Here is a 72089-nt window from a genome sequence, read left to right as displayed (position 1 = left end):
GGGAAGAATGATGAATTGATTGCCATTACTGCAGAGATTACCAGCTGACATTCGGAATTTTCATACTAATACAATTTGTAGTCTATCGTCCATTAAGACGATTAGAGACTAGGCCCTCTAATTATGTCTGTTGGGGTCAAACAACTTCGATAATTACAGGTCTATGCACTGTGTCTCATTTTGTCATCAACGGGGGTTGGGCCATTGTTGACATGCATCTGTATTCATCGAACAGCAGAGATTCAAACTAATATTTAATAAACTATGATTCCATTCTGGTAATTTCATTTCATTGTTTTGTCTGCATGGGAAGTTTGCATTACATTCAAATAGTTTAAATGTGTAAACAGAATTAAATATAATATACAGTAAGCATTTTGCAATTATTTTGCAGTAAAGGGAAAAACATGATAGAATTATAATAAACAGTGTATGAGGAAAGAGAATACAGTTGTCTGTTTATCATTAAAGTATTTCAGGTTCCACACCTGTAAACACCTTATGGACAAGAGTAATTTTTATATATTTTATACATTTCAGCCATGTTAATTCAGCGATAATGTTGTCATTACTTAAAGGGTAATGCTACTTTAAAAATATAACAATGTAAAATCTTTAAAACAATAATATAGCATATATAATTGTTGCACATGACATTGCGTAATTCAATTTTATTAAAAAATTACCTTTCCATTTAAAACTGTAGCTGCTGTAATATAGGAATTTTATATTTGGTGAGATACTCCCTAAATGTTAATTACTACTAAAGAAATGCAGACACCTCGCCTTTACGTATTACAACATAGGAAGCCCACCAGCTGATTATAATGAACCCAGACCCTCCTATTCAGTAATCAGTTTGGAAAGAACATGCTGCAACAAACAGCTTTTCTTCAGGACAGAAACTGGCAAGAAAATTTAAGAAAGTTGGTTGAAATCCATTTAATGTACACAAATCATGTAGAGAGGATTGTATTTATTTCAACAAAAATGGAATTACTCTTTAAAGTGAAAAAAAAAAGTAGCACATATACAGTATATTTTTCCAGGACAAGCCAGTCTTTTTTTTAGTGATATTGTCCTGCAAAAATGATTTTACTTTCCATTTACTCTCTTAGTTTAAAATAAAAAAGTTTTACTGTTGATAAAATATGTACATTTTATTCTACAATTTTTGCCAATTATTATGACACTAAAATTAAGGTTCTGTCACTAACCATTGCAGTCAAGTACAAATGAAATGAGGTTGTTTAATTTAAAAAAAATAAGAAAAACAGAAGAAAAATAATACTTGAGAGAATGAGGAGGAGGGCTGATTAGGGTTAAGTAAAGGTTAAGCAGAAGTAAAATAGAAACACGGGAAGACGGCGGATGCTTCCTGGTGGGTTGACGTACATGTATGTGATTTTTTTTTTCTCCTTGCGTGCGCTCCTGAGCAGAATCCGGCCAGGAGTGTAAACAGCCATTTACCAGCTGTTGCATACAAGCCATCGGCCGGCTCTACGGCTGGCCAATCGCTTATATGACCATGCACAGTGACCCCCCCCCCTCTGCTGCCGGTTTTCCCGGTGTTCCCCCTGCGTGCATGGGACCGGCACAGCAGCTGCCTGTACAGAGAACAGAGGAGAGATCCTCATTCTCCCACCGCTGATCTCGCCTCCTCTCTCTAAAGGCGGAAGCGATGTGTATTACATCAGTTCTTCCATAGCTGTCATTTCTCTGGCTGCTATAGCCAGAGAAGAAGCTGGTGAAGTAGATCTCTGCTTCATCAGCTTCTTTGGGGGTCCCAAGGTGACATTAGAGGTTATAGAGGCCCCTGATCTCTCCATAAAGAGGACCTGTCATTGTATATTGGCTACCATATAGGGGGATTTTTAGCTCCCTATGTGATAGCAATCAAGTTTAAGTGTAAAAAAAAATAAAAAATTAGTTTACGAAAAAAAATTAGTCTCACATAAAAAAAAACAAAAAACAACCCAATAAATTCCCTGCCCTGTTAACCAAAATTCCTTCCTTAAAATGCTGTTCACTAAAATTCGCTCTGTACAGAGAGGCCGCTTGCTTATGTGCGGGGATTTTAATTTGATTTCAGACCCGGCTCACGATGTTTTCAATATTGCTCACCCACGTCATCTATCAGTAAGTTACTTGCCAAAGAAGAGTTATATGATATCTGGCATTGCACTCACCCGACAGATCGGGATTATACCTTTTTCTCCCCCCCCTTACAAACCATACTCGAGAATTGATTTCTTTCTTACTGATCAGTGGCTCCTGCAAAATGTTACAGAGGCTACCATCCACAATATTACATGGTCGGATCACGCCCTGATCACATTGACGGTGGGACCTACACCTAATCTTCTACCCAGGCCTTTGTGGCGGAATAACGTTTCATTGTTTTCAGATCCCAAGCATATGAAGCATGTGGCCTCTCAACTAACAGATTACTTTGAGCGTAATGCTTCCCCTGAATTGCAACCATTTACGTTATGGTGCGCTCATAAAGCGTGGATTGTTACTACAACTTGCTTCTAGGCTGTCTCGCCTAAAAGCCACTTACTACCACCAAGGGAATAGAGCGGGTAAATTGCTAGCGGCTCAACTTAAAAAGAAACAACAACAGATGAAAATACCTATGTTATACCACCCTGTCACTAATGTCCCGCTACGCAACCCTAGAGAAATAGCAGATGCCTTTAGCTCGTATTATGCTTCCGTTTATAACTTGAACGGAGATACTCTTCTGGCCCAGCCCACCCCCTCAACCATAAATGGGTTTTTGGACTCAGTTAAGCTACCTAAGTTAGACGCGGAGGATCAGATGGCGTTGAATGCCCCTTTTACGAACACTGAAATTAAAAAATTAATTAGAGCCCCCCCCTTCCGGGAAATCCCCTGGGGAGGATGGCTTCTCGGCAGAATACTTTATGACCTTTCAAAATATCTTGCAAAACCTCCTCCATATATCTTTGAATCTGCAGCAGTCTCTGGTTCCTTCCCTCCCGATATGTTGAGAGCAGTGATTGTTGCTATACCAAAGCCAGGCAAAGATTTTACATCACCAAAAAATTTCAGACCAATATCGTTAATCAATACAGACATTAAGATTTATGCCAAACTGCTGGCTAACAGGCTGCTCCACCTACTCCCTTCGGTTATCCACTTGGATCAAGCCGGTTTTATGAAGGGTAGACAGGCACCGGATGCTACCAGACGGATGTTGAACCTTATTAAACATGCGGAAACCGGTCGGACGCCCTCCCTCTTCCTAGCTTTGGATACGGAGAAGGCGTTCGACCGGATCCACTGGTACTATATGAGCCTGACCCTGAAAAGTTTCGGCATGGGGGGGCGCTCTTTGGCCGCAATAATGGCACTTTACAGTAAACCTTCTGCTAGGGTGTACGTATCTGGTATGCTGTCGGCTCCTTTCGGCATCTCCAACGGGACCAGACAGGGATGCCCGCTGTCTCCGTCCATTTTTGCCATGATGATGGAGCCTTTGGCTGCCATGATTAGGGACCAACCCCTCATATCAGGTATCCCATTAGGCAATTCCACTCATTCCATAGGGTTATTTGCTGATGATATCATCTTGGCACTGACTAACGCTGAACAATCTTTATCTGCGGTGTCCAATCTGCTATCTCTATTTGGGGATGTCACCTATTATAAGGTCAATGTGGATAAGTCCTATATTTTGAATGTGGGGGTTGAGACAGCTCTCCAGGAACGTCTACAGCTCCTGTTCCAATTTAAGTGGTGCCCAGGCTTTATCACCAACCTGGGTATAAAATTGACATCTCCCCTGTCTTCCCTCTACAAGTGTAACTATGAACTCCTTTTAGCTTCCCTTAAAGCTATGTTGAATGACATTAAGAAATTTGAACTGTCTTGGGTCGGCAGAATTGCAGCATTCAAGATGTCTATTCTGCCTAAATTCTTATAATACTTCCGGACACTGCCTATTCCTCTCCCTGCTAAATTTTGTGAGAGACATGAGACATGCTAGTAGTAGGAGGAGAGAGCAGAGTCACAGAGGAATGATCTCATAAGTCTGCGGTATCTTCTTTTACTATCCAGACGCAAGCTGGGGGAAATACTAGACCTGTATATATATTAATTGCAGCAGAGAAAATGCAGGTCTCCCGTTGTTTGACAGAGGATTGGGTAACTAAATCTGCTTTGTTTAAGCCCCATGGATAAAATGAGCACTTAACCCATGCAGTGTAGGGGTAGCCCCACTGTAAGGGGAAGTTTTTTAAATTCCCATAGCTCTTCTTTAAAATACATATTTGATTAGACTACATACAGATCGGTTTGTAAGGTGATTGTGTAGCTGTACACAGATACAAAATAAGAATGTTCTAGGGTAGAAGGCATATGTCGCTTGCTATGGAGGTGGGCTGATAAATAGGATGAATTTTATGATAAAAATCTCTGAAAACTAGGGATGTACCAATACTAGTATTGGTATCTGTGCCGATACCAAGTATTTGAGCGAGTACTCATACTCACCCAAATGCTCCAATACTTACCTCTGATACCGGAACTTTGCCAAGGGAGCACTTGTTGCTAGGCAGCCTGGCTTCCTAACCAGTCAGGAAGCCGGGCGGGATGTCATGACACGCCGCCTGGGTTTCTGATTGGTCAGGAAGCCAGACAGCCTCGGAAAGTGAAGCTAGTGCTCTTTCGATAGAACCCCAGCTTCCCAGGCAATCAGGAAGCCAGGCGGCGGGTCATGGTCCACCGTCCAGCTTCCTGAAAATCAGGGTACACGGCACTGGTATAGGTATTCGGTATCGGCGAGTACCGAAAAAAATCAGTACTCGATACTGAAAAACCAATATCCGTACATCCCTACTGAAAACTATAATGAGCGATTTCAAGCTTGTTTTTTTACTTCTTAACTCCTACATTTCCACAAGTTTTGATAATCTGGGGCTGGTAATAGCAAGATTTGGTATGGTACCTAAATGGGCTTTTATAATGTAGAAACAGATATATCTACGCTTTTGTCTACCAACCAATAGATATCATGTCCAGATTTTATAGTGAAACAAACAGATGCTGGAATAGTCACACACTTATTTGATGGATTGTAGAAAGTATAACCTATAATGATATATGAATGTTTGGTATTTGTGGTCTCGTGAATATTAGCACTCATTATCATGTCCAGATAGCTACAATTACATTAACAGTTGTGGAAGCACATTGCTGGTGACAGTAGGGCAATGACTGAAATGAACTGACTTCCGTGTACATTTACTACAGTGAATAACTGGATGTGGCAGAAAGCCAATAGGCGAGCACGGCCCTCAACTCTGATCAATGAACTACTGTTATTTTTCTTTACAGCTGTACCAGAGGTTTAATGAAAAATCAATTGTTCCCTGTAATTCAAACCTACAGTCAGGCAGTTGTCCCAGCAATATCTTTCCTCATTAACAAATAGCTAAGGAGCAGTTGAGCTGCAAAGGATACACCAAAGGAATGTACTAAAGATTTGTGTCTATTGAATTTACTATTATAGGAGGTCCAGTAACATAGACATTTAACAGGTATCTACTGTCATTAAGCTGGAAATATTATAGTGACCTTTTCTTTAACTTTGCTTCATCTTATACATTTTAGAGCACATTATCCTGACACTGGAACAGTTCTAGTCATCTTTAGGTGGCAGTCAAGGTAGGAGTTGCTAACTATATGATCTAAAAAACATTCCTAATAGAACTTGATAAGATAACTGCACAACAATTGGTTTGTACAAAATAATGATTAACAATCAGTTTCATATGGCAAGGGATCTCAGCAGAGAGTCTGTCAGAATATGCAGCTATTGTTAGAGTGTAATGTGAGGATCTACAGCAGAGTGATACAGAAATAAGATATATTTTTGTTATTAGTTAAGGTACTTGAATGCATTTTTAAGATTTAACTCCTGGGTTTAGTTTCACTTTAAATAAAAAAGTAGCATCAAAGCAGGAGTTCAATTTAATATAATCAACAGCATCCATGACTGACATGAGTTTACAATTTTAAGTACAGTATATTACTTATGTACTAAACCTGATGTTTCATGCATTTTGTCATCTTCCAAATTTTTAAGGTTAGTCGCATCAGCTGCTTTATGAACAACGGTAGGTTAAAAGGTTTAGAAAGTTTCAATATATCTGGTATTCTTTCACCCCAAGGAGTTGATTGGCTAACAAAATTGTGGCATAGTGCTGGCTGCACAAGCATTCCTTGGCATCCATTCACTTTCCAAATAAACCATTAAGCTTCTACACTGTACCACCTTAAAGTGTATTTCCACTTTTGCAGTCAAATTTGAGAAAACCCCACAATATGTTTATGAGTTTACATCCACACAACCTCTCTGGCCCCCAAAAATGTCTTACTTTTTAGATATTTCTTTAGTGAAGGTCTTTGTGCAGATTGCAGGCTACTCTAAGCAGTTTCAAATTGAAAGTAAAGGGACAGACTGAACTTCTTCTGATCTAACATACAAAGCTTCTAAAACTTTAATCCTTTGTTAGGACAGTGTTTAAATCTAATTTACTGCTAATCATGAAATCTCACAGTACAGACAGGGTTAATTAGAGTAATCCTAACATAAATCCTAACATCTCACAACCCCCTCCTTAACATTATATAGGGGGAGAAGCTAGGTAGGATTTGCGATCAAGTAAAAAGCAACAATTTTTAGGTATCTATTTTAAGCGATGCAATGTGAATGGAAACAAATATACATTTGGTGTTATCTCAGTTTGGCTGCAAAAAGAAAAACACAATTACATCTATGCTACAACATGATCTTGCTTTAACTACTTTAGGACAATGACATTTACAGTGCTCAGCATAAATGAGTACACCCCAACAGATTTGTCAGAAAACCTTTACTTTCCTTTCAGAATCAACATTTTCCATGGGACACTATACTACACAATACTCCCACAAATGCGGGCCATTGATTGCAACCAAGATTTCTTAAGTTGCACACACAAAAAAAAGTATTTTTCTTAACAAATTAATTCAAGACCATTTTGCAAAAATAAATACACCCTAATGAAAGTCATAGCAGCAAAGCTAAATTTTAGACAACAAAGTCCTAATTAAGAAGAATTTAACTACAGGTGAGTATAATTATTAATTAAAAGGTGTCCAGCAGTGGGACCACATGGAAGAGAAATGTCACAAGGCCTGAGAAAGAAAATAATTTCTTTACACAAGAAAGGTGAAGGCTACAAGAAGATCAGCAAAGCTTTACTTAGCAGTCAGAATACTGTAGTAAAAGTGATACAAAAATGTAACAAAAATGGAACTGCAACCATTTCACAGAGAAGGAGGTTGACACCTAGACTGGAGCGTCTTCTGATGAGAATGGTTGAAGAAAAATCGCCATGCAAGTTCACTGCAGTTAGCTAAAGAAGTAGAAAGCCAAACTGGGGTCATTGTTTGCCATGACACAATATGGCGTACACTGCAGAGGAATGGCATGCATGGGTGTCGTCCACGAAGGAAGACTCTCCTAAAGCCCATGCACAAAAAAGCCTACCTACAATTTGCCACGGCCCATGCTGAAAAAGAAGACTACTGGGACTCTGTACTCTGGAGTGATGAGACCAAGATCAATGTTTTCGGGAACTGATGGTTTCAAAATTGTATTGTGTTGTAAAGGAGAGGAGTACAAAGAAAAATGCATTGTGCCTACAGTGAAACATGGTGGTGGCAGTGTCCTTCTGTGGAGCTGCATGAGTGCTGCTGGTGTCGGGGAGCTGCATTTCATTGATGGTATCATGAATTCACAGATGTACTGCTCTATATTGAAGGAGAAGATGCTACCATCACTCTGTGCCCTTGGTCGTCATGCACTTTTCCAACATGACAATGATACAAAACACATTTAAGGCCTCTGTTGCATTTCTGAAGAAGAACAGGGTGAAGGTGAATAATTGGCCAAGTATGTCTCCTGATCTGAACCTAATCGAACACCTATGGGGAATTCTGAAGAGACAAGTTGAGCATCACTCTCCATCCAGCATCCAGGCTCTAAAAGAGGTTGTTCTTGGAGAATGGAAAAAGATAGATGTTGCAATATGTCGCCATTCATGTCTGTTCAATCCAGGCCTAGAAGACTTGGTGCTGACACAAGAGAAAGCAGAGAAATCCTAATCAGTTTACATGTTATCAGAATTTCCTGCACTGAGCTCACAACCAGGCCAGTGTATTTGTAATAAACCCATAAAAAGTGAGATTTTATGGTAAGCAAGACTTCACCAACCAAAACTGTGTCAGAAATGAAAAATCCTCCATGCAGCCATAGTCGTGCATACTGCTCCATTTTTACCCTTAAATCCTTACCACTGTGCTGCATGGAAACAATTAGGTAAAAACCTTCCCCCACCTCATACAAGTGCTCAGGTAAAGAGGGGAGGGAGGAAGGAACAGGTGGCCAAAGAAGGCTGACTTTTGTGAAGCAATAAGCCAGGTACCCATGTGCCGAAGTTGTTCCCTTGCAAAACTGGCATATTCCAATGGTGTACTCATACTAGGCGTTTTAATCATGCCTGGGTAGGGTTCATACCTTTAGTCTGGTTCGTTTGTGTAGTATGAGCACTCCAAACTATGGCCGGGCATGGTAAAGTGTACCAAGCCGGGAAAAGGTGGCCCGGGGCACGGTTCTCTCAAAGTCCAGTATGGCTTGCTTCAGTGTGAGTAAAAACTATGCACAAGTCATTTATTTAGGTGATCATGGAGCACTGTGGTCTGGCTGGTAGAAGAGACAATGTAAGCGTGGCTGAGAACCCTTCCTTATACACCATATGAGTGCAGACCAATGGGGGAGTGGGAACAATCGTACTTGGGCACAGTCCAGTTCAACTGTGCCCATTGTGAGTACTCCTTAAGTCTCTCAAGTCGCTTGAGATGTTCTGCAATGTTGCTAAACTGAATTGATCTACTGCATAAGTCCCCTATCCAAAGGCCAGATAATGAAAGTCTCAGGAGATGCAGAACATCTTGGAACAATTCACAGAGCTGCTGGAGGACCAGGAGAGTCTAGCACATTATTTTTTTAAATTTCCCCTGTACATGATTAAGTTTTTAAAATAAGCACAGGTTCACTTTATTTCACTAAAATTTATATTTATAAATCTAGGCCTCATATATGTTACTATTACACACAACATTGTGCATGTCTGGCAAACCTACAGAGATAAAGGCTGGGTTAATATTAGTTATTATTTGTTGTGATGTATTTGTATCCTGAAAAAAATGATAAACATGTACTTACATATGGGGTGAGGAAAACATACACAGGAGAATATGAAAGGTGGCAGAGAGGACATGACATGCAACATGTGAAACGAAGTTCCCAGATTTAACTTACTAATATTCAGACCCTAGTGTATAAAAATTATTTCCATACTCAACCACACTGTAGTGAAAAGATGGTCATCATCTGTGAATACAATCTGCTCTTACTTCTGAAATCAAATCCCAAGAGAATATTCAGCACAGTTGTTAAGGGTTATGTTGTTTGTTTCATGAGCTGGGTCTTTTCTAGACACTGCCGGGCCTTGGGCAAAACACTCTCTAAACTCCTTCCCCATTCTGCTGCTTCTTACATTTTAAACATAAAGTGATATTTGGCTTAAACTTTTGTCATAGTTTAATTCCAGGCAGATATAAAAGACACTAATTATTGCAGCTCTGAATTAATTAATACGTAATTAAATGTATTTTTTTTTTAATGCAAGCAGTGTAAGTACCTGAAATTGACTAGGTAATTGCCTCCTTCAGTGCACTATAGAGCAGAGCTCAAAATAGTAGAGAGATTAAGAAGCATATGGGACCAATCATTTGTTGCAAAGAGCATGCTTGTAGGAGTAGAATGCAGAGTGGCAGAAGAATGAGTTTGCTGCTGCTGCTTCTTTCACTGTCCAGAGTACAGGTTGGGGAGGGACAAAACCTTAAAAGTATATTTCAACTTTCGCAGTCAAATTGGGATAACACCTATTTTATATTTTTTACATGCTCTCATTCACATAGCATAAGCTAAATTAAATGGAAAAAATGTTTCTTGCAATATAAATTGCCTTTACTTGGGTTAGGGTTTATTGGCTTTTTAAGGGGTGAGGGGTTTGTTCATTATAATTTGTAAGGTACGTTTGAACACTGCCTGTTCTAACAAAAGGTTAAAGGATTATAACCCTGGCTTGTGCATATATTAATGAGAGAAACACAATCCTCAAATTCCAGTCCTAAATTTTTCTATAAGGACAGATCACTGTGAATGGACTCAGAAATCCTGGTTTCAGCCATTTTGCCTGCAGCAACAAAAGCATCTAAAAGGTAATAATATTTATTTAAATGTTATTTTTTTGGTATGCTGTGTGAATGGAAACCCAAAACAAACATATATGTGGGTTTCTCGAATTTCCCTGCAAAAGTGTAAACACAAAGCATTAACTTTCAAGCACAACAAGGTGCCTGTACATTATAAGTAATAATAATGTTTACATGTTAGTAGACCTAATATGAAATATATTACCTATTGAAAGCAAATTACATGATCAGTAGGGGTTTACATTGAATGACCTCTTCCCATTAGTCAAGGAATTCTCACTTTATTGCTAAAAGTGGAAAATCTTTTTAAGACCCCAAGTCAACAGAGGTCAAAATATTCCTTTCTTTTGTGCAATTTCGACCAGACCTGGCAAACCTTTGGCTGTCACTAGTGTGCCTTAGACTGCAAGAAACAGGTATGGGGGCTCTACAGTCAGCAATAAAAACCTATTGCTTAAATTTGAAAAATGTAGTCAATAGACAAATGTGTAAAAATGTGCAACACAATGTAATAATAAGAAAGGCACTGCAGACACAAAACATGTGTTACATAAAATATGCACCACTGTAAAGGTCCATGTGACAAGGAGTGTAATCAATGAAGATAATTCCATCCTGTAACAGTTTTATGTAACAGTTATGCTGTATGAAAATATGAGTGTATTTCCTTTGTAATACACCCATGTGCATAACTCCTTAAGAGGCCGTTCTCACCATAGCATTGTATTAATCGCATGAGCGCTTCTGATCCACACACTAGGTGCGTTGCATTGCCATTCATTTGAAGGAAACCCCAATGCACCTCTCGGCATTGCGGTGTAGTACTTCAGACAAGTAACTTGACCTAGGCCTAGGTGAGGTCATCAGTCTCCTGGAGGTAGGAGGAAGTATTTCCTAAGTTCAACCCAGGAAGCAAATACAGGCCCTGAATGATGCCTGTCTAAACAAAGATGGTATCATCCTTTTTAGATAAAAAAGGAGATGGAAGCATTGTGTTCTCTGTTACACATACGGTAAACATTACTCAGCATGCTTGCACATAGAAAAACTGATGCTAGGTCTGCATAAAGTAGTATTAAACTCTCAAACATTTTTTTTTCAATAATTAATCCAGGTCAAATAAATATACATTGCACAGCATAGTATTTCTTTACATTGTTGACCAAGCACCTACAGTCATCATGTTTCCAAACAACTTCAACTTCCTTCAGCTCTGCTTCCCTGAGGTTCCTGTCCTGTACAAGATTACAAGAGAGTGCAGACTCCAGCAGCTGTCCATCTGCTAGCTTGGAGAGGGGAAGAGGTAGAACAGAGGAGTGGAGAACAGGGTGGAGGGAAGTGGCTTGCCTTGTTGTACCTTTGTGTTTGTGGAGACACACACCGCTTATTAGCACACACAGGGGTGGCTCTGTAGAACCCATTAAAGGAAAGGGGCCACCTTAAAACAGGATATCAGGGCCAGTGCTCAGGGGACCAGCTGATTCTACAGGAAACTAACAGGGTTATTCACAAAGGGGTGAAGAGTTTGGAGAAGACAGGAGAAGTGAACAATCTTGGCCAAATTAGCTGATTTGGAAAAATTCTCAGAGTCGGCTCACTTTCCAGTTCAGCTATGTTGTCCTAGATTGTTCACTTATCCTGACCCTAAAACTTTAAAACATCAAGAAGCAGCATCCATTGTAAATGATGTCATCAGCATTTGATATAGCTTACAAACATTTTTAATATCACTTAAAAAGCATACCTGTATTGAATGCAGGTGGAGGGTAGTAGTATAGACATCCTGTTCTAAAAAAAAATGCTAATTGCTAGGCTGTCATGCTGATCAACTACCCTGAATACTTTCTGAGGCACTGACTTGGAATAAGTATGCAGATTAGGACTTCTAACATTACACTGACTTCAATAATAGCCTATTTGTTCCAGGTCAGTGCTTTAAGAAGTGCTAAGGCCAGAAACAGCCAGGCAACTTGTATACATGGAGGACCATGTCAGCCTTTCGACTGTATTTCTCTCAGAAAAGGATCCCTTTAAAACTAATATGCAAAGCTAAATAAATAAGTACTTGTAATTATCTGGTACTTCTGTGTGCACGAGTAGGTGTTTTCATGTTTTCATATATTTTTCTTGTCTCCTGGAGAAAGTTTTCACTGTAGACTAGTTTCTCAAAGAGGTGCAATGTGGGAAATAGAAATAAAATCATAATAATAAAAAAAACCTTCTTACACTTGTGCTGCTTTGAATGTGGACCATCTGTGCCCCCAGCTGGAGTGCCGGCAATGGTCTGGCACTTGAACCACACCATATTTACAGATCTAAACACAAATGGCTACTGCCTGATTGTTTCACGATTCATTAGTCAGACAAGCTCTTCTCTCCCGCCAGCACAGCTGTTACAGAGTAAACCTTTGTCACTTAATAGGCCTGATTATTACCTTCCATCAAAGGTATTGATCTGTGTCAGTTTCGTTTTTTAGGAGAGGAAGAAAAATAAAACAAAACAAAAAAGGCACAAATCACAAGTAGTTGAAAATCATCCTGCTTGATTTATAATCAATTGACAAAATGCCTTCATCTAACTAGTAAGAGTTACACGATTTGGAATAAACAAAGGTTTAATCATGCATAACATTGCATTTTCTCACACAGCAGAAGTATGACTAGGTAGCCATAGGTGAAAAGATGTCTTACCGAGAATGATAGATGGTGAGATCGGTCTGTCCTTGAATTACGTCACGAGGACTCATACGAGGACTCACGAGGACTCATCTTTATTATTTCCCAAATGGACCGACAGAGGCTACGAATGTGCGCCTCAACCCGTTTTGGTCCATCAGGATTTAGCGTCACATGGATGTGATGCTAAATGATATGGCAGCCATTTAAACTAATCAGAAGGAAATAGGACAGCAACAGTGGCTATACAGTAGACACCTTTCATATTGACTGAAGATCTCTCTTTTTAGAATTTTTGGTTCCATTGTTCAGATGCATTAAATATGCCAAACAAAATCTTGATTTTCCTTTATCCATTGGATATGAATGCAAGCACTATAGAAGAAGGAAAAAACTACCTCCATATTGTTCAGGTATTTTGAGAGCCAGCGGGGCTGACCTAGCAAGATACTGAAGCTTGGCCCAGTGGAAGATTTCTCCATCCACACAGTTTAGCAGAGATGGAGGAATCTGTTGCACGTTTTCCATCTGACCATAGAAAATCTGCAGATAATCTATAGGTGTATGGCCAGTTTAAGACAGCTAAGCAAATGTTTCTTACAGCCCAGAGAAGGATCTCTGACTAGAAGATCATGAGAATAAAGATGTTCTTTATCAGCCTCCATAATTGGGTCCCCTCCTACCCCAGGTCCTATAGCAGCCACTTGGACCGCTATGGCTATTTTTATGCCAGTGCTTTGAACCCTCTAAACATTCTTTTTGGTACACCACTATGATTGGATGTCTAATTGGCTTTCAGAAATGTGTGGTAGGTACTGTAAGAGGGGACGGCAAGCTCTATTGCTACCAGGTTTTTTTCACTGTTATTGTCATTCTTATTGTCACTTGTCCTTGCTGCATATTGTCACGACTGCCTATTTGATCCTCTCGTATCATCACAAAAGTTTGTTGCCACAATTGCCTACTTGCTGCCTGCATATTGTCACAATTTCCTATTTGTTGCTCTCATATTTTGACATGAGACCTGCATGCTCCCCTGAGGACGTCGTGGATGATGAAACGTGTTGGGGCGTGTCTACCATACCAAATTCGATAGCTTTCGGACCGGCCGGATGTGTTTTATTGTTACTGAATTTTATCATTTCTCTAATAAACTACTCCTGGAAAATATTACACGAAGAAGGACTTTTTTCTTTGCATGATTGGATGAACATTCTGCACTTCGAAGATTGATGGTATAGTGCGAGTCAATAAAGACGCCGCATTAGCGTGGCCCATCAGACAAAACGTTTGGGGCTGTCTGTTACAGCCCCAAAAGATTGCGGTGAGTACGCACTTTGAAAGGGGGATGTGTTGGTAACAATTCAAACCCCAGAAAAGCACTATTTAAACCATCGAACACTGGGAGGTTCGACTACCTATATTGAAGCGGAGCCAAATTATCACAGAGACTTCCTTGCTCACATATATATTTATTGCACAGTGATATATCACACATTAGAATTAATGTGAAGGATATAAATACATTTATATTGTTTTGAAATATAATAGCACAATGGATTGACACTTTGTTTTCAGTCACGTTTTTTTTTATTTTTAAAGGATATTGACACTAAATAGAATAATTTAATAACATTGTGTTTCACATGTCACTTGTTGTTGGATTAATAAGATACTAGCATCGATTGCACCATAGTGACACAGTTGCATGTTAAAAACAATTTGTGTTTATACACCTGCATTTAGTTTTTTCAACATTTACTAATTGAGCTATTAGCGCTGTATATTTAGTTGAAATATCTTTAGACCCATCGGTTTATAGTACAGCAGCTTTCAATTAACATTCACCGATATTATATAGATCACTTTATAATTTATTATACCAGTACACATTGTATCGGTTTTTGACACGATACATTTAGAGTTGTCACAGAAGATTTAGGATCAATTGTATACAATATTGTTGTCACTTAGTTTGATTACAATTCATGGTTTACATTTTATTGGTTTATGTTCACACGTTAAAAAATTGAATCCCTAGCGCTGCTCATCCAGTTTAATAATCTATAGGTGTATGGCCAGCTTTAGAAATAGATTTTTTTTACTTTCTGAACTTCTGCTACAGACTGAAATTACCCGTGTATGCCTAATGCAGCCACATAGCCCAGAGTTTCTCTTCAGCTAAAACCTTAAAAGAGAACTGAAGTTTGTAGTTTTGTAGTTGTAGTTTTTTGTAGTACAAAATTTTTTTAAAGAATTTAGGAAGTTAGGGGTTACAGAGTAATTAAGTTCAAGAGCATTAGTAAATGCTGCCACAATATAAAATATCATTAAGGGTATTATTATTGTTACTGCAACTATTATGCAATGTTTATCCAAAGCACTGGTTCCTAAAGTGTTCTGGCTGCTGACACTTTTTCTGCTGCATGTGCTTGATTTAGGAATACTGTTAGGATCAATGACTAGTACTGTTACAGTTGACACTTCCAGTAACTACATAGAAAGTTAGCTGGGGAGCCCTTTGATTTGTAGTTACTCCTTTGGGGAAATAAAAGTGTTAGAGCTTTGCCAGTTGAGAACAGCCCAATGTTTCGCCAAAGCCCTGGCACTTCCTGATTGTAATGGAGCTTGCTCACCCCCTTCCACCTTCCACACATTCCTATTAGCAAGTCAGGCAGCTGAAGATTTGGCCCAGGGTCCATGCACAGGCAGATCGCCGGCCTGCGCTTGGTTATGGCTGGCTGACCTCCAAGGCCGGCACATCCACCGTGCAGACCCCCTCTTCTTTAGTCGTTGATTACTGGGACCACTCGTGTCCTAGGAACCAATGACGTCAGGGGTCCTCCTCCTCTGCATTTATTGGTTTCCAGCAACTAGTGACGTCAAAAATAAAATGAAAGATTGATATAATGATTGGCATTTTTACTATTTTTTCTGTTTTATTTTTTATCCTAACATGTATTCTTACTAGTAGCAGCTAATCAAAATCATATAATTTACTGCTTTTATAAAGCAATACAACTAACATTGAGGAGAATTAAGTTTACCCTATTGGTTCGGCCCTCCACAATAGTCCCAGTTTCTCATGTAGCCCCTCGAGAAAATTAATTGCCCACCCCCTGGTATTGAGGAACAAGAATGTAATAAGAATGAAATGTCAGAGTGTTGCCCATTCAATAGAGCCCAGTATTTGAGCATAAAGTTGACAAGTTCCGTAGTTACTTCTTTGAAAAATCCATATCACAGTATTTTTTTCTACAAACTTTCGTCTGTCCTGTACGACTATCACGTTGCATGTATCGCGTATCCACACTCTTACAATGCTGTTATAGTGGTTATGACTGGTACTGCCCAGTGACATCATTATTTCTAATCACCATGTGGCTTCCTTGTGGTAGCTTTATTATTTTTATTTCAAACTGGCTATCTCTACCCTCTTAGAAAAAACAATGACAGCTATACACATTTTTGTACCATTTTTCCAGCAGAGTTTGTAGGAGTAGTCCTGTAAATATACTTGGTGAGTATTGCTTTATAAGGTTAAATGTTATACTGTGTCAACATTTTAGAATATTTCATGTATTTTTTTGAATACCATTCACCCTGCCCCATATAAATACCCCACAGCAATAGATCAGATAGAAGTTTAGGCAAGGTATAGCAGTTATCCAATTTTTAAAAGGTGAACATTCCCTGCTTGAAGGAATTTTAACCTTTTCTTTTACTTTATTGAACATGCTAGCAAACACGGAAAACAACAAGACGATTCACACACATAACACTCTCTGGAGTTTTAAATGTCTGTCTGTGACATTTTTCCTTTTTCTCATGAAGCAATAAAAATTTTATTTTTTGTTTCTTTTGAAGAAGCATTCTTCTTGGAAACAGTCTAGGGAACACAGCTTGTCTTTGAAACTAGATATATATGGTGAAATTTCCTGCTACCATCCTGACAATATACTTTTTATCAAAGCATCCTCATATAACATCTGACAATCAGTGTGCTCAACAGGGGACAACATAACTGGCCAACAGAGAAAGAAGGACCCTGGCAGACTCTCGCTGCCCTCTTGCTGAAACATCACAATGATTTAATATTCTCACACTGGGACTTGCAAGGCTATGTACATGGATTTTATGTCCATACAGATTGTGCATAATACATAGATGTTGGGACCCCTTTCCTGTGGTTAGATTGGTGTGATACTTTCTTTTGACCAAACCAAAGAATGACAGTATGAAACATTCATTATGACAATAATTGAAGGGGCATGCTAATAATGGCTACAGGGTGATTTTTACATTGGGGTTTTGCCTAGGAACACGTCGTTAAACGTCTAAACAATGAAATTAAAATCAGATGTTGAAAAGAAATCAGATGATGCGTACTAATTCTATTACATGGATGCAAATGGCTGTTTTATCTGAGTGCATGCTATTATTGTATTATTACAATGTAGGGTAGCGGAGACATGCTGTGTTGTTTTTGTACACTTATTTGTAAGTGAACATGAATTCTTGCATTTTCTGGACCAATGCGCTATTGATCTGATATAAAAATGTTAACTGCTTTCAAGAATTCAGATATTGAAAAAGTATGTACATAAATTGCTCCCCTGGACCTTTGAGTTAAATGTGTTTTGTTATATTTGTTCGATAGGTACAACAAATACCTACTGATTATATTAGAATTTTTGAGCTGTCCTGTGCATTCTTCTTGTGTTATCTCAAGGAGAGGAATTAGCCCTCCTAGTTCTTGTTATTGTGACAATAGAAAGATTAGTGTCTATGGCGTGGAAATGTAAGACTAGAGGAGTTTCAGTGGTTTAGCAAAAGAAAACTGGGCAGGGCTGACACTTAGTCCACAAAAATGCTATGTGTTGTCAGCCCACAACAGGTATTAGGAGCTAAATAATGTGTATTTCTGGCAGGTCAAACAGTATTTTTCTGTACTTGATTGTGATGTAGCAGACAGAATCTGTAGTGCTACATGGAAGTCGATTTTCCTTTGTAGAATCGGACTCTCTGATCTGTTATTCTCTAGTAGAAATGAGCTTCAAGTTTGGATTGAGCATAGGTTCATGGAAAGGATTTTGACATCTTAATGCCACTGCTTTGTATCCTACAGCTCCTTTACAGCATCTCGACATGCCCTGTCTACAGTCATACCAGGCTGAATGTGTGTTTTTGAAAGGTCATATTTCTTTTTTTTTTCTGCTGACCTCTGCCCCCAGAATGTGATAATTGCACTCTCAGCTTCACAATATTCTCTAGCTCTTGGAACCGCTAAGCACCAGCAGACTGATAGTTATTGTTACTGGGGTCGGCTAAGTCTACAGTTAGCTCTTTATACGCACAGACAGTAGTACCCACCATGTGTTTCAACAGGAACACGCAATGTGCACAGCAACTTCTTTAGCAATTCTGAACTTTAAGAAATGTCTCACCACTACACCCAAACAGGAATGTAGAGAGTTTAATATATAGTAGCTTTCTATGAAGAGGCAATACGTTCTTTAATTTCTGTTTTAGAGCGCTTAAAGATTAAGCCTAACGATTTTATAATATAATTTTTATGAACAGAAAAGCTGAAGCGTAAGTCTTCAAGGTCATAGGCTCTCATGAATGACCACTTAGCAATTCTTCAGAAGTTCATGGTAAAACTAGAGCCTTGAACAGCAGATGCAGCAGGTTTTTGTTGACCTTCCAGAGGGTGCCGCTGAGCCAACTGCCACCCAATCAAAAGACATGTAGGTTGTGATGTATAAATGCTGAAGTGTATGATTATGCTTTAGCGGACAACCTGTCGGCCGCATCCCGGTCCCGACTCGCGCTGCCGCAGCGGGGATACTACTCCCAGTGACGAGGCGGCCAGGCAGGGCACGCCCACCTGTGACGAGGCGGCCCGGCATTTTATTCAGGTTAAAATAATAGAACATCTTGGATATATAAAATGCTGATGGGTGGTGCTTTCAGGGTTCTATGGGAAAACTTTAGTTGCTGTAACTTATTATTGGATACCTAGTAAAAAATGTTATATATATCAAGCTCTGTTTCTTTCTCTCACTTTTTTTATTGTGACGGGATGTGTCACTCGTTTCTTTCTCTCACTTTTATTTAATACTGGTAAGTGTAATAAATCTTTGTAGCTCCTGAAAAGTCTCAATAATGCTTTTTTGGTCAGTTGTGTTTATGTAATTTTTCCTGGCTGCAGCTTATTTTTTTTCACAGCCTGTGCTGCCCATATTCACTTCACTGATTCAGCCTACTGAATGTGTTTCATCACAGGGTAGGAAACCTAAAAAAAAGTGCTGTCAGGTAGATGGAAGGAACTATGACAGAAGAGACTTATACACCTCTTTTGTCATAATAGGCCTGCCTGTCAGAAATTTTTGATACATAACACTTAACTTCCACTATAATGGAACAAGACAGAAAATTATATAACTATATATAAACCATTCACAAAACAGTAAGTTATTCGGTCGCTTCCTCAACACACCTAGACCTTATGCAATGATCTACGTATATAGATATAATATGTTTTCTCTTTTCTTTTCCACAATAAACAGTGATTCTTCCACAAGCAATGGATTTTTGTAATCAAAGGCTGCTGGTGTTTTTTCGTCAAGTTCTATATCTTTGTTTGCAACATTGTAGCAAGTTTATTCCAGAATATTACATAAGTGGCTGCAAAATCACGCTGTCCTGCCTTAAATTCTGGAGATATGATTGCTTGTTAGTGTTTTAGTTACAGCCTTGCTGCCCCTGTCTGCCATGTTTGCTAGACCAAGGCATGGACAGCCTAACAAGGAAAAATTAAGAATAAAAGTAAGTAAAGCAGTCAGAAAACTGGCTGCTATCTACCATTGAGAAGGAGGAAAAGAGGAAAAGGGCACATAAACAGGCCCCACAAATGGCTGCTATGTGCTTTTGTAGACGAGAAGGAGGAAAATGGCATATTAGCAGGACCACAAAATGGTTATTATAGGCCCTTGGGGAGGAGGAGGATGAAAAGGGGGTATTACAAGGCCCAAAATATGGCTGCTATGCACCCTTGAGGAGGATGAGAAAAGGGGCTATTGGCATGGTGAAAAAAAAAAAACAGCTCTACAGAGTGCCTCACTGATTGTTGTTGTTTGACCATAATAGGACGTTTTTAGCAAGGGCAGACAGTCTATAGCCATAGGATGGTATGCTTATGTTGTTTGCTGCTTCCTGATATTGACCCTCTATTTGCTGCTGTTTATTCTCCTGCTTTTGAATGGGAAGGCAGCCTTTTTTACTTTTTGGTCCGCAGTGTGCCCCAACCCTCCTTCTCTCCACCAATATTACAACCCTTCTCCTATAGCAGAATTGCCAGTAGATGAGGAGGAGGAGGAAAAGGGCACCTGCTATGAGCCTGCTATGAGCGCTTGAGGAGGGGAAGGTGGAGGTGGTGGAGAAAAAAGGGTGTATTAGCATCCAAAGGAATGGCTTCTATGCCCCATTTAAAAGGAAGAGGAAAAGAGAGCATTGGCAGCACTCTAAAAGAAAATGGCTGCTATGTGCCTTTGAGGGGCATGTGCTGTGAAGCAGGGTCATGTGTTTCCACATGCATATGGTACCCAAATGGCTGGTACTTTTAGTAAGGTTAATATGCTGCAGGCAGAGGCTGCACATAAGAATGGTGATGTTGGTAGCGCATATGTTAATGACCGACACTGCAGATTTCTTACTTTGCTGCTTATTTATTTGAGGATTGCTAATTTTTACCAAATATGTTTACTTTATATGTTACATATTTTGGGAATAATTGTAGATTGGGGATTGGAGGGAGTTTGGGGAATGTGGTTTTGATAGAAGTGTACTCTGTTTTGACATTTTATTAAACTTTCAAGACAATATAGTGTGGTATTGCAAAAAAAAAAAGAAGCTCACAAACTATACTATTTGTTGTGCCTCTGGCCAATTTGTTCAAAGTTAAAGGCTGAGTAACCTTTCTGATAGCTTTTAGTTGTGACTGCTGTGGCTAGGGGCGGCTACTTCCATTGTTCAGGCCTATTACTGCTAGATAAAAAAAAATCAGGTGTTGAAGCCAAAACTACTTTAAAAAAACCTTTGTTTTCAAGTTGTAGTGAATCCATTTGCAGCTGCTGTATTTAAGCCAAGCAATAATAATAATTATTAATAATATTATACAGGATTTATATAGCGCCAACAGTTTGTGCAGCGCATTACAATAAAGGAAGACATTACAATCACAATACAATTCAAGACAAGATTGTAAGGAGTGCCCTGCACTTGAGGGCTTACAATCTAAAAATCTAAAAGTTTTAAAATCAATTACACATGCCAAATATGTGATGCCAGAACATGGTATCACTGACGCTGTCTGTGAGAATCATACTGTTCCATAACATCACATACAGCTTAAATGCATCTCCTAAGTATGTAATGGAATTGATTAGTGTTTTTCTATTTCACTTTTTTAGTCACTTTAGAAGGTTTTATTTTAGCCTTGAAATTGGCCAGAATTCATTATAAAGATTTGCTGAAATAAACTTCAATAGGGTTTGGATTGCAAATTAGCAATTTTCTGATGCTGGGTTCAACTGACACACCTACCATGCCTGTGCTCGGATCAAGGGTCTGGTAATTAATTTTATTAGGGCCCCATTTCCTCCCCCTCCCCGATTAAAATAAATTTTCATTTTTATTCTTACCCTAAGTGATGTTAAAATCACTGCTCCTTTAAAAACTGTATTTTTTAAAGTGTTTTTTTCCCATTGATACATGTCCCCCAGGGCAATACCCGGATCCCCATACACGTTTTATGGCCAATAACTTGCATATAAGGCTTAAAAATGGGGACATTTGATTTTCAAAGTTCTACCCCCATAGACTTGCATTGAGTTTGAGTTCAAATTCAAACTTTTCCCATGTTCGAAAGTTCGCGTTCAAACTGAACACGGCGGTGTTCGGCCCATCACTATTCATCACCTCCTACAACTGTCCAGTTAGACTTATGAACAGGACCAAGTGATTTACTTATAATATTTGAACAATTGCTTTTATACATTCTTTGGTATTTACTTGTATCTGTAGGCTTAATGAATGTATAGGTGTAAAACCCAGCACTTATCTAGTCCTAAAGTGTATTTCCATTTTTTCAGCTAAATTGGTATAACAATTATTGTATGTTTTGTTACATGTTCCCATTACATAGCATAGCTTTTTTTTTTTTAAATACATTTCCGCTTACATCTACAAATGCTCTTTTGCGAAAACTCCAGAAATGAAAAATCCTACTTGGTTTTCTCTTCTTATATAAATTTTATGAAGGGGCTGGGGAGTTGTGTTTGGGGCAACTGATTAACTACATTGTTAACTATATGTGCAGGACTAACAAAAGGTTAAAGGTCAAGACATTGTATGTCAATGCACTGTCTCTCAGTCTTATCCCTGCAGGCTGTCCCTGATCTGTACATTGCCTACTTTTCAAATCAATAGGCGCTACCCATAGGGTCCTATGTTTAATCCTGCTCCAAAGCAACAACTAGAGAGGCAATACCTTTTACAACATATATAAAACATATAGTGGGAGGTTTCTCAATTTTGACTGAAAAAGTGAAAATCCACTTTAAGAATGTTGCAGTTACTGAATGTTTGTCTTTTTATTTCAGACATTTTATATTCAAAATTGGTTGAATACATACAGTATCCACATTGTTGTCTCCCATGCCCATTTTGAAGTCACACATACTGCCTGCACAGCCAGATCTGGTGGACAAGGGCCCCAAAAGGAAACATCTAATATGGTTGCCATAAAGGGACTATATGGGAACTGTGGAGAAGCTATAGGAGCTTTGTGTTAAGCTGGGTACACAGAGCAATTTTGGCCGAATTTCGATCCGATCATTAAATCAACTTTTGCCCAAGGGACATGATGGAAAATCATTGGCCAAGTAGTGCTTGCAGCCAATCAGCTTTAAGCATTGTTCGAGTATTCTGAGAGCTGCTGGCACGGTTCATATAAAAAGATACAATGTCTGTACCTTATTCAGCACCACTACATAAACATCCTGGTCCTGAAGTAGCTTATATCAAGATCATGGCTGCTGCAGCCTATTTTTATGTTTGGTCGGTTCGATGCTGATTGGCTGGGAAGCCAACTTCCCAGCCAATCAGCATGGAGTTGGATTCCCGGCCAACCAGGAAGCCGGGTGGTGGGTAATTACACACCTCCCATCTTCCTGATTGGCTGTGAAGCCAGCTTGATGCTGATTGGCTGGGAATCTGGCTTCCTGGCCAATCAACATGGAGCCGGCCAAACAGCCAGATCGATGCTGGTTGGCTGGAAAGCTGGCCTCCCAGCCAATCAGCATCAAGGCGGCCAAACAGCATGGAGCTGGCTTCCCGATCTAACAAAGAAGCCGGGCGGCGGGTAATGACTAAATCAATAGATGTGGGTTTTTTTCAATCTTTAACTATGGTTACAAACAAAAATATATTGTGCCCCTGTTCATCTTGTATATCTCTTTGCTTTACTTAGTTAACTATATTTTTTTACATTAAATTTAAAGGAACCTTGATATAAAAAAAACAATGCTCTCAGGAAACAAATCTTAGTGATTCCAAACATTTAAACATTAGTTTTCATATCACATACATTTTCTTCTGTTCCTATTCTGTTTGTTTAGTCTTCGATAATGTTTCAGTTAAGGTTACAGCATGGATTATTCTACTGCATTGATAGTATTAACATTTTTAATTGATTTAGTCTTAGTCAGATCCTTACCATTTCCAATCCCTAACAAGTGGGAAAGCCTATTTCGTTCATTGTTTATTCCTGTAACTTAGAGGTTGCTGTCACTTATATTTAAATAAACAAAAATGGATGCAGTGAGTGAGAAAATTATTGTAACCAGATCGTGCTCTGAGATCACATTTTTCTATAACATTAAGTTGCACTGGAAACCTTTTATCATCTCATCTGAGAGGTTAATTCTTGCCAGTGCTTACCTGCACAAAATAGTGTGGGCATACGATTCAACGATCAAAAACAGTGATGAGATTTTTTTTAAGCGGCATTAACCATCATGACCTAGCAAAATGAAGGGAAATGGTTTAACAGAACTGTCAGATTCAATATAGCTAATAAAAGCATGGATAAATGTTTATTACGTACTGGAGACAGATCATTTCTGTACAGAAATTGAGGATGACCTTTACTGATGGCTCTTATCTGCCCAATATCCCAGAAAAGAAAGGGATGCAAAATAAAACCATATCTTCTAATATTTATTCAAGAATAGCAATCTGACGAAGGAGAGAATGCCATATTTGATACGTAATAGCTGTCATCTTCTTATAGCGCATTGGATAATCATCACATTCATGATGGATTTGGAACATCCCTTGCTACTTTGCTGTAGAAAATGTTAATGTAGTAACTGCCTTTAGAAAAACAGTACTAATTATTAGAGATGTCCAGATACCAGTTCAGATACCAGTGCCGATGCTTGCCATTTTCACCAGAAACTACCAGCGTTGCAGTGGTTGCAGCTGGGGCCTGGCTCTGGCGCTCAACCACTGTACTGAAGTCTTTAGTCTGTATTGTTTCAGAAAAACTGTCACATGACAATACACAAAAATGTATCAGTACTTGAATCTGTGAGTACTTGGGCAAGTATCAGTACAAAAAATTGTATCGGTGCATCCCTAATATATATTTATTTAAAGGAGAACTATGGAGTCAGTGTTTTTCCCCATAGTTCTCCTTAGGGTAACGGGAGGACACAAACTAGCGTCCTCCCGTTACCCTAAGCTCAGTATACCGCGAGCTACAGCTCGTGGTATACTGAGACGCCGCAGTCGGGGCGGATCCCGATTTAAACAATGGGATCCGCCCAGCTGCGTGAGTGACAGCTGGCTCTGCCTATCTAGAGGCAGAGCCAGTTGTACCCGCCCCCTCCCCCGTCCGTTCCGCCAGTCAGCGCTGGCAGATCGGAGCGGGGAGAGGGGAATCCAGCCCCTCCCCCTGTCACGGCAGAGAGCCGTGACAGGATCGAGAGGTGAGCGAACCCGGTATGTGTTCGCTCACCTCCCGATCTACTGAGCCGACCTGTGACAGTCTCATTGTCACAGGTCGGCTAGAACTATGAGGTGAGTGAAAAGCACTCACCTCATAGTTCTCCTTTAAAAAAAATAATGCATTAAAATGGGGAAGTACAAATCCCAGGAGCTCCATGTGCTCCTTACAAATGATAGCTGCCTCCTAACTTTAGAATGTTTCCCTAGTCTAGTCCTGGACCTGGAAAAGTATCTGTACTTGTACCGTGTACGGTACCTGGTATCTGAACATCCCTACTAATTATAGTACTACTTAGAGCCATGTTTCGGATGAGTCAGTATGTAGCAACTTGTTTTAATTGAAAATGTTACCAGCTATTGTGGAATAGGACAAGGCTCTAATTAAGAGTTCTTAAGATGGGTATCATTGGAAAGTGTCATTGTGAGCAGTTTTGTAAAGTCTTCTACATCCCATTACCCTTTAACTATCCCAGAATGTGCTACGGACAACATACATTGTGGGGCCTATGTAGAAAAGGACCTGTATGTGCTTGCTATAGGATTTCACAGTGGGGCATTGTCCTAATGAGAGGATAGGTTAAGTGAATAGGCTGCTCATTCCCTTCTTCTGAATTTTTTTGTGGCCTTCTCTTTTACTACGGTAGCAAGAGCATTTCTACCCAGGGCCACCAACTCATACCTTCTTCAACCCTTTAGCTGCCAGAGCAGTTTTTTGCATTCTTGCACACATTAAAATGCACATGTTAGGCATGAAGATTAGTTAACCCCACCCAAAATGATATATTTTCTGAAAGCAAAGACCCTGTAGATTAAAATTGTATTCATAAAATTATATTTTTTCATAAAGAAACACACGAAAGTTATTTTTAGTGTATACAAAAACAATAGATTAGCTATTTTTTGGTAAAATATAAAAGATGAGGTTACATTGAGTAAATAAATACCTAACAAGTGAAGCCTTAAAATTATGTGCGCCTGTGAAATAGTGACAAACTTTGACACCCCAAATTCTTCATAGGTAATGCTTTAAAAACCTTTATGGGAATCCAGGATTTGGCCCATGAAGGAAAGGGACCAATACTGTTTGACCACCCTTTTAGATTCCTATACAAGCGGAAAATGGCAGATATCATGCAAGCCATTCCAAAGGGAGCAAAAAATTTGTTAATTGGAAGAGGTGCTGTGGGGTAACATCTTGGCTGCCTTTCCAAAAAGTGACAGGCTCCTTTTGCCTGACCATGCCGCCTCTGATCCTCAGGTAGTTGAAAATAGAAGCAGTGGTGGATGCCTCAGCAATGTTTTTAAGTAATTTTTTAAACTGAAGCAGATGGGCCAGGTGGCTGTCAGCAGTGACCGGCTGTGCCTAAACATATGCGCTCAGATTACCTGGGGTCTAGGGTGGATGCAGACAACCTATAAAGTGAGGACCCATGAACTTTGGATATCCAGGCCGGACCACTAAACTGAGCTTGCATAGTACATGAGGGAGCTGCTGACTTGTCCTGCAGGAAGTATGCTGTCAGAGAGGGCATTCAGTGCAGTGGGTGGTTTTGCGGGCAAAATAAAACTGACTAACCCAGCTGAATGGCTCATTTTTATGAAAGTAAACCAGCTATAGATGAACATTTCTTACAAAACACCTGCAGCTGATGCTAATGACTACATTTTTTTGTTTTAATCTGGCCCCTTAAAAGTTATTTTACCTTACACCCTTACCATCTCCGGCCAAGCTGCTGGCCTGAAACCATTACCATGGCCTGTCACCATTACCAGCTACTTACACCACTGCTGGCCATGCCACTATTACCAGCTTCTGCCACTGCTGCTGGTTTGCCGTCATTACCAGCTCCTGCCACATTTACCAGCTCTTTCCATTGCTGCTGGCCTTTCTATTACCTGCTCCTATAACCACTGCTGGCCTGCCACCATTACTTGCTCTTGTCACCATTACCAGCTCCTTCCACTGCTGCTGGCCTGCCACCATTACCATCTCCTGCCACCACTGTTGCCAGCTCCTTCCACCACTGCTCCCCTGCCACCATTACCATTTTCTGCCACTGCTGCTGGCCTGCCAATATTATCATCTTTTGCTCCCCCCTACTGCTCCCTAGTGTACTGGCACTGTAAAAGTACCAAACATAATTTTCTGTAGCTCAGCTGCAAAATGTATACTCTTTGCTGCAGGGCAACTCTGCATCTCCTAGTTTGTGGCTTATTCTATTTTTATTGCATGACAAAAGATTAACCGTTCTAGTGCAAGGGCAGACCACTTAAGCTCTTCAGCCACTGTGCTATAAGTGTGGCTTTTGTCTCCGAAATATGGCACTCTGATTTTTATTTCAGAATAAAAACTCCCTTGTGTCTGTAATTTGAAATGTTTTCATTTTATTAAAATTGTAATACAATACAGTGTGTGGCACTGCAAAAAAAAAAGATCACAAGCTATATTATGAAACTGTTTTGCCACTGGCCATTTTGTACACAGTTAATGGCTTTAGCTGTTACTGTCCTATAGCTTTTAGATCTGTTTTGGCTGCTACTTCCACCACCCAGTTGAGGCCCATTGCTGCCAAATCAGCTGTTTCAGCCAACACTACCTAAGAAAGCCTTTTATACATATTAAAATGAATCAGATTGTGGTGGTGCTGCTGCTGTATTTAAGGCAAGCAATAATGGCAGTGCCCAGCAACCCATGCCCTTTATTTTACAGTCCCTTCCTTTCAAGCTTCACCCCTATTGACTTTGATGGGGTATGGATTAAAGTTTGTCATTTCCGGACTATAAAATGAGTTCCAAGAATAGCTCACAAATCGAGTTCTTACCTTTCCCTGCTGTATCCTAAACAAAACAAACAAAATGTTTTGTTGAAGCTCTCTTTCACATTAGTATTTTAGTCCAAGTTCTTTAAGTACATTATAAAGTTTAGTGATATTAAGTTAGTGGTTGAGTATTTTAACATCAAAATATTTACCGGTATTGTCTCTACTGCATAGGTCAAAAACAAATCTGTGTGTATCTAGAATGGAGTTATTAAAATCCGTACATGTTTCTCTTCACATCAAGTACTACGAATCTAATCTTCTCAAAATGAGCTGCTTTACAAACAAATCTTTTTAAGCAAAAATCATATCTGTATCAGTGAGGAAGAATAATGCTAATGGCAGTAAAGACATTCAAAGATTAAATGAGGTATGAATATTTGGAAGATGAGACAATTACCACTTCAGGAACAATATATTTGTAAAGCTAATTTCTAACGTGAACAATTTTCTTACACTTGACCCCTTCTTCACTGCCATGTCCATGCTTGAACTCTCCTTGAACTTTGCAGATCTGTCTTCACAGTGTGCTATGGCCATCTTTTTTGCATCTAGTTATTTTAGCTACCATTTGCAACCCTAAAGTGGGCATTAATGTGATTTGTAGCTTGAGGCACAATGACATGGTTGGTTTCTACACCAATCATTTGACACCCTGATGTACATGAAAACACCTCCATGATTTTAGTGCCTTAATATCTACTTACATTTTTTTCCACAATTCATGAAGTTTACCAGATGTTCATCCTAAATACAATAATGCTTTTTTTTATGAAAGTTCATGTGCCTCCTCTGAAAATACCTTGGTTCTTTTAATGAAAGACAATTCCAAGAAAAATGGCTCTCACTTACCTGACAGAAAACCCTTCACCTAAAAATCCTTACCTGCCAAAACCCATTTGTAGGACAACAAGCCTTAAAATTGCGTGTGCGCGCGAAACCTCAAAAATGTGGGGGGCAGGGGGGGGGGGGGCGTTGTAAACGAGCACATATAGATGATCGGCGGGCAATGGAGCCGCTGATCGCCTATATGTGAAACACCCGTTACCTGGTGTTTGCATTGGTCGGGTCTTTTCCGCCAGTGCGTGCCCGCTAGGGGGCGCGCGCAAGCAGAAAAATAATGCCGTCTGGCGAGGGCAACCCGCCAATGCAGCAGTGCCGTCCGTCCGTATTTTTACAACGGGCGGACGGCAAGTGGTTAAGAATAAGGAAGACAGCACCATCACCACAGAGGGAGAGGAGGGTTCAGCAATATAACATTTAAGGGACATCAGGCAGGAGACCGCAAGAGGCAGCAATGTTTCAGCCGCTGCCTGGTAAAATATCAGTCATTTGCATACCACAAGAAGTACACATGACCCTGCTCCACAGAGCTTGTTGAGAACAGCTCCTCATTTGAGACAAGCCAGCAACAAAAGGCATGGACTTCTCTTCGTTCCTCACTTTTCACATCTTCCCACTTCACAACATTCTCCTGCTGCATCTATCTCAACATCTGCAACCTTTAGTGGCAGGGAGAGAAGTGTCAAAATGGGTTTCAGAGGCTTAGGATATGCCAGGGTAGACGGTCATGGGGCTAAGGAGGGTCAATCGAAGGCTCAAATATCTGCAGAATTCTTCTACACTCACTACACTCAACTGCAAAACTCAACCTTAGCTGCAAAATGTCTAATGTTTGCTGCAGGGCAACATCATTGATCAAATATGGCCATTCCCTTTATTTGGTCAATTATTTTAACCAAAATCCCTGGTCCTTTTGTTTACAAAGGCCAGCTGGGGCACGTTGCCTTGCAAGAGGAGAAGGCTTTACCGACCCATACCTTGCAAGGTACGCCCCCAACGTTGAAAGTGTGCCTTGGTATGTTTCGGGGGAGTGGGGATGATGCAAGCTTGCTGCCTCCCCCCTTCTTCATGGTCACTCCAGCATGCCTGGACGACCTGTATGACCTTTTAGGAGTTCAAAAAAAGAAACAAAATGGTGTGGGGCCCCCCTAGAAATTTACAAAATACCCTTTCCAGGCATGCAGCTTGGGTGACAAGGAAAGGGGCAGCAGCAAGCATGCAAAAGCTTCAAATGAATGGGCCTTCCTATCACAACGCATGTTAACATAGCCTAAAGTATGTTGATTCAAATGTTCAAATTTTTGGTAGTCTGTAAATAATAGAAATTAATTGTAGAAAAATTGAGCAGCCTCATTAGTTGGCCAACTATTATCCTTACCAATGTTCAAAAACAAAACAAACAAAAAAAAGATATCTCCGTCAATGGATTTCTCAAAAGCATCACAGCTTAATGTGTCAGCAAGCATGTTTGATGCTTGCTGACAGATCTTGATAAATCAGCTAACATGAACTACAGTACATACCTGAGCTGTATTTTGAGTTCTTCATTACAACACTGCTGCCATTCTTATCGGCTAGTATTATGATAATGGTCTTATCATTTTGTAAGATGAAAAAAGCCATAAATTTATTCTTAGTGAGTTTGCTATATATGTTTCTATACTGAGTCTGCAATGCATCTTTCTATCCTGAGTCTGGGTAATAACATTATGTCTCACAGTACAAATGTAACTCTGTCATTATATTGGCCAGGTGGCATGAAATTCCTTTTTACTCTGAAAGGTATCACTCCTCATAATGGATGGAGAATGTGAAGAAAAGCATTGTTTCGATTTCAAAGAACATTCAAATTAAAATAATTCAGTCACACCTTGGAAGTATCAAACCTAATATAAGACAGTGTCTTATTTTCGGGGAAACACGGTAGTAGGCTAGAAAGGCCTTTACAAGTGGTAGTGTTAATAGGTTAACTTTTGGTGCTGCCTGGTTCCCCTGTTTGTATTTTAAGGGGCGAATGGTGTCCTCCATCTAAAGGTCCTTACGATAATTGTACGATAATTGCGGGAAATCCCACGATCGTACGATTATCGTAAGATGTGTGGAAGCCGTGCGACCTCTACTACTGTAAGGTCGCACGACTTTAAACTTACGAACATGTTTCAAAGCCCGCCGAGCATCGTACGATGTTCGGCGGGTGTGTAGCATGTTCGTGAGATAAAAGCCGGACGGGCCAGTGTGCGCAAGCGCACACTGCCCGTTCGGCATTGCGGTCATCGGAAGCCCGCCCCTCAAGGGGCGTGGCTTGCGATCATCGCAAGTACGATCTGCCTATGCAAGATAGGCAGATCGTACGTTTTTTAAAGTACCTTACAACCATCGCAAGCCAAAAGTCTTGCGATGGTTGTAAGGTGTGTGCCCAGCCTTACTGCCTCACTGAAATGATCAGTAATGTTATTTCATGAAAAAAAGTTGCCTGTTGCCTTGGCGTTTTTTGTGGTAGTTTAGTGAAAGGTCTTGGTTTATAGACTGACAATGGGTGATTAGTGGGTTGATTATTCTTAGTTAAGGATCATGTGTTCATCACTAGATGCAAGCATTCGGTGATTAATCTAATGTGATAGTTATTTGTTTCAGAACTGAACTACAGCTAGGGGAAAATACCCAAACGTTTACCCCCAGGCAATCTATCTTTTTTGACCAACTTATGCCCCATTCACATCTTGAAGGGCCATTTTTTTATGCTCGGAACCTGAGGGAAGACGTATGCGGCCATCTCCTGTAACTGTAATGGAGGTGCATGAGCTGTGTGCCCTCACACACTGCTTCCTGCAAGTCCAAGTTTTGACAGCTGCACATAGACGGTGTATGGCCCTGGATCCGTGTCTATGTCCGAGGGTATATACCATCTTTGTGCGGCTATCAAAACTCTTTGTGTCGGGCAGTAAAACCCAGCAGCGGTTCTACTCCTTACCTGCTCAGTACAAAAAAATAGTAATGTTTTGGCTGGACATGCACTTTAAATTATGTAATTGATTTTACCCTTACTGCTATTGTGATTTTCTATTATTACTGAGCATCAAATTACACTATTATTTTGGTATTCTTCTATAATACTATACTATAATACTAATACTAAACTAAGATCCCTTCACAAAATGTAGTTTTGTCTGATATTAATGAGATGGTTTTAAGGCAAATGCTTACTGGCTAGGGTGCATCAGTGGGCATGGATTTGACAGCCATAAATAGAGCACAGCAAATTAATTTTTGCCCCTTGTTTGCTCAAAGAAATTTAAATTTGCATAAAAGGAAAGAGGATGGTAACATGGGACAATTACTACCATCAGACTTGTGAATAGCACAGCTGTCACTTACAAAGCAAGATCACTGTGTTTTACAACAGACTAAAACAATGCATAAACTGCTTTTCCTTTTTAAATCTGTGCTGCTATTACCAAGTGATAATCTGTGGGCATTGCAATCAGATTTTTTTGCTTTTTTAGTTATAGCTATGACACCTTTACATCTACAGTAGACTGAAAATGTATTTGAGCCCTGCTCATTGGCTGGCAGCTGCAAATAATTATTAATTAAAGCTGAACTCTGTGACTTTAGCATTAAACTATAATGTTAAACTCTGACAGACTCAGAAACATGCTATCAGATTAGCTATCAAATTGCTATCAATTTGATCATTTGATTATTGCTATCAAATTAGCTGATTTCTACACATCCAAGTGTTATTTTGGTAAAACTAGTCATGTTACGGTGAACGAATAACTAATCCACCACCACTTTTCTTGCAGTCAGCTTAGTAAAATCCTAAAATGGTCAAGCATAATAGACACACAAAGCATGTCAAATCTGGGGCCAAAAAGCTCCAATAGAAACCATATAGCAACTCTTTATTAGTACTCCTAAAACTGGCAGAAGATTAGGAAAAACTGGGGGCAAACTGTAATTACTGCACAATATACTATTATTGTTATTTATTATTATTATTATTATACAGGATTTATATAGCACCAACAGTTTGCACAGTGCTTTACAATAGAAGAAAGACATTACAATCACAATACAATTAGAGACAAGACGGTAAGGAGAAAAAAGAAAAGGCTAGTTCCACTCCTTACCAGTATGACCCCGTGATCGGGGAGGGGTGCTTGGAATGACTGCGGATGGCGCCGCCAAATACAGATAATTGCAGAAACGTCACTAGCACACCAAATCCTTATAGGATCAAAATTCGTAGATTTATTGCAAACTCATGCCAGTTACACAAGTGCATTCGGGGCCACACAGGGTCCCTTCATCAGGCATAGCAAGGACATTGCTGATTGATCAAAGGAGTGTGCCACTACTTGACAGGCTAAACTTTTTTTTTCTACAAAAACTTGTATAGACAGATATGGGTGCATTGATAAAACTAGTGATATGCTGAATGCAAGTTTTGCAAATAAACCCAATAATATCCACCACATCCCATGAAATTCTTAAAACTATGCCATCTGGCTGCAATTGAGCATGGGTAACGTTTATCAATCTTGGGTCAAGGTACCCTTCCAGAAGGCACTGAGGAGTATAGGAAATTGTGAACAGCATCAGCCCAGCAATATGCTGGGTGGAAGTTTTAGAGATAAAGTTTTAGTGATAAACCCAATAATATCCACCACATCCCATGAAACGCCTACAACTATGCCATATCTAGCTGCAACTGAGCATGGGTAACATTTATCAAACTTAAAAAGGTACCTTTTGTTTATACTTTTTGATTCAATATAAAAAAAGTTAGCAAAACGAACCTTGTATATCTGCAGCACTTAATAATCGTAGAAAGAGGACTACTGAGATGTTTAACATGCAGTGCTCACAGAGATGCAGATTGTTTGTATATAAATTGATGAGCAGCCAGAAGAAATATAATCCACATTGCAATGCTTCCCTTAACAAGCACAAGGGAAAAGGAATGGAAACATTGTTGTGATTGCGCTCATCGTCCTTTTCAGAAATGAACGAGCACGTTTCTCCACTCCTACCCAGACAATTTCTCTCTCTTTCTCATTCTGCTTCCTGGCCAAGTGTCACAAGATGGTAAAAGTGACAAGCTTAAGAAAATGAAGATCTCATTTTGTTTGAATATTATGCAAACCCCCGAGCTTCACTGCTTCATTTGTCAGCTTTTCCATATCTCTCTACCCCCGCCATGCCTGACCCTTTCGGTCTGATTATGTATGATCAATGTGCACATTTACAGTGGGGATCTTCCCATATATCTAGACCCTCGGCCTCTAGTCACTCATGCAGATAATAACAGCAGTTCTACTCACTTGCCCATAACTGCAAGCTTCATTAAATGAAAAGGATGTGACCAAATTCCCGTTCTTTACTCTTTTTTTTTTTCCTACTGAAAGCTTTGCAAAATAATGATTGCCTTGTAAAATAGGATAATTTATTAGCATCATTTTAATAGTTTCCTTTAAAAGCATATCTTTCAGCTAATTGCGTGCAAGCGGCTGAACCAGCATTGTTGGTTAAATATTACTGAATAATTTATTCTTACTAAGTGCAAATGTTGAGTTTCATCTAATCACTAGCTAATACATTTCAGTAATAGAATAATGAAAGACTGAAGAGTTGTGAGTTTGGTTAGAATCTGTTTTAGAGTATTCAAAACAATGTGAATTTAACTTTTACAGTAACTTTTCAAGGACAATTCTTGTAAATCCAACTCCCTTGATATCACAATTAAAGAACTACAGATTATGAAGCTGATGAGCTAAAGGAATTTTTTTTTTTAAATGGTCTAGTTTTTTTAACAACAAAAAATATTGCATTTATTTAAAGTTAGAGAGAAACCAGAACACCAAATAAAATATGTTATAAATTATATCATAATGCAATGGCAGCCCATTCAAAACACACTACAAATGTATGTATTGGCACAAAGGGTGCAATTTCTAGGTGTGGGGGACTGCTAACCCAGAATTGCAGATGGTACTTGGCAGACTGGTCCCTGGCAGTCCCCTTGGGATCATGTCACTCCTCTTTTGAATCCTGAGAGGACCTCACCACTAGACAGCCAATAGAAGGTGTCCACTTCATGCTGGCAGGGAAGAGCACACCCGAACAAGGAAGTAAACAGAAGAAAAGAGAAGCCACGAGGTAAGTAAAAAACACTTTTTTTTATCCAGTTAGAGAGGGGTGGGAGAGGGGTTAATTTGATCACAGATGTTGGTTTTAACTACTATAATTTATTTAAGTAAGCTCTTAAAATTTTATTTTGCTGTCCATAAGCTACAGTAAATATTTAACACTAATGAGTTGTTCACACAGTTACGCTATATCAACTGACAGGTACCAACTACCTATACTCTAAATATTCAAACACTATAGTCCTGTTTCACTGTTGTACTTCTAGGTATCACATTTTGAATGGCATTTGATTTTTATAGTATGCAAAAAACAAACAAACAGGGGTTTCCCCACCAGAGTAGGGCAGTGGCCAAAACCCAGCCCTAGAAAATACTCTGCCTAGGGTCCAGCTGTCTAGTTTTCAAACTCACACCACCCTCTTCTCTACCCACATGTGTGAGGGGATGCATTACTGGGTGTATACGGGCATACATTTTAATTAAGATCAATGTGTAGCTTTAAAATGTTTTCACATTTGAATAATCTGGTCCTATTAAAATATACTCACTTGTACTAAGGTAGGCCATTGTTAATCTAATTAAAGGGAATTCATAGTCATGTTGTTTATATTTTTGTTTATTTATTATCAGGACTGTTGTATTGTTTAGGTCATGTAAATAAAAATATTGTTTATGCATATTTTATGTTTTCATTTATAGGTAGCAGATGAAGCTCTAGGCTGCTTTTCAGGTTTTCCAGGTTGTTATTATCTGCTTTACTAGAAAAACATTTAGTTAACTAGACAAACTTTACACACAAAACTGAAAAAGTCAAAAGAGTGACTCTCTCCCTCCAACCCCCTCCCTTCCTGTTTTGCTCAAAGAAGTGGTACATACCTTCAGTTAGAGAGATGGAGTATGAACGGAAGGATCATGAAAGTAAATGTTTTTTGGTGTGTTATCTATTTAGTAAGCTTGTTATGTTCAGTAAATTCGGTGAAGCATAGTCATGGATAGCCAAGGGTCGGAACCAGCTGGGCAGCGAAGGCAACAAGCAAGTCCAGGAAACAGGCCAAGGTCATGGGCAGGCAGCAAGCAAGGGGAGTCCAAACGATCCTGGTGAAGAATATAACAGCAGGGAATCCAACAGAGCAACAGGCACAGGAACACAGATGAAAGACCATCAGCACAGTGACAAGGGCAAGCCTGTTTAAATAGATCAACTTATCAAGGGTAGAGGCGTCACTTCCCGTGTGCCGTAAGTTTGCTCACCTTTGCGCATGTTTCCAATTGTGCCCGCATGCGCACAATAGCGAGTTTCCCAGCCGTTCTAAACATGAGTTTGCATGCATGTGTGGCCATTATGTTTACCTTATACAGCCCTTAATCTTCTCTACCATGTTCTTTCTGACCTTGCTATAAAGCCTTCAGCTATAATAGTGCTCTACAAACTCTATACAGGCAGTCCCCGACTTATGGACAATCCGTACTTACGAAATGGGGTCCATAGTTTTCCTAAATGTACCGGCAGCTGCCGGTACATTTAGGAGAACTGTGGCTGCAGCGGCCTTCAAATCCCTGCTGCTCTCCATGACAGCAGGCAGTGGGCAGATGCAATAGCCAGCCTGTTATTGGCTATTGCAATTTGAAATATCCAATAGCAGGCTGGCTATTGCTCCCAGCATTAAAATAAAATTAAAAAAAAAAGTTTAAAAAAAGAAAATTAAAAAGAAAAAAAAAATGTAAAAAAAAGTTAAATAAATAAACACACACAATGGTGTGTTTTTTTGAATAAAAAATGTTTTTATTATATTATAACAGTAGAAAGGTATCATTATTCAACTTAAGTACAAACCTAAAGTCCCTATCTTGTATGTAACCCGGGGACTGCCTGTACATATTACATACAACTTTCATGGTCAGTCACAGTAAAACTATCAAAATAATCTTACACTCAGAGGGCTCATACTTATGAACATTAAAAAAAAGTTTGCTAAAGCTTGTTAATGCCTTCCTAGATTTAAAGCTGAACTTCAGGCTACTCTCCTTCTCCTCTCCCCACCCCTTCCACAAACCCACTTCACTGATTGCTGGCATTAAATATAAAAAAAATGTAAATACATTTGCTGAGGCTTAAAAAACCCCACTATATATGAAACCTAGCATTCAATTTTGGTTGCTGTCCATGTTTTCCAGATGTATTCTTATCTGATTTATGAGAAAAAAAATTTAACTAATCACAAATTTTGCTGATGCTCAAAAAACACTATATATTTTGATGAACACAAACTTCCAGGAAATGCTGTCAGATGTTACCACTCCTTGGAGTTTTTTTTTTAATAAATATATTTTAAAATGTGCATTCCAATAAATATTTGTTTACATTGTACTGATGCAGAAATGTTTATTTTTTGTCAGCATACACCTCTATTATAAAAAAGTACAGCAATACTATAAATGGCGCTTTCCAGATTTTTGCTTGATGACTTGTCAGTAAAACAGTAATGATAAATGGAGCATAGATTTTAATTGCATAGATTTTTTTGATAGCTGTTTTGTTTTTTTGTCATACAGAACAGGGTTAACGAATATCTTGTCTCTGACCACAAAAATAACAAAACACTCTCTATAAAGATATCCACCTTTATTAAACATGCCTAGTCACTGGCAGAGCTCTAGAATCTTTTTTTCCCCCAGAACACAGTTCCTCAAGGTAAAAAATTTTTTCTTTTCAGCTGATTGACCAAATGTTCCCTCGAGCATCATTTTGTGGCATGCAGTAAATAATTCTGCTTTGCAGCACATAATACAATATACTGCATGCTGACCTGCTCTGAGGCATTTTCAAAACACCTAAATTCTTATGATCGGAAATGAACACAAAACACTCTTTCGCTGATAGTGTTGCGGTAAACACCATTATTTATAATGGCATTGTTTTCTGATGCCTCTTTTATGTCCGTTTATTAGTTCCTTGCATGGGGCCAAGATGAACAGTACAATTCATAATGTCATTGTTTTAAAAATGCATTTTCTTGATGACATATGGATGAATTCCGTTGGTGAAGCTGTTTGCCAGTTGGCTTGGCGGACAGTAGTAATGCAAATTCAGTTTGTGTAGTGCTGTGAGAGAGAGCATTTGCTAATAGATGCTTTATGCAAAGCCTGAAAGATGCTCTTCTTCATGGATTGGCTTCTGCCAGAAATGCTGCTGAGAGATTCACAATGTCATTCTGCTACATTTAAAATATTTGTTTTCATATACATTTGAGACAGACGCTACCTTACACATTTTCTTTGGGTATTACAATCATTAGTTATATGTGGGTATATATAAAAAAAGAGAGATTAGTTATCCTTACTTAATGGTTGTTAAATTATGGAAAAACCCAGAAAATCCCACAGAATATAAGGTCGCTTTCAGAGATAAAGCAACATTCTCAGGGTCCATATTTGGAGACAATGTTTCAGCTTTACCATAGCGTCCATTGTCATTGAAGCATTCTAAAACAGAGTGGAGCTTGACGTCTGGGAGTGGGAAAACTCCGGTGAGAAAATTGATATGTTGTCCTTGTTGTTGATAACAAAGCACTCATAAATGAGATTTTTTTGACAAAGTGCTTTCATTGACGGGGACATTACAGAGACCGAAGGTATTTGTAGTTGTCATCACTGGTATTAAATGCAGTTTTCCACTCACACCTCTCTTGAAGTGAATCAAGTTGTATGCACCTCATAGGGTCTATTTTTGCGAATACCTGAGCTTCTTGGAGGTGATCACAGAGCACCATAACATGGCCTTGGTCTCTGGGACACTGAGAGGATATACCCATGCAGTGGTGCTTGAAATTATCAGAACCGAAAGGAACTTTTTGTACTTGTAGAAATTGTACTTGCCCTTAATAAACCCCCCAAAAATCTGATGCAGCCTTTACAAGGACTACTATTACATTTGATATACTTTAAGTGATTTCCGCATGAATATCTGAAATTAACAGCTTAGATTATTTATATGTGTTTTTTTTTTAAACAATTCACTGAACAATAGGAATAGCATTAGCATCCAAATGTTTCTACTTTAAGCCTAAAGGTACCAGTATACAAATTGATATTACACATTCAATCAGTTTAATGTCTGAAGCCAATCCACATGTCGAATGGTTTGGGTATAAATTATGATGACCAAATCTATCTATCTATGTATATACATTTTTCTGCTGTCCAATATTCTACCTGGAAATTTGCCTTTAGTTTTTTTTTCTCTCAGGATAGTCTATACATATCACTTACAATCCAATATCTGCTTGCGATTTGAAGGGCATTCTGAAAAACTGATATATTTCATCTTTGGGTTACCATAGACAGGTTGCATCACCTCTGGATTTTTTTAAATTCCGCACTATGGACAATTGGTAAATCATAATTCTGTTATTTGCTTTGTATTAACCACAGTGTGCAGAATAGGTAATTCTTGGCAGTTGACACTAGAGTCCCCAATAACTATTTTACTCTAAAACGAAGTTGTTATTTAAAGTGGAAGTAAAGAAAAAAAAACACACTGATTGGTGGGGTTTTTATGATGGAAGAAATTCTATGCGACAGTCTCTCTGCCAGTGTTTTTGTGCCCTGAGCCACACATGAACAGCTCAGTGCACAGTCTCAGCAAGGATCTGTGCCAAGATGAAGTAAGTCCCATGCGCTTGTGTGGGAGTTGCATCATCCTGGCCAATCAATAGAAGTATTGCCACTTTCCTTAGTAAGGGAACTCAAAACCACAAAATGTTTAAACATATTCTGTGTTTTAGTCTTGTGTGTTTAACATTTCAAATTCTTTTGGCTTTCAGTCTGTTATACTTCCCATAAAGCATTGATAAGATACAATAAAAGAACATTTCAATTTTGGCTTTTTATTTGTTTGCAAAATCACTAAAACGCCTCAAAAGCACTGCAAAGAAAATTGTGTTTGATTGTTCTTATGTTTTTTTTTTAGAACTATTTTAGTGCAAACAAAAACACCTAGCTGAATGTCTGCACATCCCAATTTAGTGTTGCTCCAGAACTTGCCTGCAACATCTGCTTCTTGCAGGCCCTTTGACATTCTTGTTCTATTTGCGGATATGTTGCATTATCCACCCTACTTGTGATGTTTTCAGACCACGCAATATATAGAGATGAGTGAAAGTGTCTGGGTTTGGTTCGCTGGATATCCACCAAATCCAAGTCCAAAATTGTAAAACAAAATCCTATTGAAGTCTATGGGGAGCAAATCTGAAAAATAAACTCTGGCCATTTTCAGGGCTAATAGGCAAGGGATTGTCAAACAAAGGCCATGGGATGCTGGGCACTGGCATGGAAGACTTGCCAATGCAAACAAGTTTAAACAAATACTGTACAATTGGGAAAAGGTCCAATTTTAATATGACTTCAAGGGTGACATGATAAGAACACCAATCCTTTCAATTAAATGTCTTTAAGCTGTATGTGGGGTTATGGAACACTACAATTCTCGTGGATACTGTAAGCGACACCATATTCTCGCATCACATATTTTGCATGTGTAGTTGATTTTTTAATTTTTAGATTCTTGATAGGCTTAAAAACAGTAGCACCACCACAATTAGAATAATTACAACTTGAAAACAAAGGTTTTTTTTGAGTAATTTTGGCTGCAACACGCAATTTTTTTTTTATCCAGTGATAATGCCTCAAGTGAACAGTGGAAGCGGCAGCCACAACAAATCTAGGAGCTATAGGAAAGGTTACTTTAAAAAAGCTAAAGCCCTTAACTTTATACCAATTGGCCAGTTGCAAAACAGTTTCACAGTATAGTTTGTGAGTGTCTGATTGCGTTTGCCATTTGTTGCTAGCTTGGCTGTATTTGGCGTGGAGACACACTGGGGGCCCCCCCACGTGCATTTTGGATTGCTGGACCTCTAGTGTGTCCCTGTGCCTTTAAAGAGGACTGGGCTCCCTTCACTCTCCACTAATCTTTGAAATACTCCAGTACGCAGACAATTAAGCACATTAGAGCACTCAACATCATGCTGGCAATTCATGAAATACTTATTACATACATTCTTCTACATACTTTTAGTCTGTTACATTTAATCCACCAATCATCTCCATATCCTCTTAGTTTTCAATCATGACTTTCTTACCCTCACACCACATCTGCTTACTTACATGACTCCAACTATACCTTCTCACCATTCTTTTTATCCTCACATAAACTCAAAATGCATAAAAACAGAGAGGCTACAGCAAATCACAGTCATACAAAACTTACAATTCCTCAATACTCCCTCACCCTCATACCCTAAAATATACCCAGACAAACTATTTCTCTTACTAATCCTCACACACATACTTAACTTTTTTTTTAACCATTATTTACTTTATCACAAGCCATTTCTCCATACTCTCTGCTCCTTTCCCTCCATTCATTCTTCCCTTTGTCACTTTTTCTTGCCTATGTGGACAACCAAGATCTCAGTGACCACAACTGTATTTTCTTCAGAATTTTCACACGCATCCTCCCAACAATATGCTTTTTGTGTCCTGATGGAGAGCCACTGACGTAGTTAAAAGAAACCTAGCTTTTCAGAGCCTGTCCTTATTCTGTGCTTGCACAAAAACTGCCGCTGCTGGTATAGCGACTGCAGCATGGACAACAGTGAGCATGTTGCTGCTGCATTTTGGCCAGACGCACACTCACAGGGTATGACTGCCTAAAGTGTCCGCACACTCTTCTAGAAGCCAGGTGGAGAGGGTAGAGGTGACTGTGGTGTCACCTACACCAACATACAAGTCACGGAGCACAGTGGCGGACCTAATAACCAAAGGGCCCTGGTGCAAGATGGGGGGTGGGGGCGCGGGAGCGGATCACACTGGCCCCCGCACCCCCCAGCGGTCTCTAATGTTGCAGTAGCGTGCTGGACTTACCTGAGACCCTGCAGAGCACACCATAGATCCTGCATAGCCCACCTGAGACTCTCTATGGTGGGCTCTGCAGGGTCCCAGGTGGGCGGCTGGTCTGGTCGCCGGGGTCCCTTTCCCTGTACCTCCTCCCAACTCTTCTTACCTGCTGCTGCTGGGGCCCGGCCTCCTCCACCCCCTCCCCTGTCACCTCTGCCATGCTGCCCCGGTACAGTTGATACCCATGTAAGAGGCTGACCAGACCCCTCACATGGGTACTGGCCATACCTCGGGGCGGGTGACCCCCACACCTCTCCTGCCACTACCCTCACGCCGCATGTTACTATGGACGCGGTCGGGAGGGGAGGTGAATCACAGGACCCGCCCCCTCACTGGGAAGCCCGCCTGCTCTGCCCTATATTGCAGGACCGGACCCCACTGAGGCTGTGCGGGTGCCCAGGATCGGACCCTACTGGACCCCCCCACAGCCTCAGGCCCCAGTGCGGCGGCACCACCCGCACCGGCGGTAGTTCTGCCACTGACGGAGCAGCATTACCAGTCCCGGGGTCTACTCCATCTTGCCTCCTTTCCAGCCACTAGCCTGGACCACCTGTCTGTTGTCACATAGATCCGGCTGCTATGTAGGCCTTTTGCTGCCTTTTTGGGGATAGCAGTGGCTTGTATCTAAATCCTTCTGTAGCAAGTGACCGATTGTGTGCTTTTATAGCTCTATCACAGGATTATATAAAGAAGTGGAGAGTGAAGAAGAGGGCACATTTGCAGAAATTGCAGGAAACTGGCTTCCCTGTCCCTGGGAAGAGGCAGAAGAGGAAGGCTTTGTGAGCAACTTAACTACCTCCTCCTCATGCTCTGGCTGAACAACACAACCTCTCTCTGAAAGAAACAGCAAATGTGCCCTGCCTTTCAATGGTGCAGCCCAACCACCAAGCACCCACTTGCACGGAGTTGTTAAGCCAGTTCTTCTGACAGGCCTCAAGTGCAAACAATTCTAGGGATGGGCAGTTCCATCACCCTGGTTTCACTGCATTGGGTCTCTAAACCATGTCAGCAAGCACTCTGTCACGTACACATGAGGGGCCCCTCAGTTTTCATGGTTTCAGGCCTAATCTACCAGGGTTCCAGGCCACATGTCGTATGGTACACACAGATGAACCTGCTTACCACCACCAAGCAGGAGGACCCTGCATTACTAGGCCACCACCCATTTCCCAAGTAGGACTGGTCACACAGTGTCTGCTTCTTCATGTATCCTAATAGCATTGCTAGGAAGCTATATGTGATTATATTGATGTAAGCCATAATGAGTGTCATGTCTGTCACTTAAAAACAAGTTATATCAAATAAAAAAGAGAGAGATGGGGCTTATAAGGTGTCAGCTAGAAGAAGCTAAGGGACATTTTAACACAAGAAAATGAATAATGTATCTATATATATTTAAGACATTTATTATAATAAAAATCCATAATCAACATATGGATGAATAGAATTGCATATATCCACTAATCTCACAGAATGACATAGAACCTCCCCCGCTGCACACGTCACACGCCGAGAACACTAAACAGCATGTGTTGGTGCGGCAGGTATTCAGTAGAGAGAGGAGAGATGTGGAGGTTGTCGAATGGGAAATCCTTGTTTTTGTTATGGAAAAAGACAGATCACAGAAGGTACCCTGAGACAGGCATCTGCTTCCCCTATTCATGTGCCTCTACATTCTCTCCATCTTCTCTACTTACCCTGGTTGATCTTCTAGGGGGATTCCCCAGCAATGTGGATCTACTCACCACTAATATATCAAAAAGGATACCTCCAAACGTCCTGATGAAGCTTCAGCGAAACGCGTAGCAGGCTGGTTAAAGTACAGAACTACAGACCAATTTACAAAAATGATGACTATATATGAAGTGATTAAAAGTTATTACTTAAGGATAATGATATTGAAATGTTGGGAGTGATGTAGGCCAGTCAAAACAAATGGGTTGGTTGCCTTAACGTAGTGCACATTTAACATGAAAAAAAATCAATGCAATCTAGCCTACCAGTAGGTTACCATTAGAAACAATTACCTGTCTATGTAGTTGTATTTTTCTTTTTTTTAAATCAATGAGTGATTTTAGCAAAATTCATAAAATCACTTGAGAAGGAATCTGCAAAGTGATATGACCAGGTAAACATTATAATTAAGCCACATTATGTGCTAACTGCTACAAATTGTTAAAGGCATACTATACGGTATTTCAAAGTATACGTTTTAGTTATTTTTAAAAAACCCTGCTTATACACACTGACAGAAGCCGTCAGACAGACTGTGAAAGACACAGACTAATGAATGCAAACTGTGATGGACAGACTCAGTGTGACGTACATTGATGGGAAGAGATTGGGACAGATGATGACAGACTGACACAGACCATAGGATAGATATACAGTATCTGACTGAAATCTCAAGTAAAATGCTAGCATCATGGACAGGCAGGTTATAGATGACTTCTCGAGTACCAGTAGCTTATCTGGCAGTTGGAAAAGGTATCAGACTGTTTAAACAACATGAGCTCAGATCGGAGAGTACAGTTTATTAACTTAAATTTATAGGGAAACTATAGAAAAAGGTAAAGCGAACTATTTACTAAAAAGGAATAATTGAGATCTGGGATGAAAAGCCCCATGTTGGAAACTATGGGGCTGACAGATGTGTTTTCAACCTGACTAACTATGGAACATAGAAAATGCACAGAGAATATACTGAACAATGTCCTTCAGATTAATTTGCAGTATGCATTTTAGTCGCTCACGTATTCAATATGCGTTAATCCCATCTCACCACTTTGGACTCATAGGTGCATGACAGGAGGGAAAGGTTTCCCTCATTCAGCTGTATAGCTGTGATCTGTAAGCTCAGTTCTCAAAGGCCGTAAACTTGCCAAATTTTCAGGGTAGCACTTGCTCAAGCAATGTTCCAGGTGGTGTCTACAGGTAAGCTAATTAAGACTCAATTAAAGCAATCTGGATAGACAAGGTTGTTTGCTGCCTTAGAGGATTTAAACCTTTACAACTTGAACTGGTGGATTAAAGTGCTATGATGTACCCTTTATAGTCCTTCTGTAGTTACATTGGCTATGGCAAGTTTATTCTAATCTAACATACTAAAAAATATTGCCTTAAAGCAACAAAACATATATACTCAATGGTAAAATAAAGTGTAGCTAATTTAGCTGCCTCTCTGCTGTGTTTTGATGAATATGTATTACTGACAGAGCATGCAAAATAAAGCATGTTTTGGACCTTTGTGAACTGAGCCCTTAGAGATGCTGTATAAACAACATAAGGTGAGGTATTAAGAAAATAATGGTAAAAAAAAAACAGCTTTGTAAATTAAGCCTATTGACCTTGATGTATACATTTATGCAAGATGAAAGCAAATATATATGTCCACTGTCCAGCATAAATGGAAATGGTTCATATATACATACCCTATATGGACAAAAGTATGTGGATGATCCTCCAAATTGTTGAGTTCAGGTGTTTCCAATGAAGGGTTTTATTGAAGCTTATCTAAACCCAAAGGCTAAAAATGCAGCTTACCAATCCTTAAATGTGGCGGCTGCACTAAGTTTCTATTTTTAGGCTTTTTTTCCTTGGTGATATGGCTAGTAACACACTCCTTGTCTTAGGGTGGTTTCACTCTATGGGGGAGCAATGGAACCACCCTTGGACAGTAGCATTGTCAACTTGTGCAGAGGGTAGTATTAGATGTGCTGGCAAATTTAGATGGACTTCAGATTTAATTTGTTAGCTAACACTTTTTAAACTGTTGCAGTAGCATTTTTCTTATGGGATAAAGGTGTTACAACATTTTTTAAACCACTGTATTTCCCACCAGCTCCAGTGCACAATCTCAGAACTACTTCTGGCTTGACAAAGAGGTACAGAGCCTCGAAACGCGTAGCCACACCGACCACTCCACGGACCTAGCCTGTTGCTTACTTTTTAACCCCTTGCATAGCGACCACTGCTCCACTGTCTGAACGGTGTACAGCGGTGCTCCTGCTCCCGATCAGCCGACGAGTGGCAGCCTGGCTAGCTGAGCTCTCATTGCACCTGACGGTTAGCGTCCCACTACACGCACAGTGTACTTCGCCTCAACTGGTCATCCGGCCACAAGATTCACCTTCCAACATCCATGGACTGAACAGAAGCCCCACAGCCCGGAGCTCACTCCCACACAGACCAGCCGTAGATTCCGCCCTGCGAGCCGTGCTGACAATTAACGGCAAGATACCACCTCGTCCGTCCAAAAGTGAGTCTGCATCAATAGTTACACTATATCTTTTAACTGTTTAACTGTTAAACACCCAGTATTCCAGGGTTGTTGCGCTCCTTCTTTCGTTGTTTCACATTAATGAATAAAAGCTAACCATTGTAAGCACTTCTATCAGTGTTAAATAATTTGTCTCAACCCTCTAACTGCCATTTTTGCTTGACAGCTTGGTCTGTGAAAGGAAGAAGAAAAATAACAGACTTGCTGACTGGATCACCAAGTGAAAAAAAAGGAAAAAGCCATCTACCCAGATAGCAAGGATAACTTGCCACAAACTTGTGGCACGGTGAAATTTTAATTCATGTTAACTTGCTGCACACATTCCTGGCAAGTTGTAGACTTGCAGAAAACTTGCAGCACAAGTTCTAGTTGACACTTTTTGAATTTGTAGCAAATTTGCTTGGCAAGTCTACAGCAAGTGTCCTGCAGATCATAGCAAGAGCTCTGCAAGTGTACAGCACTTTTGCAAAGCACGTTGATCTGGAGACTTGCAATGCAGACTTGCTGTAATTGTGCAACAAAATTGTGAAGCTTGGCAAATCTGCAATAGTTTAGCAAGTCATTTTCAAACTTGCAGCTCAATTGCTTGCTATCTGGGTACTCGCCGTCTGTGTCTCTAACTGATATATTATTCGACCATTCATATTGCCACTGTTTGTTCCACCAAAATGAACGACACCCTGTGGCATTCGTGAACAAATATGAGAACTTTAACAGGGAGATCTTGAAATCAATGAGACATGTAAAAACCAAGATCATTGCCTCCAATCAGTTTTGAATGACTTACTTGCATCAGATACCCATCCTTTTTATAAATATGTATTTTGTAAATGTGTTTTGTTCTTAAGAATACTGGTTGCTTTGCTTGCTCTAATTTAAAAGGTGCAAAAAAGTGATCTCAGGTTTTACTTTCAGTTACCTGCGGTTGTTGAGCAACTTTTCACAGTAATAATTTACATCCAAAAATAAATGAAATAGCATAGAAAGAAATGTTTCTCTTTGTAGGAATATAGTCTCCTCAATTACGCTTTTAATTAATCTTAGTTGCAAATTACAGAAGTTCTTTTTTTCATGCATAAACACCCTGTAGTACTAAATTTGTATTCTTGTATTACCCCTGCACCATCACTAGATGGCCAGTTATGTCTTTGTTAAAGGTTTTCTCTATTTTACAAATACTGATATGTTTACGGTTCAACATTTGGCTTGCATCTAATGTCATTATACAGGTAAATATAGAAAAAGCAGTAAAGCGGTGCTGAAAATGTTAAACTTTGGATGGAGTTACAGCAGAACATTCATCTAATGTGTGGTCTCTCATATGTCATTGTTCCACAATTAAAGAAGAACTCAAAGAAAATGGGAAAGAGGTTATTCCTTAAAATTGAACCATTGTATGATGGGCTCTTGCAATGAGGTGCATGTATGCACGGTATACTTGCACATTATGGCACGCTTATCTCCTGGTGTGCCATTCTCCAGCGAATTACAGGTCCAGGCTCAAAGTTGCTGCTCCTTGACTGCCATCTCCCCCACAGCTTCTTTTGAGTCTCCTATTGATCCTTTTTGAACATTGGTAAGCCACTGATGATGTAACTCCTATGACTCATCTTACAAATGCCGGGAATGAGCCAGGAGTATACACTGCACTGGGGTTAGCAGCTCAACATTGGGAAATGGCTATCATTTATTTAGACACGCACACATAATACAAGACAAGGAAAACATATACAGTATATACTGTGTATACATACACTGTCTTTTTCAGTGAAAAGAAATGAATGTAGATGTAAGCCCAATAACTAAAATATCATATAAGCCATGCAACACTGCAACTTATTTTTAATCAAAAAAATATGAGGTGATCCTGCCATGAAGTTGTTTCTATTAAAGGATGACAACTATGTCCCAAATATGGCCCTGGCTTGCTACCCTGTCTTGTGCAGCCTCGGTGAAGACAGAAGCAACTATGCCACTAAACATAGAGCATTGTCACTATCAGGAAGGAGGTCGAGAGCAGGAACGGTTAGCTGCCAATCCCTCCGGAACGCTTTTAACCTCAATTGGCCAGATCATTTTTGCAATGCAATTTTCCCCATTGTTTTGATTTTCTATTTTCTGAAAGCACAAGCCCAGTAGAATAAAACGATGGTGCTACTAATTTTGTAGGCCCTGCGATAATTGCGCAAATGTTTTTCAAAATCAATATTACTCCGATAAAAATACACAACTGATAAAAGCACACTAAAATTAGTATCAGTGCAACAAAAAAAATAAGTTTCTAACTAAATCTAAAAAAAAACAACTGTATTGAGTTAATAAATAACAAATAGTTGTAAATTTTAAATAGCACCGGTAAAAGAGGAGGAATACACAACTGTAAATAAGCAACTTATGTTAAAAATTGTTTGTGCGCTGTATTGGTGTATGTGTTGTGATAAAATGATGCAGGCGTACATTTAATCACAGCACAGCGCATTAGAATGCATGGCAATGCATCACAACGCTTTGCCATGTGCTGCCACAGTTAAATTTATTTTAAAGAGAGAAAAAACAAGCACTGAGCTGGGTTCTAACAATGCACCTCAGCGCATGTGCATGGCATACTACACAATATGGTGCACACTGTTGCACGTGTGTGTCTGTGTGCTTCGGGGAAATATCAGGTGTAAACAGACCCTTGACATTTCCTTTTTGAAATAGAAAAGGAGTCCTCAATCTCTCTTTCTGCAGCCCATTTTCTAAGTGAATGGAAACCTCTCAGTACAGATTCTTCCCATTCATTCAGAAACTGGTGATAGTAAAGTATTTACTATCAACCAGTTTCTGAATGGGTAGAAGCCTCTGTAGTGAGTGCTACTACCCATTGGGAAACACATGAAGGAAAAGCAAGTGATGTAAATCACTTCCTCTTCTTAACTGGGGACACATAGTACTATGTGTCCCCGGTTGTTTACAAACACTGGAATGATTAGCTGATCACTACAGTGTTTGTCCTGCACACAGAGGATCGGTGAGGAGAGCAGCAGAGATCAGAGGAGAAGCATGGAGCAGATGACAGGTGCTGGCAGGCGGGTGGCCACCCAGAATTTTCGTTCACAACTGTCATCAGCGGCTTCTCAGCCGCTAATGACAGCTATTATTTTACAGGGGAGAGTCAGAGGAAAGCTTCTGTTATAAGTTCATGGTCACTAAAGTGCAAGTGCAAGCAGTTGTGTCCCCCCGTATGCCAATCGGGGCAGCAAAAGGGTTACATTTCTCGTAACAGTATTTCTATTCTTGCCAGGTTTTTTTAAGCTGACTTTTGTAACAAGATCATATTTCTGCATATAATGCTACACAATAGACCTTTCTGCAGGTCCCTTGCAGTGATACAGATATTTTGCTTTGCATAACTGACCTGTTTACAGCAGTTTTGAAGTTATACTTGGTTCTCAAACTCTTGTCTCCCCTAATGTCCCTACCCTCCATTTCATAAATGATAGGTGCTTGTTTAGTGCTCTCATCCTAAGTTTCCATTCACACCAGGGCGACAGCATTTCAGCTGGGGTTTTTTTAGTGTGCTTTTGCGCGTTTTTATGCGAGTTTCAGCATGTTTTACAGGCATTTTTTGTTCATGTGTAAGAGCGTTTTAAGGCTCCTTTTCAGTTGTCCAATAAAAAGCAGTCTCAACTGCAAAAACGCCCTAAAAAAGCACAAAAAAGTGCACACACACACTGATCGATGCATTTCCAGTAAAGTCTATAAAGCAAAACGAGCGGATAAGTGCCACAAAAGAAGCTTATGAACAATTTTAAAGAACGGGCGTATTGTTATGCGCCATTCAGCGTGTTTACTGTGAACAGCCCCCATAGGAATACATGGGATTTTGATTTGCATGTGTTTCAACGCGGAAAAAAACATGGAACGAAACGCCCTGGTGTGAACTGTGTTCTTCAATGTGCTTAGCAGTTTTCAAATAGGTTATACTTAGTTGAAATATACCCCCTGGAGCTCTTTACTGTGTGGCCTGCCAGGTGACACATAGCCTTTCTTGAATTTCTTCCCAGCTGGCTACAGATGTAGAATGAAATGAAAAGGTACTTTCCCTTGAACACTATAAAGTTCATGGGGGTCTGCATGGGAGGCGCGGGAAAGTGGAAATAAGTATGTAGTTATTTTACATATACTTACGTGAGGGCTGGATCACCCACAAGGCAGTTGCTATTGCACTGGTGGATGTCCAGCGGCTTGCAAACAAGGAAAAAGTGAGCAGTTCTGGGTCACAGCTGTCAGAATCCCATCACAGCAACCAGTTAAGCTGCAGATACAGGATTCGGTATCATCAATGTGCAAGCTGTGCAGACAGAGAAGGCATCAGTGTCTACTAATGATCTCCTGTCTCTGTTTTTATACTGTCACAATAGGGATGATGCCAGCCCTCTTATGATAGTCGTAGTTTAATTTAAAACATAAATAACGTTAGTGAAAACACAAAATTATTAACTAGATACATTTGTACCCTGACCCTAGTGGGTCAGAGTACCACATTCATATAAATAAAGAAATGTTTAACCATAAGCAAAATGTCAGACGTTTACAGTGCCAGTTGTGTAAAACATAATATTTATTAAAACCCCATAAAAAAACTGGGCTAGTCCATTGTGGCATTGGATAGCACACCGCCATAGCTGTCACTGTTTACATTTTTTAACTCTATCAGTAGTGTACAATGTGACGACATGGTCATCAGTTTATGGGTTATATGTGTGTTATTGCTTGGTCATGTTTAAGTATGTTATACTGTGTAACCTGTTTATCAAAAGACTGTCACCACCACCCCCCGTTAGCTCCCTTTGTACTCCAAGGAGCTCAGGGCAATGACATTCTCCTGCGTCTGTCCATACTCCTGCTATGGCTGTCTGGGGCTCTTTAGCAGCTGGACCCCTGCAGGGGTTGTGCAGTCAGAATGTCTAGGGAGGGCAGGGTGGATGTGATGGGATTATAATTTTATCTGATAACTTTGTGTTTAAAAGGTTACACAGTTGCTCAATAAATCAGAGTTTATTTCACCCTACACTTGGTTCCGACTAGTGACTGGGGACACTGGGAGCTAAAGATCATCGAGTTGCAATATCTCCAGAGCAGGGAAGAATACAGCAGAAGACAAACTCATCCTGAGTACTGGAGTCCGTCACATGCAATATATACACTCTATTCAGGTGAGCTGCGCTGCCATGCACACTAGATGCCACCTGCAGTGGCATCTAGTGTGCTGCAGAAAAATGCAGCAGAAAAATGCAGCATGTCTGTATTTCTTTGCAGCACACTGCACCACTCATCACACCGTGGTGGTGTGAACAGGGTACATAGAAGACAATTGTGCTTTAGTGGTGACCTGCATTTTCCTCTGCAGAAAAACCCTAGTCACTGCTGTAGTGTGAACGGGCCTTCAAATTCATAGCCGTTGATACATTACATCAAAAAGTATATCATAGAAAATCCAGACCCCCTTTTTTTCTAGCTTCGCTATTTGGCTGAGATCAGGACTGTTTACACTGGCAGTAGACAATTTTTTTCCCCCTTCTATCAAGTCATCAGCTAGTAGCTACTGTGCTCCAGATATAGTCTCCCCTTGATCAGGGATAATACAGCAAAAGACATCTATGATGTATTTGTTCATCTAGAACCAACGTCTACAGCCCTGTATTAAATGCCACCTTGGTTGTTTGGATGATTATATTGTGTGGCAGATTATGAATATTAATGCAGATTTACGCCGATGGTTGAGCTAATTATAGTGAATATATTTATTCAAATGACTTTGAGGTGGCCGCCTCTCTTTTTGGATCTCTTACATCTGCTGTAGTGGGGGATCCTGGGTTTCGTTTATGGTGTATTTGGGCTACAAATTTAATTGCATAAATTTTATATCCCTGAGGCCCTCTTGATGAAGGAGGATATAGGTGACCTGTGAAACTGAGTCATCTTTGCTCCCCTGACTGAGTAATCAGCATCGTATATGGAAATATATTTTCAACCTTCTGTATTTGTCTTTTGAGTAGAGAGGAACAAGATTTCTTTAATTTATATATGGTCAGTTAGAGACATACATCCTCAAGGGTTCTTCCTATGATATACTATATAACATAGCATATCAATTGCCACTTAATTTTTTTTTATGGAAGTTAAATAAATATGATGTTTTCACCAATTGCATATGTTGCGGTACTGTAAAAGCTCATATTTTGCTTATAGTTATACACTTTAGTCAAAATGTTGTAAAACCAGTGCTGTTACAATTATTGACACCACTGCTAATGCCATGTACCTGTGTGCACTATTCCCATTGTGATAACGCTGTGGCAAAGCCTTTTGTGAATGTCCAGGCACACAGGGGCGGACACCAGACATGTGCAGCCGCAAAAAAATCATTTAGTTTAGTTCCGGAATTCGTTTATTTTGGATATCCGAAATCGGGTCCTGTATGTGTTTTTGTTTTGGGTTTCGGATTCGGATCCAGATCAGATTCGTAATTCGGATTCGTAATTTGGACGCATTTCCGAATTAGCCAGTTCCTCCTCTCCAAAGGTATTCACATTGTGGAACCTCTCAGCCCCTCTGGCTTAGAGTCCTGGGCGCCAAAGTTGCCATACTACACCGTGGCATTGCCACGTACTGCCACAATATAAATCAAATAGTGATGGTCTAGCGTTAAAAGTGAATGAAGAATTAGAGCAAGATAGTGTATAATTGCATTTTAATTGTTTTACTAGCCTATTGAATTTATGTTGCAAATGCATCTCTGTAACATGTATAATTAGGGCAACAGCATGTATTTTTCTTTTCCCTGTTCTGTCATTTATGTATTTCCGTGGAAAAAATTTATAAAATATTTAAATATGAAAAAGTGAATGAGGAACAATATTCCTAGTATGGTGATAAATATACAAATTAGTGAATAAAATCTATTGATTGTCAATATATAACACGTGTAATAAATGTGTTCAGATACAGACTTTATGATGAGTAAACTATAAAGTGTGCTAACATCAAGAATTAACAGTAAAAAAAAATGAACCAAACAATTGCAATCATCCCAAATCAATTTATTTATTTTATATATTTTTTTATCAGCCCCCTGTCTGCCTAGCAACTGATGATGCAGATGGGTGGGCCAGCTGGTCTAGGCATGCATGATAGGCTCTGATCCCTGTGCTTTGATAAAAAAAAAAGTCCCGATCTTATGATCTCTGCTGCCTGTCTGCAAGGGGATCAGAGTCTGTTATTGAGCCTGTGATCCATGTGCTCTCCCCCCTCATCCTCCTGGTTTCCCTAATCTCTCCCCCCCGCTGTTACTTGCAGACAGGCAGCAGATCGGGAGATCAGGACTTTTCTCTGCTCTGCCTAGCAACTGATGAAGTGATGGGCGTGCCGAGGTACGTAATTATGACAGCTCGCCCATCAGCATCATCAGTTGCTAGGCAGAGCAGACAAAGGTCCCGATCTGCCGATCTCTGCTGTCTGTCTTATCTCTGGAGAGATAAGGGAAACCAGGAGGGTGAGGGGGAGAAGGGATGGGACACCGACACCCCGCATCTCCAGGTATGGAGCGAGCAGTGCAGGCTCAAGGGGCGGCTGCTTTGGGCCCCACAACAATAACTGGGCCCAGGGCAACTCCCCCTTTTGCCCTGCGTTAAAGACGAGCATGACACACGGCATCTGGTGAGTACCCAATGCTTGGGGTGCTGCTGGATCAAAAGGAAAAGAACAGAAATAACTTTTCCTTTTTACCGATAATAAGATTGTTTATTGAACACTGTCACTTTTCCACTGATATCTGTTATTTCACTTTGGGACTTTTATTAAGTATCAGTTTACAAATGACACAGTATATATGTGCTTGCTACATTGTTATTCATTCTTTCAGAATTGTCTTTCACAGTCTACAATTGTTTGGTTAATTGTTTTTCACTGTTAATTCTTGATGTTAGCACACTTTATAGTTTACTCATCCTAAAGTCTGAATCTCAACACATTTATTACACGTGTTATATATTGACAATCAATAAATTTTATTCACCAATTTGCATATTTATCACCATACTAGGAATATTGTTCCTCATTCACTTTTAACGCTAGACCATCACTATTTGATTTTTATATATATATTTTTTTTGTAATCAGTATTGTAAATTTCTAATTTCGTTTCCATTAGGACGAAATTCATACTGAATCCGAAATTCCGAATTTGACATTTTGGATCCAGAATTTCGGATTCGGATGCTTTCGGATGAATTCGGACATGGTACATTTCGGAAATTCGGTGCTCCGAATCCACGAATTTCCGAAATTTCGTCCAAATTTCGATTCGGAACGAAACAAATCGCACATGTCTAGCAGACACAGAACACTAGCACTAGTGTCAATTATTGGGCAAAAGTACAACTGTATTAACACATGAGACTACCAGATTCATTTTTTATGCTGTCTGTAGAAAAAAATCAATAAAAGTGGACTCTAACGTCTCTACACACATTAAGATGATTGTATTCGGTGTTCAGTTTTAAGTGTATATATTGGTAGAAGGGAGTGATTATTTGTGGAGTTAAAATGATTAGCCACCAGTGAAACTATTAAAGCCTGTGTCTGATATGTCTGTCTAATGCCCCTGATCCAGTACATCTATTCTTCATCTACAGTTTGCTGTCTGTCTGTTCTATTCTATCTATCTATCTATTTAGCATCTATCTTACCAATCCATCTACCATTCTAATGGACTGTTTTTCTATTCATTAAGATTTACTAAACCAGCAGTATTTGATTTAAAGATTAGCTACCTGGAAGGAACTTTGTTTAAATATTTTAGCAAAGTCCAAATACACACACACAGTCACCACTCTGTCCATGTTTCTGCTTACATCTTCATAAAGAAAAGTGGATTTGTATGACATTTGTCTTTCACATAGCCACACTGACTTTCTCTTATACCTTTATTTTCCCCCCACATGCTCTTGTATTTGATGGCTTACAAATAGGTGTTGTCTTTACAGGCATGTAGCTAGTGAGTAAAGCCCTTCGATCCCTTTAAATGTAAGTACCACATTGGCTTTGTGTCATTCTATTCAAATGAGTCCAGTTAATAAAAGGTATTTCTGTATGTGCATTTGTGTGGGTATGGGTGTTCTTAAAATCTTTCAAATTATTGTATTATATTTTTTTACTCATTTAGATTTTAACCTGCATTTATTACTATCACAAATGGGCTGATAAGTCAGGTTGACAGGTACTTATTGGCACTGATTTACTAATAAATAAAACATGTTCACTTTTCAAGGGAATTTTCACTTTGCTATGATACATATACTTTTTTTTTTTTTTTACCAATTTATTACTCACATCTGTGTAGTAAAGATTGCCCTTCATCAGGCAACAGTGATCATATAAATAAGGACTAACTACTCCGTTGGACACCTATTGTCTCCCTTGCACTACACTCTCCGGTGGCACTGCGGGGTCTGTTGAAGTGTTCACCCAGGTATTTTTTGCACTTATCAAACTGATATAACAAAACATTTTTCATGATATAGTAAAAAGGACAAAAGCGAGAAAATCAGAGAAGTTCATTGTTAGCATCTATATAAACTTTATAGTATGTATGTATAGGCATGTTGTTGTGTGTAGTCATAGGCAATGGGGATTATAAAAATGACTGTTTAATTATGGTTAACCAGGTAAAAAAAACTATTAGCACCACTGATTTAATATGTTTCTAACTTTACCCAAATAGCAGATAGCCTCCTGAACACATGGACAAATTTGATGTTTAAAGTGACAATAAACTCAAGGGTTAAATCTTAAAAATGCATTCAACTACCTTAACTATTAACAAAATTGTATCTTTTTTGTGCATTACTTGGCTGTAGATCCTCAAATCATCTCTGATTCTCTAAAAAGTGGCCACCACTCCAAGCTCGCTCCCATGATGGACTACAATTTCAATACGAATTAGGAAACTAATTGTTGGATTTTAGTAGATCACATGACTTTACTACGCACACAGGGACCATGGGGGAACAAAAGTAGCCACCCTCCAGAAGGAAGGACAGTGTCAGCATGAATTCAGAGATGATTTGAGGATCCACAGCCGAGTGATACACAAATATAATACATTTTTGTTAATAGTTAAGGTACTTGAATGCATTTTCAGATTTAACTCCTAAATTTAGTGTCAATTCAAATAAGAAAACATTACATCATTATTATGCTTTACAGATAGCGCTTCCAGTTGGCAGACTTGTGCTAATTTTATGAGACTTTTAAATGACTCCTAGAGTATGCCATGCTTGAGATGCTTAAGTAAATTCTAAGTGAGTAAATTGTTCTGGGGTTACTACACTATTTATAACAAGTATTCTTTTGACCTTCATCTTTGTTGTACAGATCCCTTTGTGTCCAAGCAACATCTGGATTTCTCCATTAACTTATCTCACTGGGTTGCACTTGTTCTGTTCTAGTTTATGATGAGGTGATACAATATGACAGCCAAAACTTTAAACTGTAAGGCATATATACTGTATGTATATGGGTTATGAAAAATAGATGTCTGGGAAAAGTTCAAAGATCTGGATTTAACTCTACCTCCACGTGCTATCTAAACCTACTTTCAAAATATTCATTGTTAATATATTTTTTATACACTTTTTTAGCCGCGTTGTTTTTTCTTTTTATTGAAATACTTATGGCTTATTTTGTTATCTTTTTAATACATGTTCGGGTGTGAAAGTCAATTCGGATTCGGACGAAATGCGTTAGTGGTAGTTTGTTCGAAAGGTCGTTTCATTTTCTAGCAATGTTTTTCCAATCTTCTATTTGTCAGAGCACATTGAAAACCAAACAAGCATAAGGTGCTAGTTAACCACCTCCTGACCATGGCCGTTCCTGAACGCCCGGACGGGAGCCTTATAGAAGCGGGAGGGGGTCTCCCCCCGCTCGTGCGTGGCGCCCAGCGCGCACACGAGTGGTGAAACTGTCAGCATGTAAACAGCCATCGCTGGCTGTTTACATTCAAGCGATCAGGCATCTCTAGAGACGCCTGATCACTTGTACTAGCTGCGGGTGTGCACCCGCCCATACCTCCTGTCAGTGGAGATCAAAGGGAGTCAGTACACAATCTCCCTTTGATCTATTCTCGGTCCCCGAATGCAGGAAGTGATGTATATTAGTGTATATTAGTGTGACTCTAATTACTGATAACATTAAACTGATAAAAGCTTTTAAAGTGTCGCCTATGGCCAATTTTGGGTGTGGTCGTTTTCTCAGATTTTGTGGGCATGCACTATTTTAAAGCTTGATATGTTTGGTGTCTATTTACCCGATATGACCCCATCTTTTATATTTTACCAAAAAATGGGGTGATAATGTTTCATAACATTTCATAGAAAAACAGGTTTTCAAAAAAAAATATAGGGTACTTTTTTTGTTATATAGTAAAAAATAAAAACCCCAGTGGTGATTAACTGCCTCCGGGCCGGCCGTAGTAAAAAACGGCCGGCCAGGAGCTCTCTAGATCTGAGCGGGCGTCTTTAGACGTCCGTAGTCCCCCCAAAAAATTTTAAGTTACACATAAAAAAGAATAAAAAAAAATTTTTTTTAAAGTCCCCACCCATACATACACGCATGCATACATGCGTCGGGGGCGCATACATCCAAAAAGACGATTGCGCCCATTACGCCGCACATGTTACATATCGCCCCGAACGTCGCAGTGAGAGCAATAAGTCTAGGGCCATCAATCACTGATAACACTAAACTGATGAGCGGTAAAAACGTTTAAAGAGTCGCCTATGGCTCATTTTGGTTGCGGTCGTTTTCTGCGATGTTGCGGGTGCGCGCAATTTTAAAGCTTGACATGTTTGGTGTCTATTTAACCGACGTGACCCGATCATTTATATTTGACCAAAAAACTGGGTAATAATAAAAAAAAATAAAACCCCCAGTGGTGATTAAATACCACCAAAATAAAGCTCTATCTGTCCCCAAAAAATGGTGTAAAATTCATTTCAGTACAGCGTTGCATGACGGAATAAACGTCAGTCAAAGTATCGCAGCGCTGAATACTGAAAAATAGCCTGGCCAGGAAGGGGGTCTAAACACCTGGTCTTGAAGTGGTTAAATACCACCAAACAAAAGCTCTATCTGTCTCCAAAACATTGTATACAATTTGTTTCAGTACAGCGTTGCATGGCGTAATAAATGTCAGTCAAAGTACCACAGGGCTGAACGCTGAAAAATGGCCTGGCCAGGAAGGGGGTTTAACACACTGGTCTTCAAGTGGTTAAAAATACTTTAGTAAGAAAAGTGTCCACAGGAGCAAGCAAAAATCATAAACAGGAAAAAGCAATACACTGAATCAGGATACTCAGAGCAGCAGGAATGCACTAGAAGGAAAGACCACGCAAGGGCAAGGCCAGACTGGAATGAGTGGTTGAAATAGTGAGTGGAGTGACATCATCACTCAGAGACAGGAAACTCCCATCTGGCTCGCTCAGATGATGTTTCCTGCTTGACTATAAGAGGGAGCCTGGGAGTAGTGAGCAATGATAAACAGTCTGCTCAGACAAAGGATGAATCACAGGTTGGGAAATGGTAGCTAAGCCAGAATGCTGCAAAGTAGTTAAGTCAGGGTGGAACCCTGACACTATTTTACAATTTTGGTGAGCCCTTGCAAACTGTCAGTTAAGAACAGGAAAGTCTCAGTTTCCTGTTCTTAACTGACAAAAGTGGCACTCGGTGTGGTTTTCAGTGGCTCTAGCCCATCTGCTTCAAGGTTCAATGTGTTGTGTGTTCATAGGTGCTCTTCTGCATACCTTGGATGTAATGAGTGGTTATTTGAGTTACTGTTGCCTTCCTATCAGCTTGAACCAGTCTGGACATTCTCCTCTGACCTCTGACAGCGGCTGTCCAAGTACCCGCACTTGTGGGGACCTTGGCAGCCTGCTGGGGACCTGCAGATAGCTGTCCATGGCAGTGCCTGTCCGGTTCTTTATCTCCTCCCGCCGCTCCCACTCACTGGATATTTTCTCTTCTTCAGACCATTCTCTGTAAACCTAAGAGATGGTTGTGTATGTTTAAAGTCACTTAAATCACCTTTCTTCCCCATTCTGATGCTCAGTTTTAACTTCAGCAGACCATGTCTACATACCTAAACGTGTTGAGTTACTGGTAGGCATGTGCAATTTGTTTCTTTCCGAAGCGAAATTCGGACATTCGGATGTATCCGAATTCCGAATTACAGATATAACGAATGCAAACGAATACAAATTACCGTTTCCGAAATTCGTTAGCGATAGTTCGCTCGAACTTTCGTTTCTTATATGTTTCGTTCGTTCGTTGCAGCAAAGTGACATTAGAGAAGGAGGAAAAAAAATGTCCCCTCAAATGTCACTTTACTGCAATGAACGAACGAATGTACGAACCGACTAGAAAATGAAACGACCGTTCCAACAAACTACTGCTAACGAATTTCGTCCGAATCCGAATTGACTTTCACACCCGAATCCCGAAAAATGAAATAACACATAAATTAAATAAAATCCGAATCAAAACAAAACAAAACATATGTTTTGCCAGTGCACATGTCTAGTTACTGCCATGTGATTGGCTGATTAGATATTTGTGTTAACAAGCAGTTGAAGAGGTGTACCTAATAAAGCGACCGTTGAGAGTATGTGTAGTTAATAAAACCTGACAGAGGCCCTTCTCGATCCTACAAAATGTTTTTTATTGCCTTTAGTGTCAGGTCAAATGGACATGATGCTATGAGTTATTGTAAATATTATTATTGTAAATATTAGGGATGTCCCGATACTAGGCATTTGCATGAGTACTTGTACTCTTGAAAATGCCCCAATTCTTAAGGCCGATACCAGCCCTTTACATTTTAAAACAGCAGCGGCTGTCCAAGTTCCCGCACTTGTGGGGACCTTGGCAGCCTGCTGGGGACCTGCAGATAGCTGTCCATGGCAGTGCCTCTCCGGTTCTTTATCTCCTCCACCCTCCCGGCGCAGCCACAGGCATGGACAGCCCCAGGGCAGTGGAGCCGGAGCGGCCACATCGGGGCTAGAAACTGGGGGTTTCTGCCGCCCATTGACAGGGGGTGACTGGGTTGGGAGAAGGATAGAGGATCAGCCGACAGCTGGGCTGGAAAAGAGGCAATTCTGCTGTGTATGAATCTGGAAATACCATATCTGTGTCTCTAGCTCATATCCACAAATATTAACCTTTTTGTCATATATGGGTGCTGTCCATTGAAAAACTCCTCTACCGGGTGTGAGGGGGCTTCAGGTCCTTATCTCTTAGCCACTCCTGCTCCTCCACCCCGTTCATCCAAGAGGCTGGACTGCAACCTGAGCTGTGACCCACAGGTATAAAATATGTTGCAATTGTAACCAAGGTGTGCTTACTTGGGGCAAAAATCTAATTTTGTATTAAGTGGCCATTTTCCTTGCCGGAAGCCCCCTGGGATGGAATCGGGTGCTTCTTTAAGTAGGATTTCTATCAATTTTTTCCTTTTTATATGTGATCTGTGTGTTCTGTGTAACTGTTTTATGTAACATCTAATTGTGTATATATATGCACTGTGAATACTTTTCCTTCATAATAAATCATGCATTTATTAAGTTCCTGCCTGCCTTTGTCTAGTATGAGAACCATATATGTTCCTGAGGAGGTTCTTTTAATAATTCTGTACCTTATACACATTTGGCTAAATTTAGGTTTTGGGGTCTTTGTAAGTTACTCTGGGTATTATATACTAAATTAAGCATTGGATGTTTAACCAGGTTTGGTTTGGTGGCAGCAGTCTTTAGATTAGACGGAGAGGGTGGTTTGTTAGTAAGACCTTTAATCATTATTTCCTAGTCTAGTGAAGACAGTGATTTTTCTACCCTCTTACCACCGAAATAAGTCATGAGGCTGCTTGGATTAGTGCGAATGCGTGGCACTTTAGTGTTCATGAATAAATTGTTTTTAATCAATTTCTCTTCCAGATGGCAGGAGCATACCAAATTTGTACTTATTAGCATACATAGGTATTCAGGCAGTGAGGAACTTAAACCGCTTTTACTGATGTAAAGTCCTCTGTTCTCTTAACATACATTTCACATAAAACTACACTGGGAAAGTTACAAGACCAATGAAGACAGAGGGCATAATGGCCACTGATCTTGTAATTTCCCCACTATAGTTCTCTTTCCAGTGAGCGGTAACTTAACTACTTCCCTGCTCATCTAATGGGCAGACCCAGGAGTTTCAGACTCCCAGTCCAAACCACTCACTGTAACTTAATTGTTCAATTGACAGGACCAAACACTCCTGGTCTGTCCCACCTCCCATGACCCCACACATACTGTGACTGACAGGCCAAGGGTCTCCTTTTCTATTATGGCCATCTACCCTGCAAGATACCCACCCCTGACTGAATTTGACTTGCACCCCTGAGTTTAGCTTTACCGTTGGAGTATAGGTTCACTTTAATGCAGTATTGGGTTTAACCACTTTGTTATTATTATATATTTATTTTTTACTACCACAGTCACAAATTCTAGAAAAGTTCTAACATTACAGTAGGCATTTGATAAGAAATAACATGTAGATACATATATTATGAACAAATATACAATGGGAGGAAGTTATTAATTTGGTTGCTTCAACAGTGTCTTTTAAACGGTTGTACCCCTGATTTCTAGTGTACGCAGCAACATAATGATTATCCTAGTGTATGTTTCATTACTAAATGCTTTCATAAGGAGAATTGACCCAAAATTGTCTGTAAATTGTCCCGGTCTCTATATTGTTTCTAAATTGTTGCAAGCTTGCTGGGAACCTCCTGAAGTGTTCAGCTGACTCGAGGATGTGAAGTTGAATTATCTTTGCAATACTTTAAGAAGTGCTCAGGAAGACCTTGAGAATGTGCAACAGTTATGAGGATTTTTAATGTCTCAAATGCTGGATGCAAATACTGCGCAGTTGAGAAATGATGTGAAATGATGCAAAGCACATGCAGTGAGTCGCAAACATTAATACGAGTATGTCACATGAACAGTTAAAAAAAAAAGCATAACAGAGATAATCCTTGTGGTTAGTTAGCAGGACATTTTAGTCTTTGCGCCTAATAATTTTGTCGCAAACACATTCATAAATTCCTCCCATTAGGAAGCTGTTTTATTTTGTGTACAACTGTATCACATGATGGTCATTGTTTTGAAGGGGTTTTCTCTAAAGCACAGCTCTCATTTCACTTCTTCCTCCCTTTTAACCTCTCCTCCTGCTTCTCCTACTCCACTTATGTCTTGATAATTTTACTACATGAAACCTGGAAGTGCTCTGTGTCTGCCAGAAAGACAAGATGGTCTTGCAGCCCTACAGCCAATTGGACAGCTTGGTTTGCAAAAGAGAGCCTGGCCAACTAAGTCACATTCTGACCTGCTTCATCTGCTCGTTTGAAATCCTCTGGATCTTTCCTAACTTCTGATAGCATTCTGCTCCAGTACTCTAAAACATAAATGCCTTGGGGAAATACAGCAAATAGAAAATGATTTTTATTTTTAATCACTTAACCGTTTATAAAAACTTAAAATAAAATATAGTGTGTCAAATTTATTTTTAGAGAAGTGAGTCCTATTGTACATTATATGAATTGTATTATAAGGGTATAAACAAAATGCACATACACATATTATATACTGTTTTTAAAGGACAAAATGGGGTTTAAGTTGATGTGACGTATGCATATACAAATTCTTTTTTTTTCTAAAAAAAAAATACAAAAAAAAGGAAAACAAAATGGGGAAACACTAATTTTTCACAGTAAATACATAAATAGTACATAATTAGTGTAGCTAACAGAAATTCATAAATTCTTATATTTGCCCTGATTTATAGGGTATATCATATGCCTGGGATTTAAGTTTATTTTGGGAGTTATAGATCACAAAATACAAGGGGTGAAATTCAATTTTAGTGTGGAACATTTTTAAAACGTTTTTTTTTTTCAACTCGGGGGCACTAGGGGTAATTTTTTATTTGACACTTAATATCTCTGAGGAGAAGACAATATTCTGCTTAGAGATACTTTCTATCAATTTGCAAACACAGTGGCTAGCTGTTTACAAAACACAGATGACAGCTGCCGACTGTGTGGCTGTTATGGCTCTTTGATCACAATAAATCAGCTCTGCGTGTGTTCACAGAACTGTGACCATCTATTCTACTGTTGAGGGTCTGTCTCGGACCCCAAAGGACGTATCAACAGCAGTAACTCAATGAGCTGCTTGTCTCTTCATGGCCAGCGGTCATTGTACCACATGACTGGATTATCCCGTCACCAGTCATTAACAAACTGATTGATGGTGATGGGATAATCCCGTCATCAGTTGGGAAGAGGTTAAATTATTATGTCCTCAAAAAAACATGTTGTTTGCCATAGATGGGATCTGTCTTAAAATAATGGACTAGGAGGTATCTGCATGTCCTTGTGCACAACTTAAACTTGGAGCCTCGATGGGCAATGGCAATATAACAGTATTTCTTTCTCTTTGATGTGAAGGATTCGTCTTGCTTGCAAGTAGAATTTCCAATATGTTACAGCTTAAGCGAGCAAGTAGATTGCTCGTAGAGTTAAAGTAATTCCTAACTGAATGACATTTAGCTTGTTAAGAATGTCCCGATACAAGTACTTCTACTTGTGAAAATGCCCCAAATATTAAGGCCGATACCGGCCCTTTAAATTTTTAAACTGCTGCGGCTGTCTGTGTTCCTGCACTTGTGGGGACCTTGGTAACCTTCTGGGGACCTGCAAGTAGCTGTCCATGGCAGTGCCTGTTGGGTTCTATATTCCTCCTCCTTCCCGGCACAGGAACAGCCATGGACAGCCCCACACAGCTGTCCATGGCTGTTCCTGTGCCGGGAAGGAGGAGGTATCCCTGATATATTTTTTAATTGTGTTGTCGCTGGTTAGAAGATGCCAGTTACGCCCCAGACATTTTCTTACTAATTCATGTTGTTTCCCGTGATTTGTTGACTAGATACTCCGAGTCGGGGGTGACAGCGCGGAGAGCAAGCAAACACTATCTGCTGACACATAGAGGAGCCGCATACCGAACGGCTTCCCCTGTTGCCAGGACTACCATCGGGGGAGGACACACAGTGCCTGCACACCTGGATCTGCGCATGTGCCTGAAACGGTCTACACCGCTGACCGGCGATGGGGCCATAACTCATTAGTCCGGCTGCTTTGATTCGGCGGTGAAGGGTATATAGATAGAGGAGACCTCATCCTCCATTCTTATGGAGATCACCTCCCGGACAGGCTGAGAAAGATACAACACCAGGTATGTCAGATCCCCCAATCCTAATGACACAGAACACAAGATTATATATGCTCAGAGCCATCCCTAAGGGCCAATGGATGACTCCTTATGAAACTATTGCGGTGATGTCACGAATTTTGGGATGTCTTTTTTGGCACATTCACTTTTTGTACTTCATACTTTTTTTTACATATTGTTTTTTGGAAGGGCTACTTTGGGTGTGTGTGGGGGGCGGGGTGTTCAGTGTCGAGGACGGCTCTTCTCATACATACAAAACACTAATCTGGATGATTTTTTCTTTTTTGGAGACACAAGGATCAAGCACACAAACACATGGATGATCATGAGTGGTTAATTCTAGACCACATCAACTATGTTGTAGACAGTCACACACAGACACATAAGACTATCCAAATATATATTTTTACACACACACACACACATGTTTTCACATATTGTTTTGGACATGGGGTACTGTGAAATCATGGAATCCTTGGACTAAATCACAGCTTCAAATCTTCACATAAACATTCAAAAATTGACCCTACAGTAGAAAGCGGCTTTTAGATTCCAGACAACACATAATCTCCGTACGGGAGAATCACCTTATGCACCACTTAAAACCAAACATCAAACATTAATCAGAACACGGGATAATACAAATTAAGGGGAAAAAATATGTATTAATATTGAGCTTGGATACTACATACAGCCCCTACCCTCTCTATCAAGCAGGGGGAGTAATCACCTGAACCACAATATCTAATTAGGCTTCATCAGAACCGCTGCATCTGTGCTGGAGGCTCGGGCAAGCCACTGGAGGAAAACTGGGGTCATATCCCTCTATATACTCTTGAGGCCCCAGGTGTGACAAAGGACGGGGTCGGGGGGCTGGAATATTCCAGTCCCCAATATTTCATCTTTTCTGACCCTCCTGACATCTCTTGTACCTCCCGTACTGACCGTGATTGGTGAGTACCTCATAAGTATACTTTATGGACTGATCACCTATATCAATATGTGCAATAGATCACGTATCCAAGTTTGACACTACCTTCTCCCTCTGTATGATATATGTCTGTAATGTATACAGTCCCATTATAATTAATTACATGTACAAATAAGGGAATTTTTTATCTGTTATGGCTAGATCAATTTACACAAGTCCCCTGAGGAAGCCTCTGGCGAAAAGCGTCGGGACAAACCAAGATAAACCACTACCTTGGCTAACTATATTTATGGTTTACTATGATTATGAATACTATGATGTGATAACTCTGATTGTATTAAGATATACTTGTAATCACAGAAAAAATATATGCACGTTTATGTTCATGCGGGATACATAGGATACATGAAAAGTACTGGATTTTAATGTATATTTATAAATTCTGTTTATTTAATAAATTTGCAAACTATTTTAGATAACTGTTTAGTCTTGGTCATTCACATCTCTCTGCAAACCCTATATATTTTCTTGTGGTAATTGTAGATATGGTCATTTAGGGGGAGAGATGTAGACAGGGTACTCCTAGTGAGGGGACCCAATACTTGGCATACTGTACTTTTCTAATTAAATTATCAAAAGAGATTTTAGTTGTTAACCAGATTAAGTGGGTTAAGTGGGTATGTAAATATATCCCAATCACTATAAGGCCTTGTTCACACCAAATGCAGACCAGATCTGCATGAGTTTCTGCACACGCAGTGTAGTGGGTTGTGCCGCGTTTTTGATGCATCCCGGGTCGTTTTTGGTAAAGTTTTTGTTTAGAATGGGCTTTTAGGGCGTTTGCATGTGTTTTTGATGCTTTGCATGCGTTCCAGAGCAGGTAAAATAGGGCTTGCTGCAGTGTTTTTACAAGCTCGGGAACTGAGCGCTGCGGTGTGAACTAGAGCCCAAACTACCATTGGAATACATTGGACGCAGTTTTGATCCGGTCTGTAACTGCTCTGCTCCTGGAATGCGCTTGGTGTGAACAAGGCCTAAGAGTATCTACTTAAACACACCTAGATATAAGGATCTTGGACAAAAGAAGCCGTTCAATCAGCAATATACAATTATTGATAGGGTTACAGATAACACACATATAACACACAAAACAATAATAAATATTGTCTTATATAAATAATATAAGAAAATGTACAGTACAAGTATTTTACCTCTGTTTCAGGCCTGTTCATACTGAATGCTTTTGTGTCCCAGGGAAAAGAGAGCATAGAGGCTTAGTAAGGAAACCTTATATCCCCTCCTTTTTCTATAATGGCTACCAAGTGTACATAGGGCACAACGTAATTGGAGGAATTTAATTAGGTTGCTGTTTACCACCCAAGTGAGATGTGATGAACAAACTAAATAATGGACAGGCCTTTAAAGTCGAGAGACTCACAGCTTCACCATTGAGAAGATGCGAGTTGCATAACCTGCAGATAGATACAATCAATGATTTACATGTATTCTCAGTGGCCAGTACGAGGAAGTTTAACGTTTTCCATGTATCTTCATGGGCTTCATTTATAAAAGGTCCCCCCGGTACATATCCGGGCAGATGCACTAGCACTTCTAGATGGTGCTGATGAGTATAAGAAATGTAATTAAAGTTGGGTAATGTGACAGTCATGTATATAGACTTATAACAGTATTTTTTTCCCAAATAAGCATCTAAGTAAGATTTTGTTTTGGCATATAACTATGTTTTACAATTCACCTAGTTTGATCAACATCTTGTAAGATACTGTTTTAATATACTTTGTAAAAGATTATAATGAGAATCGGTTATACATAGGTGATGTATGGGGATATGTAGATATGAAGCAAAACAATTACAATCTGTACATATTAATGTTTTATTGTTTGCTAATATGTTATCTAAATAAAAATAACTTTGTACCTTGATATGATTTAAAATGTTGTCATTTCAAAAGTCTATCTTTCTTTTCTACGTTGATTAATTTGATTCAATGGGATGTGATACCCTATAGGTCAACCTAATTTTCTAGTAAATATAAATGGAGTTGTACATTAACTTCATGAAATTCTTTGGATGCATTGTATAGCATGATTATGAGGTTTCACTATGCCAGTTTTTGAGATTATACTGAAACAGAGGCTTACTGCTTTGCTACTGTCAGTTTTTCCCATGTCTTTGCACACATGTAACCAGCTCAATGAGCACACAGTCCATTATATCCTTCCTCCTAGATTTATTACCTAACACCATAAGTTGAAGACCAAAAAGTTAACCCTCATATCACTTATGTTTTAAATGGTGACCGTTGACCTTATACAGAGAACACCCCCCATCTGGAGGCCCAACAGGGAATCCCTCCTTGGGATAGCCAGTTCCCTAATCCAAAATGGTCTAAAGAAAAGGCCAGCCTATACAAGTGCCTCTCATATTCATCACAACTTCCCACCCCTGATTACCCAAAGGTCTTTTCCAATAATGTAAATGTCACTTGTCTTCTCTGATCCATGGTCTGAACCTCCCCACAAAAACTTTTTACCTTTTTTACGAGCTATTAAGTCCTTTCACCCACTCAATTTTAAAATAAAAGCATAGTGCAGAAAGGCCCTTTCCACTGTAAATATTGAAAATGTTGGGCTATGTTGGTCTGCTAAAAAAGAAAAAGAGGAAGTCTCTCTTCACAGCATCCGAAGGTACATCCTGAACCTCAGCTTCCATTGCATACAATTGCACTATTCTCTGGTGTAGAGATGAGAAGATACCGGCACTCCAAAGTTGCCATAGAATATGTCTTTTTATTGATGCATCTGCATATAATCACAAAAAAGCAATCTTTTTGTGTCACGCAAGATCCCCTTCATCAGGCAAAACCATGTGATCTTACAAGTGCAGAACAAGCAACATAAATACATCAGTGCAGAACAAATCAACCAATCACAGCATCCCATGACCGCCTCTGACGTCATTATGATGTCATATTCCCACCATAATCACGGTAGATATGTGGCAACATTAACATATTCAGGCCAGTTTATTCAGTAAAGGATTGCTGTGTGTGTAAGACAAAGAGGGGATAACAATAAAGTTCGTACTGTAACTATAAATGTGCTAGTTGCTAGTGGTTATCCAGTCTAGTTCATTTGGCGTGGGCAGCTGGCTGTGACCAATCAGAGAGGCTGGAGGCAGGACACTAATGTTGCCCCCTCAGCATCACACTGTACTCATTGCTTTAGGGTAGGCATGTGCTGCACACCCCCACAGGAGCATGGAACCTGCTCCGTCTCCCTTGCTGAGGTGAACTGAACTGCTGTGGAAGATTGGACATGTGCACTAGAGCCGAAAATCAGCGTCTGTGTACTAGGCATTCCAGTGACAGAGCCTTCTATTCATCCACAATCTTCAAATAGGGACAACATACATATCAGAGAAGAATGCAGCATATGTAACAATAGTAAACCATGTCTCTCTACATAATAGCTTTGTAGAGGTAAATAGTATCCATGGTGGTTCATAAATGTTCAAAAGCAAGACTGCAAACGGAACATAGGATTATTACAAGTCACCAGGCACATAAATTAATGAAGGTATAGAATCACATAGATAAAATAAATGGATTTAGCTTGAAAATAAGACCAGGTAAATACAGTAAATGTCCTAAGAACCACATCATATATCACCCAAAGGGTAAAAAATATATATCATCCCAAGGAATGGGAGGGTAAATATTCATGTTGGAGAAAATGCATGTTCCTTGTTCACATGTCAGAGGAAAACACACATATATGGGATGCTGGGCAATTGTGTCTCCCCATGAAAACAGTGTGTCCCAAGGTGTCAGAAGTCCTAACCCATGGGAAAAGGAATATAAAACTAGAGAAAAATTACAATCAGAGCAAAGGTAACTCTGCAACAGGCCATGCATCCTATGGTCCTATCTCTCTGCAAGGAAACAAGATAACACAAGACTGGTATTGAGACCGCTGGGAATGACCTATCTAAAGTGTAGATCTAATATGCTTCCCGTTTTGGTAAACATTTTTCCCTGTCACCACCTCTTGGGTGTGGGAACGTTTATTCAATCACCATGACATGGAGCTCATGCCTTTGGTGTCGGTGCAGGGCAAAATGGACAGCGACAGGTTTATTGTGGTCTAGCTCTTCCCTTTCATAATGTTTAAGATGGAGAGCCTAACGTCACTACCGTGCTTTTGAAACCTTCACTTGAATGGCCCAGTAGTCTTGCCAATGTACACCAAAGCACAGGGGCATTTGAGGAAATAAATGCAATAATCCGTATCACAACTCGGGTAACCCTGTATCAGGTATCTATTGCCTCTGTGTGGGTGTAAGAAATGTTCACCTACAATGAGTGTATTGCATACATCTCAGCTATAGCGCTTGAAGCAACCTGACTTGTTCGAGACTTAAATGTGTGTTTTTTCATATTTGGACCTGGGGTAAGCCTGGACTAGGTGTTCCTTGAGTGTCTTATTGTGACGATACACCTGCAGTGGTGCTGCCTTAATAAGTGGCGTAAGGCTCCTGATCGCTTGTTGAATGTTCACATTTGTTATAGTGGATCTGCTGATGAGATGTGATGCAACATTATACCTCTGTATGAAGGGAACCCTTTCACAGCTATGTCTGCCTCTTGTCATATTGGAATTTATTTTCTGGAAAGCCTGTATCAGGGCATGGTCATGTACCGGGCATGGATATCCCCTGTCGAATTTATGATACATCTTAAGGATTTGTGTAGAACATGCATCCTGGTCAGAGCAGATACACATCACAAGCATGAACTGTGAGATGGGAAGATTGTCCAATTGATGTTTTTGGTCCACCTGACATGGACACAAGTACAACAATAAAATATACACTATATTGCCAAAAGTATTGGGACACCCCTCCAAAGCATTGGTTTCAGGTGTTCGTGAAATTTCCTTACTACTAAACTACTACTACTTACTACTAAATATCCCACAGTCAACTGTTAGTGGTATTATAACAAAGTGGAAGCAACTGGGAACAACAGCAACTCAGCCACGAAGTGGTAGGCCACGTAAAATGGCAGAGCGGGGGTCAGCTCATGCTGAAGCGCACAGTGCGCAGACGTCCACAACTGTCTGCAGAGTTTATAGCTACAGACCTCCAAACCTCAGGTGGCCTTCAGATTGGCACAACAACAGTGTGTAGAGAGCTTCAAAGAATGGGTTTTCATGACCAAGCAGCTGCATCCAAGCCTTACATCACCAAGTGCAATGCAAAGCATCGGATGCAGTGGTATAAAGCACGCCACCACTGGACTCTAGAGAAGTGGATTTTTTTCAGGGATTGGGCTTGGCCCCTTAGTTCCAGTGAAGGGAACTCTTAAGGCATTAGCATACCAAGACATTTTGGACAATTTCATGCTCTCAACAAGTTTGGGGATGGCCCCTTCCTGTTCCAACATGACTGCGCACCAGTGCACAAAGCAAGGTCCATAAAGACATGGATGAGTGAGTTTGGGGTGGAGGAACTTGACTGGCCTGCACAGAGTCCTGACCTCAACCCGATAGAACACCTTTGGGATAAATAAGAGCGGAGACTGCAAGCCCGGCCTTCTCGTCCAACATCAGTACCTGACCTCACAAATGCGCTTCTGGAAGAATGGTCAAACATTCCCATAGACACACTCCTAAACCTTGTGGACAGCCTTCCCAGAAGAGTTGAAGCTATTATAGCTGCAAAGGGTGGGCCAACTCGATATTGAACTACAGATTAAAGTGACATTAAACCCTCAGATTTTTTAACATAAAACAATACTGTAATGTGTGCCTTACTGTAATCCATGGTTGTTTCCCTTCTCTTTGCTGCTCTTCCTTTTAAATTTGTATCTGTTCTCATTCTGGGCAGAACTTCTGTTTTGCAGCAGACTGCCTTGTCTCAGGAATGGATACACGGTGTCTGTGTATACGTTTGTATAGGCTTGTAACCTGAGCCAGCACTACAGGAAGAGGCCCTAAGCTGAAAAGGGAAGTTCTCCCCAAGCATGAGAAGACATGAGGATTTAAAAGGAAGAGCAGCAAAGAGAAGGGAAACTACCATGGATTACAGTAAGGCACACTATACAGTATTGGTTTATGTTAAAACATCTGAGAGTTTAATGTCACTTTAAGACTGGGATGCCATTAAAGTTCATGTGCGTGTAAAGGCAGGTGTCACAATACTTTTGGCAATATAGTGTATATTGATGTCAGAGATCTTGGGACTGAACACTATACCTGGAAAGATGGTATTCAAAAAGTCAACAAACATCTAAAAAAAGAAGCTCTGTCCCCTTCCCAGATGAAAACATTTCATCAAAAGAATTACTAATCAGCTGACCATTGGATGCCACAAGCGTGAATTCTGGGAGAAGTGGTGCGAAATATCAACCTAGAACTCTTTCCACTATATAATACTGGTTATTAAAGAAGTCAAAGTGCAACTGTGCCAAGTCAACAGTGAGATCACTGCACTGCAACTTTCAATAAAAGAGAAAGTCGCTGACAAAAAGAACCTAGTGAGTGATCTTAAAAAGACTGATTCGGATGCCATTGTCTACACATATAAACAAAAACAGATTAAAAGGGATACAT

Source organism: Nanorana parkeri, unplaced genomic scaffold, assembly GCF_000935625.1.
Source record: "Nanorana parkeri isolate BGI_ZX_2015 unplaced genomic scaffold, ASM93562v1 scaffold860, whole genome shotgun sequence".
Classification (NCBI taxonomy): domain Eukaryota; kingdom Metazoa; phylum Chordata; class Amphibia; order Anura; family Dicroglossidae; genus Nanorana; species Nanorana parkeri.
The sequence above is the reverse complement of the archived record's forward strand: the minus strand, read 5'-3'. Positions refer to the sequence as shown.